The 72,089-nt window shown below is 42.1% G+C and overlaps 1 protein-coding gene and 2 pseudogenes across 3 annotated transcripts in view; all 3 read right to left on the bottom strand.

Moving 5' to 3' along the window:
* Positions 1-3,281, bottom strand: part of LOC310824094 (cytochrome P450 3A27-like) — a gene marked incomplete at both ends in the record, with an annotated part of 16,071 nt that extends 12,790 nt beyond the window's left edge. The window contains one exon of the mRNA XM_083696966.1: positions 3,115-3,281. Within this exon, the coding sequence (XP_083553092.1) occupies positions 3,115-3,281 (167 nt within the window). The remainder of the gene's footprint in view (positions 1-3,114) is intronic.
* Positions 3,282-35,373: 32,092 nt separating this feature from the next.
* LOC310824092 (cytochrome P450 3A27-like) lies at positions 35,374-68,748 on the bottom strand (annotated as a pseudogene). Its single transcript has 10 exons — positions 68,678-68,748; positions 68,415-68,508; positions 68,096-68,152; positions 40,720-40,819; positions 40,473-40,586; positions 39,904-39,992; positions 39,652-39,793; positions 38,657-38,809; positions 35,791-36,006; positions 35,374-35,587 (listed from the first exon to the last, which is right to left on the bottom strand). The product of its transcript is annotated as a cytochrome P450 3A27-like (transcript).
* LOC310823662 (cytochrome P450 3A27-like) lies at positions 44,119-65,665 on the bottom strand (annotated as a pseudogene). The gene is made up of 8 exons: positions 65,570-65,665; positions 65,323-65,436; positions 64,756-64,844; positions 64,531-64,645; positions 63,447-63,599; positions 60,453-60,672; positions 60,087-60,249; positions 44,119-44,136 (listed from the first exon to the last, which is right to left on the bottom strand). The product of its transcript is annotated as a cytochrome P450 3A27-like (transcript).
* Positions 68,749-72,089: the final 3,341 nt, after the last annotated feature.

The following is a 72,089-nucleotide window of genomic DNA, read 5'->3' as shown; positions in this document are numbered from 1 at the left end:
TTACAGTAGAGGAACTGTACAGGTGGGTAGTGGAAGGTGAAGAGGTCTTTAGGAGGGACAGTCCAGATGTAGCCTGAAGAGATGGGTCTTCTATCTACGGCAGAAGATAGGTAGTGACTCTGCAGTCCTGACCGCACTGGGAAGCTCGTTCCACCACCGGGGCGCCAAGACAGTGAAAAGCCGTGACCAACGAGCGCGACCACTGCATCCTCTTAGAGGCGGCCAGCCGAGGTGGAAGAACGGAGTGGTCAGGCTGGGGTTTGACATACAGTATGTATTCACCGTCAAATGTTGTTCACTTTCCCAAACCCCTGCCTGTGTAAGTAATGAGACAACAATTTTTTTTTTGTTCTTTCGGCTCTATACTCCAAACGTTTGGATTTGAAATTAAACAATTACTACAAGGTTAAAGTAGAGATTTTTAGCTTTTATTTGATGGTATTTGTGTACACATTGGTTTCACCATTCAAAAATTACCTCACTTTTTATGCATAGTCCCCCTATTTCAGTGTACCCAAAAGTAATGGTACAGACTTATCAAATGTCCAAATGAAGCAGTCATGTTTAGTATTTAGTGGACAATCCACTAGTATTTAGTGGACAATAACTGCCTGAAGTCTGCAACCCACTAACCCTACCAGACGCTGAGCATCTTCTTTGGTGATGCTCTGCTAGGCCTGTACTGCAGCCATCTTCAGTTGTTGTTTGTTTTGAGGTCTTTTTGCCTAAATTCTTATCATTAGGGAAATGTAATGCATGTTCAATTGAATTTTAATCTGAAGATTGACTTGGCCAATCAAGATCTTTCCACTCGTTGCTATGGCAGTGTTTTGGCTATGGCATTGTTTTATTGTATGGTGTGGCGCCATCCAATGCATTTGGACGCATTTGCTTGCACTCAAGTAGACAAGATGTTTCTGTGCACTTCAGAATACATTCTGCTGCTGCCGTCAGCAGGTACAATCATCAATTAAGACAAGTTAACAAGTTCTAATGGCAACTATACATGCCCAAAACTAACACCCCCTGCACCATGTTTCACAGATGAGGTGGTATGCTGTAAATCTTGGGCAGATCCTTTTTTCCCCAAACTTAGGCAGACCTCTGCAGGCTTTTTAGGTACTTTTTTTAGCAAACTGTGACCATCATTTTTGATGATAACTAGTGGTTTTTGATGATAACTGTGTCTTCCTCTTAGTTATAAACAAACCAGAATTAAATGCATAGGTCTATGTATGGATGGATGGATGGATGTTCTCATTGGAACAGCTGGAAGACTTTCTCTGCATCCCCGAAAAAACACATGTATGCAAACACACACACACACACACACACACACACAAACACACACACACAGGCATGTTTAAGATATGCGTAGCCCATGTTTATTAGTTGACTTAGTTGTGGGGTTAGTTTAGATACAGCGCATGATGCAACAAGCAGGTACAATACACCTCAGCATTGCTATACCATCGTGCTACCACAGGGAACTGGTACCCGCATAGTTAGATATGGCACTGGTCCCACACTAGAGAGAACTGGCATGTTCTAGATCATTATACGAGGTAACTAGCTAGGAATTATGTCAAACTAGAAAGTGCTCAGTAGTCCTAGGGCTACAAACACAAGGTGGCCAACCCTCCTGCAAACAGGGTGCTAATATTTCTCAATATTAGCTTGTCAAAGCTAGCCAAGGTTCTCAGCTGTCCGGAAACAACAAGTAACTTAGTTAGCCGACTGTCCCAAGTGCTAGCTGTAGCCTACACATGTGACCTAGCAAGTTATAATAATAACCTGAGGAATTATTGTTGAGCTAGGGTTCAACAATAACAAAGAATTGAGAGCTCACAGGTTAGCCTGCTAGCTCAGAAGGTGAAAATCGTCGTTGAATGTCGAGCTGAACCGTAGGATTCTATCAGAGACAATCTAACGCCCCATGAGAATCATAGGCTGAGGTGTAGCCAACTACAACAATACTACTACAGTACACTTTTCTTTTTTTCTTTTTTTTTTAAACTTTTTATTATCATTTCCTTTTATAAATTGCAGTCATACAGTATGTCACAACAAATCTTTTTGATGGTACAGTAAGGTGCCGCGGGTAAGTCCACAGAAAGGTTAACAGTCCATGGATATCTTTCATCTTAACCAATATATATGTGAGGTATGATCATTATCTCAGCAATACCACATACATACAGTATAGATTACATTTGGTAAATTATAAGGTAATGTTCAACAACATTATCACCATTATCATCATCAACAATAACAATAACAACAACAATAATAATAACAATAACAACAATAATAATAACAGTAACAATAATCTTTAAAAAAATATATAATAATAATCTGCATTTCAATCATATCAAATGAAAATGTAGGGCAATGGATGACCATTTATTTAGGAATACATCTACTTTCAGTTGTAATAATGCTGTTGTATATTCCATGTTGTAAACGTTTTGGATTCTTTCCCTCCATTGTGTAATTGTTGGAGGGTGTGGCCTCAGCCAGGAGGCTGTGATTACCTTATTCGCTATTAAAAAGAGGATTCTCAGCAAGTATGTTTGACTGTTCTCTTCAAGATCAGTTGGCAGTACCCCTAGTATAAAGTGTAATGGTTTAAGAGGTAAATCTATATGGAGACATTTTTTTATTTCTTTTTGTACATTTTGCCAGTATTCTGATATCTTTGGGCAGTCCCAAAATATATGTGTGTGATCTCCCACCAAGTCACAACCCCTCCAGCAATGATCTGAGGTGTTGCTCCATTTTGATGTTATAAGTGGAGTTCTAAAGTATCTCATTTTCATTTTCCATCCAAATTCCTTCCAGTTTGGACTACTGGATATCCTATGTCCCTGTCTGCATGAAGTCTCCCATTGCTCATCTGGGATTATTGTGTTCATTTCTAGTTCCCATTTTTCTTTAATATCTAAGTTATCTTCTTTTAACTCTTCCTGCAATATCTTGTAAATATGTGATATGAACTTTGTCTTCACTATTCCTTTAGTTGTTGATATGAAGAGGTGTTCCAATTTTGTTGGTAAGGAACAGAGCTGTTCCCATTCTTTATGACTTTGTAGATAGTGTCTAATTTGTAAGTACCTAAAGAAGTCTTGGTTTGGTAAATCATATTCCTCTTTGAGCTGTTCAAATGATTTTAGGACTGCTCCGTCAAACAGCTGGTCCAAAACCACTAAACCCCTTTCCTTCCATTTTAGGAATCCCTTGTCCAGCCTAGATGGAGAGAACTCACAGTTGTTTGCTATCATTATAGCTCTGGAAATGGTCATGGGAAGTTGTAGTTTCTTCCTCAAGATTGACCATATTTTTAAGGTGTTCTTGCTCCATACATTAGCAATTTTCTTTTTCCCCCATATGTCTTGGTTTAAGAATGGTATTGAATCTAAAGGCAAATTTGGGCATTCACTCTGTTCCATTCCCACCCATATAGTGTCAGTGTCTTGGGATATCCAAGCAATCATTGATCTGAGTTGGGCTGCCCAATAATATTTTTTCAGGCTAGGTAAGTCCAGGCCTCCCCTGTCTTTTGGGCAGAGTAGTCTTTTAAATTTAAGTCTGGGTCGCTTGCTTTGCCAAATAAACTTGGACAGCCATTTATCCAATATAGTAAAGGTGGAAGCAGGAACATAGATAGGTAGTGATTGGAAGAGAAAAAGCAATCTTGGCAAAATCTTCATTCTTATCGTTTCTATTCTTGAGTGGTAGAATTTCCCATCTTGTAAGGTCCCCTTTTATGTGGCCCATCAATTTCCCATAGTTGGCTTTAAACAATTTTGATAGGTCAGTTGTTATAGTAATTCCCAAGTATCTAAATCCTTGAGACCAGTGGAAATCAAGCCTTCCTGACATTTGAATTGGCCATTGTCCAACTAACATCATTGCCTCTGATTTTGATTGGTTGATTTGATAACCAGAGAGTTCTCCATAATTCTTTATAGTGTCCATCAGTGCAGGGACCGAAAGGACTATCAGTAATATCCCACTGTAGACAAGTGTTTGTGTTGTGGAAGATGCTAGTTTAGCTTGTACTATTGGCTTTCATGGTGATTATGTAAACTTACCTTTAATTTCTTCATGTGAGACCATACTAGCATTATATAAGAACACATTGGGTATTCTTGGTTATGTTAGCTAAGAGAGGATACTATATTTCAATGTTAATACAACACATTGTAGCTATATGTCGCTATTTCTTTGTTAGATCATCTCTGTGATGTATGGCAAGGCAATGTGTGGATGTGAAACCATATCATTGATTATTGTTTCTCTTTCTCAGTTTCACTCTTTCTAAGTCAATAAACCTGAAGTCAGACTGACATTCTGTCTCCAGACTCTTGGGAGGTGTTCAGCTATGTATGAGGACAGAACAGGTTTGTTTCTTTCTTTGTCGCCACAGCCTACCTGAGTATTGCTGCTGACCATGTCCATCCCTTTATGACCACAGTGTACCCATCTTCTGATGGCTACTTCCAGCAGGATAACGTGCCATGTCACAAAGCTCAAATCATCTCAAACTGGTTTCTTGAACATGACAATGAGTGACACTGTACTCCAATGGCCTCCACAGCCACCAGATCTCAATTCAATCGAGCACCTTTGGGATGTGGTGAAACGGGAGATTCACATCATGGAGGTGCAGCCTACAAATCTGCAGCAACTGCGTGATGCTATCATGTCAATATGGACCAAAATCTCTGAGGAATGTTTCCAGCACCTTGTTGAATCTATGCCACAAAGAATTAAGGCAGTTCTGAAGGCAAAAGGGATTCCAACCCGTTACTAGCAAGGTGTACCTAATAAAGAAGCCTAATAACTTACTGCATGAATACTTTATTCAGGTATGGCCATTCAAAATAAATATGGCTTCAGCCACGCTGGTGACTTGGTTTTTGTTGTAGGCTTATTGTTTCACATTTTTTCTACTCAAGCTACTTTTTATACATATTTTTGCTGTTAGTCTCCTCTTACCTTTTGAATTCTCCTGACTGTTAATACACAGTTCATTTCAGCAAATTACCATTGTCCAGCTGTGGATAGACATCTGAGGAAGGAACATAAAGAGAGAGGTCCTGCTCAATATAAATCAATCAACCAACCTATCAATGAATCTACAATCTAAACTGTTGAATCTATCAAAACAGTTTTCCAATAGCCCACCTTTGCATTGTGTTCGCTGTCTACTCTGCCAAGTGTGGCTGTTGGGTATTGAACTCGGGTCTGTTTACCCTTGGAAAAGACGGGAAAACTGTAGATAGATACAGAGGTAAGAAAGTGAACCAGATGAACAAAAAAGAAACACTAGAATTATAACTCAAAATGATCAAAAAATCTCAAGTAAGTGTGATGGCACTTCTCTCCTGTTCACTAATTACCTTTTCACTGTGACTAAAGCTTTGTTCCCTTGTTTTCTCCACTCCCTTTATTACTTTCACCTCCTCTTCACAGTATATTAAAAAAAATGTCTCATTTCTATTTTTGGCATCTGTCCATTATTCTTCATCAGTCTGGGGAATCTCTTTCTTTTCATCATACGATATTTTGGTTGTTTTCTGGGTCTTTTAAAGCCATAGTCCACCCATTCAATCATTATTGTATGTTTTTCTTATTTTAGTTCAAGACTATGCATCTGTAACCTTTGATAAGCCTTCATCACTTTGTTACAGTACTTGGTTTGAGGTTACTTTTGATTGACGTTGGCATGAAATATAATGTGGGAAACATTGATTTCCGTTGATGGCAGTGAATGACAATGTCAGCCAGCGATGGCTGTAGCAAAGTAAAGATTAGTATAGGTTATTTGAGTATTGTTGCTGACCATGTGCATGCCTTCATGCCCACAATTTACCCATCTTCTAATGGCTACTTCCAGCATGATAATGCACCATGTCGCAAAGCAAAAGTCGTCTCAAACTGGTTTCAGAAACATAACAATGAGTTCTGTGTTCTTCAGTGGCCTTCCCAGCCACCAGATCTGAATCAAATAGAACACCTTTGGGATGTGGTAGAACGGGAGATTCACAGCTTGGAAGTGCACCTGAAAAATCTACAGCAATCGCGTGATGCAATCATGTCATCATGGACCAGAAAGTCAAAGAAATGTTATAAACATCTTGTGGAATCAATGCCACAAAGAATTGAGGCTGTTTTCAGAGCAAAGGGAGGCCCTACCGAGTATAGTATAGTGTTCCTAATAACGTGCTCAGTGAGTGTGTATATACAGTGGGGGAAAATAAGTATTCAACACATCAACAAATGTTTAATTCAACATATTTCCATTGCAGCCATTCACATGAAATTTAGATCAGACATAGGTATTAACTCAGTAAAACTACTCAGCTAAAGAATTTGTAACACCAATCTATAAAAAAAAGTTGTGCAATTCTCCAGGGGAAGGAGAAGGACTGGAGAGGAGGGGGAGCCCAACGGGCCTGCCGAGCCAGAGAAGAGCCACTCCAACAGCAGCACGCTGTCCGGCTGGCGGGACAACATCATCTTCATCAACGAGGTCTTCCACCAGGTACAGCTGACCCTGTATCCCTTGCTGCAGTGTTGACAGGAGGCTGCTGCTGAGGTTCCTCCACTGCTGCACTGCCTCACACATCCAGCAGGGGGCAGCAGCAGAGCAGCTCAGAGCTCTGCAGCACAGGCTGGATTTCTCCTGCTCCTCCTTTGTGGACCTGTCAGCATAGGAGCAGAGGGACACAGCACAGAGCTCATCCCACTTAGACACAGTCCGTCTGGGGTAAGGACAGACACACTGATCTCTGATGAGGAGGAGGGAGGAGGATTTCTCATTGTACAATGTACGCTCCCTCCTCTGTCTCCCCTCAGCTCCAGTAAAGCCCTCCTCCTGCAGCTCCGGTACCTGGTCCCTGTGGGAGGTGAGAGGGGGGCGGTGAGGCGTGCTGTGTCCTTCTGCAGTGCCCTGGGTGGAGAGCTGGACCTCAGTGAGACCACAAACCAAAGTTATACATAGTTAGTATATAGCTGGTATATGATTCCAATTCTCAGAATGAGCCATGAATCAGGAAATTTGGTGTTTCACATAATTAGCAATGTTTTTTTAAATTGTTTTTTAATGACTGCCATGGGGGAGTGGCTGTGGACAAAATCTGCAATGGCCCTATATCCAATTACATTTTTGAAGTCCCTCTCTATCAGAAGAGGTTTTATGTTCTCATCTTTAAACCCAGATGAACATGTATTTTAATCTGAACTGTCCTAGTCTATTAAATATAACTTGAAATGGTGACTGACTACTGCTTGAGTTTGTTTTGTGTGAATCTGTAATGACACCAACTCTCATTACAGACCATTATTGACCAATAAGACACTTTACTACATTTCTATTTCTATCTCTCCACAGGACGAAAATCATTCCTATGGGATTTCTCATAGAGTGAAATAGGGCAGATTTCTTGACAGATTTCATGTTGACAGACATCAATAGCAGACTCCAAAGTCACTAGGTCTCAACTACCCAGCTTAAGCATATTGAACAACACTTATTTATTTGTGTTCTAATGGCCTACTCTATGTTACTACTCTAACTCTGTGATAGGTGTTGGGTTTTAATAACGGAGACTGAAGCCAGAGCTAACTTCGGAGCGTGCTCTCCATTTTATTAACCAAAATGCCACTAATTGAAAACAGGTACGGTCATGTGAATCTAGGGAAATGGCACAAGAAAGACGCAATACTAGCAACGACAATTGTCAATAGCACTAATTATTCTGCTCTGCATTTAATGCGTTGTTTTTAGCACTCAATGTTATATTTATTTTGTGTTTGCGTGTCTGTCTAATTTTTGGGCTGTCTAATTTATTTTCTGTTTGTGGCTGTCTAATTTTGGTTAGATACACTTGAAGGAGGACAGTACACTAGACGTTTACTTAAGACTGATGTAATATTCAAACTGTCTCACACTACAGGTATTCAACATTTTCTTCTCTCTGTTGTAGCTCCTGTCGGTGTTTACTATGCCCTGACTGATATCAGGACTTTGGCAGAGGAGATGGATAAATTGGCTAATGGTACTACGTAATCACGAGAAATATTGGGAAATGAGACTAATATATAATAATATATGCAATTTAGCTACCGCTTTTATCCAAAGCGACTTACATTGCAGTGAGTGCATACTTTTTTCAGTATGTATGGTCCCAGCAGAAATATAACCCACAACCTAAGCGTTGTTTGCGCCAAATTGTCAACATTCTAGAGCACCAAGGGCGACTTCATTTTGTAGCCAATCCAAGTATTATTGCTAGGTGAATACCACATAAAACACTTGGCACTCCAGGTGGTGAGTGTACCGGAATTCTTTGGCGGTGAGTGAGTTAAACGCAGATGACGGTTCAAGATACAGCATCAGTAGACAAACATGTTTTGCAGCGCTCACTCAGTCCTGTACATGATGCTCATGGTGTCAACTCAACGTATTGTATGTGTAAAATAGGACAAGCAGATCTCACTCACTAGTAAGATGAGGAAAGTGGTTCTTTTATATTTCCTATTGTTACTTTTATATTTTTTCATGTTTTTATTATTCATTTTGGTAATTCTTGATTATTATACTTTGTTTAAAATAATCAAAGAGGGGACTGTTGGAATTGTACAATATTCTATGTGCCTCTCGACCTTTCACCTAGTGGTACCATGCCATAACCAGTACACAATGCAGAGACATGAAATCAGATGCTAGGGAATGGGGGGCCTAGGACCTGAAGCCCTCCAAGGCCAAATTCCATTGCAAGTCTATATATTCTAGTCGTAGTGTTACTATACTGGTACACAGTACACAGTGTGTCTTTATTCTTGACGGAAAGTTGGAGGACATTACATATGAATTAGTTTATTTGTGTTTACTTAATGTGGGGATGAAATATGTTCCTCTGACACTAGACACCAAAATCACTACTATAGAGAGTGAAATGTTTGATTCTGTCTTTGAGATTCTTATAGCCCAATTTTGTGCAATAATATCTATTTACTAAAATCTGATCTTTAAGAAAGATATTTTTCTCCCTCTTTACGCAGTCTTGGATATTGCTCTGTTAAAGAGAAACAATGTTTCTTCTGGAACTTTTTCAAGTTTAATTGTGGTATGATTCCTGAGTAGTTTCTTGACTATTAAAGTGATTCTACGAGATAATTTCTATAATCTCAGCCTACAGTTCTCAACGTAGCGCTAATGAGTTGGAAACGGGTCCCTGTTACATGCCCTCAGTGTGGTGCGTATGTGTGTGGATTCCACGTAGACCAGTGACATCGACACACTTAACAGTAATGCTGCTTCTAAAGTTGGCGATGATAAACTAGGGAGTCTGTGGCTGAATGAGATAAAACAGTGATTCAATTGATTATATTTGTACAAACTATGCATTGATAATTCAGACACAAAATAAGAGGTTAAATAATACAGAAATAGTTATTGCCATATCCCGTAGCTTCTCTTTAATGATTCATTCATAGATAGTGACAATTCAAATAATTTGAAAATATGTGGCTGCACTGTTACTAATGCTGTAAATGCAACACATGCTTATAATGTGCAAACTGAATTATAAACCCATTATAAAAGGAAACCTTAGTGTTAAGTGTCACCAAAAGAAAAGAAAACACAGAGACATTAAATCAATTTGAGATACTCCATCACTCATTTATTTGCAAATATATGTAATAAGTGTATGTAAGTAAAGACAATGAGACTCCTGTGGCCCTGCATATCAGAGAGAGAGAGGGGAAAGGGAGAGAGGGGGGGACATAACAAGAAGGCATGTGAGGTTATTATTTAAACTTTAACTAGAATACTTATTGGATTTCACTGAAGTATCCTTTGCGGTTACTGATGGAGTTTGACCCTGTGGAATTCCTAAAAAAGAAAGACAGAAAAAAAGAGAAAGAGAGGGGGAGGGGGAGTGCAACTTTAGTGGTAAGAATAAAATTACTTCCAATCATTTAAAATGACTTATTCCGATTACTTAATAGCGTGCGTGTGTGTGTGTGTGTGTGTGTGTGTGTGTGTGTGTGTGTGCGTGCCCCCTCAGAAGGACGCCATGAGAAGCTGAAGGTGGTGCTCCAGGAGGCTCGAGACTCCAACGACCAGAGACTCCGTGTTGAAGTACCAGGGAACCTCCTGACCAAACATGTCGTCCAGAAGCATCATCAGCCCGCCCTGAGGTAAGGCTCTGAGTTACTGCTAGTTCACAGTACTCATTTAAACTGAACAATAGATTGGATGCTAAATACTAGAGAGAAGGAACAGTAACAACATCAGAACTTGTCTGTACCTTCAGGTGCAGCAGGCATCGCTCAGCCTCTGGTTTCATGTTGCTGGCAGGCAGGCAGGAGTGTAGGAGAGAGTACAGACGCTCCACAAAACCACCAGGTTGCTAACAGCAAACATAGGAGGAGAGAGCAGAGAGTCATATGAACTTGTCAACAAAGTCACCCTGTAACAGTCTTCAGTATAAGAACAGTACTCACCACCACCAGGGGCCTCCCCACCATCACCCCAAACAGAACCAGCTCATAGAGGATGTCTATGAGGTTGACATGGCTAATCTAACAAAAGACAAAAACATTTACAACAAAATAGCAATGATATTAAAAAGAAGGACCCAATACAGGCACAGGTAATCAATGTGAGACTACTGAAGTGAATGAACTAACCTGATGTTCTGCCAGCTCCATCTCAATGTCACCCTGTTTGGAGGGATCACTCAGGTACCCAACAAGGTCATCATAGGCACGGATGAACTGTGCCTCGTCCTATACAGAACAAGAGAGACAATGTCAGTAAACGGTTGTTACATTTTCTCTTGATAATTCACTCTGTTGGAGGAAGCCAATGTCTTACCTTGTGATTGGCCTGAACCAGTGCTCCCAGCAGGACCTTCCCAGCCACGTACAGCTGGTTCTTGCTCTGGGTGGAACTGCGCAGGGTCTGGTAAAGGGGGAAAAAATAGTGAGACACCATCTGACAGAAGACAGAAGAGAGAAAGCACAGAGAAAGGGTGGTTGACTCACTGTGAAGGCCTGGCGTAGGGTGGTGACCCTCAGGGCAATGTCCTCAGTCCTCTTGGTGGTCAAATAGAGGCTATGGGAGAGAATGACGCATGTAAACCGGTGGAGTTACTAAGTGATAATATGGTAAAGGCTTGATAATATGGTAAAGGCTTAAGTGTTAAGTTTGACCTCATAGCAGTTCTGGCCCTGTGGCTCAGGATCAGTGTACTGCTGCTGAGCGGGTGTGGAGAAAGAGTCAGCCCCCGACCACGCAGTGGAGGACAGCTGCCCATACGCAGGACGGTATTCACCACAGAGATGTCTGTCTGCTACTCACAACACACACACATACACACATCTCTTTAGCTAAAATGCATGGAGGTGGCTAGCAAGCTAGCTAGTTCAAGCTAAAGGTAACTCTTAGCAACGCCCTTAGACACTGTCAACGGGTTACTTAGCCACCTAGCAGCTAACAATGCTATCATTGCTTCTAACTGGCAAAATAATCATTGCACACACAATTTGTGAGATATGTGTCTCCTGTAAAATGTAATTAAATGTCACATACCCTCTTCAAAGTCGCTGTCGCTTTCCTCTTCACGATCGCGAACCTTGCAAAAAAGAAAACACGAACAACCCGTCGTAGAGACGGCAGACCGCAGTCCAGCACTCGCGCAGCCAATCCTGAAAAACACCGAGGCATTTTTCAGTCCGTTTTGCTCAGAAAATCAGCAGGTTTGTGTCGATGTGAACATCAACTGAAGTCTGTTGTTATCTGGAGCGGACTGAACATTCCATAGAATGTTGCTAATGTTCTATATTGAAAGGTTGCATAGCAACACACCGTTTTGAAAATAATGAGTAATAATGATGCATGACATGTATCATGAACACTTTTCAAAAATGCGTTACCATGTGACCTCTAGAAATAGAACATGAGCAGCCTTCTATGTTTGATCCAGCGCTACGCAGCAACACACCTCTGATGATGTTGACATTGACGAGACCCAGCTAGTCTTCTGAGCGCTAGCATTACTACAACACTAGCATTAGCAACGAAAGGTACTGAGAAACGCAGGTTTGGCTGCGGGAGTGCATGGATAGCGGACTGCCATTTCTACGACAGGTTGTTGTTCCTGTTTTCTTTTTGAGAGTACAGCGACTTCGAAGCAGGTATGTCACGTTTAATTACATTTTACAGTAGACACGTGGTAAACAAATGCATCTGTGTAATGGCATGACTGTTAGTCCGTCAGTAGCAACGGTGGTAGCATTGTTAGCTTTAGCTTGAACTAGCTCGCTTGCTCGTCACCAACATGCATGTTCGACTTGTGCCGTGTTGTTTTAGCAACACGTATCTATCGTTCAGATATGGTCCAACTATCGTCACATACCCTCTCCGAAGTCGCTGCCGTCGCTTCCCTCTTCACGATCGCGGACCCAGCAAAAAAGAAAACACGGAAGTAAAAACGGCAGGCCGCAGTCAACCTGAAAAACACTGAGGCATTTTTCAGCCCGTTTTGCTCCGAAAATCAGCTGGTTTGTGTCGATGTAAACATCAGCTCAAGTTTGTTGTTATCTGGAGCGGATTGAACATTCCATAGAATGTTGCTAATGTTCTATATTGAAAGGTTGCATAGCAACACACCATTTTGAAAATAATTCATAATAATCATAGATGACATGCATCATAAAGACTTTTCAAAAATGCGTTACCATGTGACCTCTAGAAATAGAACATGAGCAGCGTTCTATGGAATCCAGCGCTACACAGCAACACACTTCTGTTGATGTTTACATTGAGGAGAACCCGCTGGTTTTCTGAGAGCTAGCATAACTAAGCCATGAGCATTAGCAACGAAAGGTACTGAGAAATGCCTCGGTGGTAGGTATGTCACGTTTAATTACATTTTACAGTAGACACATAGTAAACAAATGCATCTGTGTAATGGCATGACTGTTAGTCCGTCAGTAGCAACGGTGGTAGCATTGTTAGCTTTAACTAAGACTGTGAGGTAGAGGAGGCCAGACTAGACCAGCTATTCCACTTAGACACAGTCTGTCTGGCGTAAGGACAGACACACTGATCTCTGATGAGGAGGATTTCTCATTGTACAATGTATGCTCCCTCCTCTGTCTCTCCTCAGCTCCAGCAAAGCCCTCCTCCTGCAGCTCCTGTACCTGGTCCCTGTGAGAGGTGAGAGGGGGGCGGTGAGGCGTGCTGTGTCCTTCTGCAGTGCCCTGGGTGGAGAGCTGGACCTCAGTGAGACCACAAACCAAAGTTATACATAGTTAGTATATAGCTGGTATATGATTCCAATTCTCAGAATGAGCCATGAATCAGGAAATTTGGTGTTTCACATATAAGCATTAGCAATGTTTTTTTGAATTGTTTTTTATGACTGCCATGGGAGTGGCTGTGGACAAAATCTGCGATGGCCCTATATCCAATTACATTTCTGAAGTCCCTCTCTATCAGAAGAGGTTTTATGCTCTCACCTTTAAACCCAGATGAACATGTATTTTAATCTGAACTGTCCTAGACTATTAAATATAACTTGAAATGGTGACTGACTACTGCTTGAGTTTGTTTTGTGTGAATCTGTAATGACACCAACTCTCATTACAGACCATTATTGACCAATAAGACACTTTGCTGAATTTCTATTTCTATCTCTCCACTGGACGAAAATCATTCCTATGGGATTTCCCATAGAGTGAAATAAGGCAGATTTCTTGACAGATTTCATGTTGACAGACATCAATAGCAGACTCCAAAGTCACTAGGTCTCAACTACCCAGCTGAAGCATATTGAACAACACTTATTGGATTTGTGTTCTAATGGCCTACTCTATGTTACCTAGTGATAGGTTTGGGAATTGTTATCTGGGTTTCGTTCTTCCTGGTACATCATCTAGGACTACCTTCTGACTATGTACAACACTCACACACACATGCTAGATATTCTGCCTGATGGGAGGGCAGGACAGTGATGTCAGGTTTGTGTGGTCATTTGATTGTTGTTGTTGTAATGGCTTAATTACACCTTATTTGGCTCTGTTCTAACCTACCACTCTAGTCTTACACACACGTTGCTGGGGAAATGGCACAAGAAACACGCAATCCTAGCAACGACAATTGTCAGTAGCAGTAATTATTCTGTAATAATGATGCATGACATGTATTTTCAACACAAAAATACGTCACTGTAATGTATTGGCATTATTACAACTTTGTGTTTCCAATGTATTAATAAGGGCTTTCCCTATTGGCTGTGTAAGAGTCCTTAGCTGTTGTGCACATGCGCTGTACTCTGTCTTAAAATTGATCAGTAAACGAGCATCCACGTAATGTTCGGTCTCCGTTATTGAAACCGTGAATATATATAACTCTAAATATATTACAATTTGGCGACGAGGATGGGATATCTAATGAAAGATGATCCCAGTGACGAGAGACAACTTTGCAGCAAGTAGAACGCAATAAACGAACTTTGTAGCTCGAAAGAAAGAGGCTAGCAAACGGAAGCTAAGTAGCTAAAGGCGACTACAAGCTAGCAAGATAGCTAGTTTCCAAATCGGTGCGTTAGCTGAATACAAAGAAGGACAGGAAGATTTCGAATCTTACTTGGAAAGACTGGAACAGTGGATGATCGCAAACGAGGTGGACACTGACAAAAAGGTCAGCGTGTTTCTGTCGGTAATCGGAGCGGATGCCTACAGACTTTTAAAGAATTTAGTCAGTCCTGAAAAACCTAACACACAAACCTACGAGGAGCTAAGCGAGTCGCTCAGTGAGCATTACAAGTCGAAACCGCTTGTCATCGCGGAACGTTTCCGTTTTCCAAAAAAAAAATCAACAAGACGGTGAGTCTATGTCTGATTACATAGTAGCTTTGAAGCAACTTTCAACTCATTGTGAGTTTGGTGCACATCTTAATGATGCACTCCGTGACCGTTTTGTTAGTGGGTTAAAAGCTGAGGCTGTGCAGAGGAAACTTTTATCGCAACCAAGACTAACATTCAAGACTAAGATTATTAAGTAATAAACAAAGTCAAACAGTCAGAACAAAAGGCCTGATTAGACAACTTGATGACGAAATGTAGTTCTTGAATGTTATTGGTGTATGTAGACAGGAATCAGAAACGCGTTGAATAGAAGGCGTTAACCTGTGTGAAATCTATAAAGACAGGTGACTGAGGAGATAACGGGGTCGGCTCTCATGTTCTGCGGGAATAAAGTCTTTGAATGAATCAACAGCTCTGGTTAACGGTATTTTATTTTTAAGTATTATAACTTAAAATCTACGACATTAGCATTAGCAAGGAAGGCCTGAAAAATGCCTTCGTGTTTTTCAGGATTGGCTGTGCGTGGACTGGGGCAGCCGTTTCTACGACAGGTTGTTGTTGTTGTTTTTCTTTTTTGCAGGGCTCCCGTTGGGAGGACAGCGAGAGCGACTTCGAAGCGGGTATGTGACGTTTAATTACATTTTACAGTAGTAGACACAGTCAACAAATGTATCTGGGTAATGGCATGACTATTTGTCAGTTAGTAGCAATGGTAGCATTGTTAGCTTTAGCTTGAACTAGCTAGCTTGCTAGTCACCTACATGCATTTTGGACTTGTGCTGTGTTGTTTCACAACAAATATTGAGTGGTTCAGAGAGAGTCTAACTATTGTTATTGCTCATACTTATTCTTCTTTTTCTTATCATTATTATTCCAATTCTTCCGATTTTTTGGTATGCTACTCCTCCTACAGTGTTCAAGCTATTTAGACTGATCAAACTTTAAAACGTGCGGAGAGGTATTTTAAAGTCATGATATTTATTCCGATTCCGAACCCTAGCACATATTCCTGACCAATCAGCGGGTAATGCCGCCATTAGCCTTCCTTCTCCACATACCCACTAGTAATCTGCCACTGGCTCATTCTGGCTAAGATATATATCGATTAGAGGTATGCCTCCTGGTGCCCCAGGAGCCCCTAATCTCAGTACCAGTGGTCCAGAACAGTTTCTTTGCCTATCTTGTTTTATCCTGCGCCTCTCATTGGATACTTCTTCTTCTGTCTCAAACATGTTAGGGCTACTTTAGTACTACCTTACGGGTCGCATTGGTATATTGCTTGGTTATAAGGTACTTTTGGCCTAGGTTGTTCCATATTCCAAGGTACAATACGCCACGTGACGTGACAGTCCCCTTTAAATTTCCCCAGGTTTGCGGTGCCATATGTTGTGTTAAGTGGTTTGTCGAAGCATTCAAACTTTTGCTTCCAATCAATTGAATCCGGGGATCTCCCTCTTTTTCTCATCTATTCTCACATCTATTTTTCTGAATTGGTCTCTAAAAGTTTGATCATAAAACGGATGGTATCTGGTGTTGCTTAAGATACCCAAACATTCGGCTGGACAATATGGTCGTTTTGATTCTTCTATGGGACAGGACTTTTTATATAACTGTGCACATGCCTGGTATGTGTGTGGGTTAGGTACAACTCGTAGTTTTTTAAGTGGTGATGGACTACACATGAGGCAATCTCCTTCTGTTACTGACTGGGCTGTAAACTCTCCCCATTTATACCAATAATTTTGCTTTGCCTGTTCCCATAATGTATTTACCTTATATTCTCTGTCCCTATCTCTTTTGGTTTCAACCTGTGTTTGCTTCACTTCCTGACTCAATTCTCTAGGCAGGGCCTGTTCTATTTGGGACAGCATATAGATTAGTATTATTACTTTATATATCACTAGTCACTTCCCCAGGATCCCCCAGGCTCTACTGTCCTTCCCGTTCGGCTGGGGGCTGGATTTCCGGCCCCTGTTCAGCCTCTGTACCTGTTCCTTCATTTCCTCTGTGCTCCTGTACGATCTTACCCGTTCCTTCGTCTTCTTCTCTGGTTTGCTTTTTCTTCTTGCCTCGGGACCCTGGTGCAGTGGTTCAAGTGGTACCAGGTTAGACTCCCTCGGACTTGTATTGCAGTGGGGGTGGCTCGCACTACCTCGTACGGTCCCTCTCTCCTTGGCTCGTTCCACTTCCTCCGGAAGACTTTGATGTACACCTGGTCTCCTGGAGTTATCGGATTGGGCAGGGGTGGCTCCGGCTCCGGCTGCTAGTCTTTTTCCTGTGAATATATAACTTTATGTATCTCAGTTAGTTGTTTCATGTACTGCTTTAGTTCCATCTGGAGTTGTTCCAGTGGTGGTCCTTAGTAAGGTATATATTATAAGGCACATATCTTATTCAGCTTTGTTTTGAGGGTACCATTTATTCTTTCTACCATTCCTTGTGATTGTGGATGGTAGACACAACTCAATCTTTGCTTTATCCTTAACTGCTGTATGACTTGTTTCACAGTTTTCTGAATAAATGCTGCACCATTATCTGAGCTAATCTCATTAGGTATTCCAAATCTGGGTATTACTTCTCTTGTTAGAAATGTAACCACTGTTCCTGCCCCTAATTCTGCCGATGGCGTTGCTTCTACCCATCTGCTAAATCTATCTATGACAACAAGCATGTATCTTTTCCATTGACCTTTTTTATCCTGTCTACATAGTCCATTACCAAATGTTTAAATGGTTCGTCTGGAACCGGTATGTGTCCTAAGGGTGTTTTGATTCCTTTCTCACATTGTTTTGTGCGCATACTGTGCATTCTGCCAATGCATTTTCTACCATTGCCTGTAAATAGGGTGACCAATACCCTTGGAGTTTTATCTTTCTCAAAACTTCCCTCCTTGCGCAATGGTCAAAACCATACGCATCAGCGATCAAAATCCCCAGTAGCACCGTAGGTGCCACTATCGTACCCTCATGCAATCTCCACAATCCTGTAGAGTCTCCTTTTGCCCCCCTTTGGAGCCACATGGATTGCTCATACGGCCCTGCAATCTGTTGCATGTGTATTATATCCTCTAGCTGCGTTATTGGTTCTATTAATACCATTGGGGCCAACACGGCCACCTCACACTTCGAGGCTCGCTTTGCCGCTTCATCAGCAGCATTATTGCCCTGAATAATGTAATCATTGCCTTTCTGGTGCGCCTGACATTTGATGATCGCTAACCGTTTTGGTTTCATCATAGTCGACATCAATTCCTTAATTTGCTCACAATGCTGTATGGGTGACCCATCACTTTTCAAAAAGCCTCTCTGTTTCCATACTGCCCCAAACAGATGACAGACTCCATGCGCATACGCTGAGTCATTAAAAATGTTCACTGATTTGCCTTCCCCCATTTTACAGGCTTCTGTCAGTGCCCTTAGTTCTGCCAACTGGGCAGAACACGGTTGTGGACAGCTGAATGTCTGCCCTATTTGTTTGACTATGCCGTACCCTGCATGATTTCCTAAATGATCTCGATAACATGAACCATCTACAAAATATGTCTCTTCTGCATATAGTAAGGGTGTTGATTCTAAATCTGGTCTTAACCTGGTGAATGTTAGCGAGTGTGCTATACAATCATGTTCTTCCCCTTCATCTGCCAGTGGTATTAACTCAGCTGGATTTACTGTGCTACATCTCTTGATAGTGATGTCTGGGTATGTTAATAACGACAAATATGACAGGTTCCTAGCTTGTGTTAGAACAAACCTTCCCTGTTCTAACAGTTCCACTGTCTTGTGATGTGTGTGTATATTGTTATTGGGTAGCCCGTTGTGATTGACGAGGCCTTCTCATAGGCATAGTGCATAGCTGCATTTCTTTTTTCAACATTTCAAATGCCATTGTAGCTTCTGTTGTCCATATTAAAGGGGCTCTTAAGTTCTGCTGACCCGCTGTTTTCATCAGCACCCTCAGAGCTGCTGTTTTTATCGCATAGTCCTCTATCCAATCTCCGCTGAATCCTGTCATTCCCAAGAATGTCATCATTTGGCCCACATTTACTGGTTTTGGTGTTTTACTTATGCCTTCTAATTGTCCTGGTGATATTGCTTTTGACCCATGCGCTATAGTTCTTCCCAGATAGTCAACCTGAGGTAAGCAATACTGCAATTTAGTTTTTGACACTTTGTGTCCCCCCTTTGCCAATTTTTGGAGAACTCTTATGGAGTCCTCATGACATTGTTCCAATCAAATCTTCCACGTATTGGATTACTGTGCTGTTTATCTCCAGGTCTTCTAGATCTGCTTTTAGCACCTGGTTGAACACATGAGGCGAATGTTTGAACCCTTGAGGTATTCTAGTGTATGTGTATTGTTGTCCTCTGTAGGTGAATGCAAACAAGTACCAACTTTCTTCTGCTAACGGTACACTGAAAAAAGCTGAGCATAAATCTATCACTGTCTAGTATTTGGCTGTCGGAGGAACATTTGTTAACAGTGTATGAGGATTTGGTACTTCTGCTGGCCAATCCTGCACCACCTCATTTACTGCTCTTAAGTCATGCACCAATCTCCATTTTGACTTATCTGCTTTTAGAATTGGAAGAAGGGGGGTATTCTTTCTAAAACTCCCGCTGCTATCAAACCCTCTATTGTTTTGCTTATTCCTTCCTCAGCTTCAGGTTTCATAGGATATTGGGCTTTTCTTGGTAATACACTGCCCTGTTTTGTTCTCATAATTATAGGGCTTGCTGATTTTACTAAGCCCACGTCAGTGTCATGTTTTGACCAGAGACTTTCTGGAATCTGTTTTTCCATGTCATCGCTCAATTGATTATCTGATTTTTCTTTCATCTGAACTTGTTGTTTAACCAATATGGCTACTTCCTGTGGTATACCATTCATAGGCGTGGCACATATTATTTTTATGAATTCCTTGTCTGCAGAATGTTTTACCAATGGGTTACTTGTTTTTTTCCAGTCACTTTTTAATGCGGTTCTCATCATTGGTCCCAAGTCTCTTGCTCTATACCCTTTATTTACCATTAATGACACATGAGGAGCAGCATTAGGTATATTATACCATTTTTGTACAAATTCTGATTCATCTATTTTCATAGCTGCTCCCTGTTTTCCCACTATGATGTATTGTGACATTAATGGGACAACCACATTTTTAGTTTGTTCTTGGTAGGAGTCGCAATTTGAGTCAAACTGCATTGTGCAGTGGTAGTCAAATCGTGGTTTTCGTGCATCTGGCAATTGGGCTTCAATACATTTTCTCCATTTTAACCAAGTTTGCTCTATTTCATGGTTTATTTCCTCTAACCAGTAAACATTTGCGCTTGCATTTATTGGTATTTCTTGTGTCTTTATTGCCGTATTATCTACATATACACCTTCTGGGGAACACCATATTTTCATCCCCAGCATGCATAATGCATCCCTCCCCAAGAGATTCACCGGTGTCTGGTCAGAGATCAGTATGGGCAGGGTTGTGGGCTCTGTCTCCTATCTTCAGACTTACTGGAGTTGCCATTGGAATTAACTGCGCTTGTCCCGAGAATCCTACTGTTTTAACAATTTTAAAATCTAAAGGTCTATTTCTCTCTCTCTTTTCTCCTGTCTCTTTTTTGAATTAACTCAAGGTTTGTGGGTTTTTTTACCAGTGTTCCCATTTCCTTACACACTGCAACATCAAATGTCCCTTCCTTAGGCCACTTAGTATAATTCTTACTGGTTCGTTTTTCCCATTTTTCTGACATCTCTCTTATTTGGTTATTCAAAAGAGGGTTTTTATTCTCTAATATTTCTACTGGAGTTACTATGGTAATCCCTTTCTCCATTTTCCCTTTTGTCTTTCCTTTTGCAGTAATTGTTTTTAGGGTTATTGTAAAATGTCTTGATTTTCACTCTTTTCTGCAATTTGTCAAAAGAGAACAATATTGTATTATTGGTTATCTAGGATATCACTGTGAGATTAAAGAAATATGTTAGGAAGCAGCTTTGGAATCAGCTTGAGATATCCTAATCACAATTGGTGTCTTATACCCTGGGAATCAAACGTAGGTATAACCAACAACTGTGTGTATTTGCATGTATGTATGTGTGCTTGAGAGTGTATTTGTATGTGTGAGAATGTAAGAATGAGTGGGTGTCTATATTTGTATGATTATGTGTGAGTGTGTGCTGTGTTATATGAGTGTATAAGATGTGTCTGTGTGAGTGTGTGATGTGTGTATGAGTGTATATGGAACCCTAGAATGTGAAATGAATCAGTCTGAGCCTAAACATGAAACTCTTCAATTAAGAATCACTTTTACTCAGCATATAGTAATACAGTAAAATGTTTTCGAAAATGTTTTAAAAGGTCAACTGTTTGTACCATGCTGCTGGTAAGATAAAGAAGTTACGGAACGGGTCGCGGAAGGTAGATTGGAAGGTTTGGGGATGGAAATCGGAGGTGACAATTAGACGGTCACAACAAGAAAAAGGCGGAGCAGCTAACGATGAAAGAGGAAGGGGGAAGGGGGAGCCAGGGAAGGTAAAGCAAGTTGAATCAAGAAGGTAGACACAAAGTTGAATCAGGAAAGTAACCGCAAGTTAGGTAGGCTAGGGTCTTCTAACCAGTGTCCTATAGTTTTATTGTCTGAGCAGGTTGATGTGGATTTCGACCGCCTCTCTGTCCGCCCACCACGGTACGGCGGAGAATAACCGAGAGTAACCGCCAGTGTCGCCGACTGCAGCTGAAGGACATCATTCCTGTGGAGATGCAGAGGCTGACCAAGTATCCTCTACTGCTTGAGAGCATAGCCAAGTACACACGTACCATAGACTACTACGATTTCACAACGACTACAATACATGTATGTTCCTGTGGTGAGGTTCTCCTACAAGCCCCCTATGTGTTTTTCGCCTCACCTGCACACTTTTTAAACCTTGTCTTTTTAAAACTGCTTTCTCTTTCACCTCCCTTTTTTGCACCTCCGCCCCCTTTACCTAACACCCCCCAACCCACCCCCTCCAGCTCAAAACACTTGCTCACTTTCTGGTGTAGTGCACTTATCGGCCCACATTAACAATGAGATGATGAGTTGATGGATGACTGGTTGACGTTTGGTTGTTGTTTTTGACCCCTAGAGGAGATGGAGGAGAGGGACAAGGTGAAGAGGACAGGAGACTGCTGCAGGAAGATACTCAACTATGTTAACCAGGCCGTCAAAGAGGCAGAGAACAAACAGGTAACCAGGACCGTGTGAATAGACGCCATTGATTAGACCCAACATTGGTGGTCACATGCCGATGAGGGGTGTGCCGATCTCATATTACTTGTTTCCGTAAATTAGGACTTGATACTGGTAATCGGATAATACTTGTGATCGGACAACCAGGACTGTGATTTAAATGCTTAAAATGAAGGAGCAGGTCGTTTAGAATGCCACTGAGCTGCACAAGTTGGTCAGAATGCATATTAGCAAGCACCTGTCATTATTTTTGTGGTATGTTCAATGTTTTGGTTAGTAATATAATGATTCATGATTTACCACAGGACAACGTGTGATTGTTCAGTGCTCATAAGTGTGTGTGTGTGTGTGTGTGTGTGTGTGCACGTTCCTATCCTTACAGGGACTAGAGGACTACCAGAGACGGTTAGACCTGTCCTTACTGAAGCAGAGTGAGAACCCCATGATCTCATAGTTCAAGGTGAGGAGGCGCTCCACTACTCTCCCATTCACTTCTAATCAGAAAGTTTCCCTTTAAGGTTCCTGTTTGATTATTTTGAATTTCTGTAAGTTATTCCCTTGCGTCTGTTATCCGTAGCCTTGTATTCTTGTTTGGCATTGTTACGTTCCCACTCCTACATGTGCGTTTCCTTGTTGTGTTTTGTGTTTCCTTCTGTTTTTCCCTTGACCTGTCACTCTACATTCAGGTGTCCGTCAGCAATTGGCCATTCGTCCCAATCAGTCATCACCATTCCTGTCCGTGTCATTTAAAAGCTCCGCTGGCCTTCCCCTCGGGAGTCGACCCAGTTGTACCGTAGCTTATGTTTGCTGTCGATTCGCTGTTGCTTAGTTGTTCGAAACCTCCGACGTACTTATTTACATTTAGTTCTCTTTTGGTATACTTGCGTCATTGTTTACGTATAGTTTTTTTCTCAATATTTGTCTGTCTGTTAAATGTACGCCATAGGGGTAAGGTGAATAGGTAAGAGACCCATGGGTTTACATTTCCAACACGTAGGCTCATCTCTGTTACAATTCACCAGGTTAGGAGTGGGTGCCGCCCCATGTATGTTCTAGTCTAGTGTAGCATAGCACTTTAGCATAGCCCTGGTAGTATAGATTACTATTGCACTAGTTTAGGACATCACCTTTGTTTATGATTTCTTTGCTTTGGCACCGCTCATAGTTCCCTTTTCTCCTTGGCGTGTGTCTTGTGTTGTGTTTTCCCAGAGGAAATAAATAATTGTATATAGTTTACACTGTGGTTTGTGCCTGTTTAATTCCTGCAATAAGTCCGTGGCACTACCTTTTTGTTGCGACTCCTCTACCGCCCCTAGACGTAGACGAGTTGTCATCTGGAGTCGTAACAGGCATTATGATTGTTTTCTACTCTGTAAAAGCCAAAAATGTTCAGAAAAAGAAAAGAAGAAACTGAAGTTTTGATGATGATTTGATGATTCACATTCTCCTGTCGAATATGGATCTCACCAAGAGGAAGATGGTGCATGAGGGACCTCTCTCCTGGAAGGTCAACAAAGACAAGACAATCGGTACGTTGACATGAATGAAATGTGTTTTAGCGCAGAGAGAAAATACTGCATTTGAATTAATTCATTGTACTGTACACAGATTTTTACATTTTACAATGTTTTAAAGTTGTGAACGCCTCTCTGAAGGTATGAGCTTTAATTCTGACTTCTGAAAGAACATAGATTCCACCAACAACTTTGTGTCCCTTAGAAAAAGAAGTCACTTCCTCTCTGGGTCTGCAAGCCCCGCCCACAGGGTCCAATCCATTCCAAAATCAGAGGAGGAGGAAGAGTTGCCATTGCCAGATAGGGGAGAGGAGGAAGATTTGAAGGAGGTGGTGGTGGAGGAAAAGGAGGAGGAGGAGGTGGAAGAAGGAGCCTTCCTAGAGGGCGAGCTGGTAGACAGACTACCCTTCTTCCAGGAGAGGTCACACCAGGGCATCGCCGTCAACCACCAGGAACCTGACGCAGAGGAGGCCCTGAGGACCTGTGAGTTCACTGCCCTGGCCTACCCCAGTAGACTAACAAAGCACGGTGCTATACTGTACCATAACCATGTCTTACAGTCAAACTCTTCATGTACGGTCTACTACTCTACATCTATGCTTTTGTTCTGTCAAGAACCTGTGAATTCTTTTTTTTCTTTTTTTTCTTCGATTCTGGGTCCGCTATGGGAGGTGTCTATTTAATTGGTGGAAAGCCGCGGCACCTGTTTTTGGAGAGAATCCGAGTTAGACGGGGAAGTGGAACAGCTTTTTGACCACAAACAATCACCACAAGCTACTGCAAACTAACAAAAGTTATTGTCACAAATTGAAAGAAACAATTCGGGATCAATATATTTTGTTTATGGCATTGAAGAGCCACAGAGAATATTTTTGTTGAACGTTAATGCATAATAAATGCTATTTTGGTTTGAATTCTAACTTTTGATCTCCGCTTTTTTCTCTATCTTGGATTGTGTGTTATTAACCCCGCTCCAGCTTCGACAGTGGCTATTTGAAAGGAGTGTTTTTGTTATTTCGTTGTGTTGTTAAAAGAAGCCACAATAGAAATTGTAACACTCCAATCTAGAAATCAAGTTATGTGCAATTCTCAGGAAGGAGAAGGACTGGGGAGGAGGGGGAGCCCAACAGGCCTGCCGAGACAGAGAAGAGCCATTCCAACAGCAGCACGCTGTCCAACTGGCGGGACAACATCATCTTCGTCAACAAGGTCTTCCACCAGATACAGATGTGCAGAAGTACCATGGGCTCGGTGTTGTTATTGTTTAATATTGTCTAAAAGTATGAAGAGTAATGTTTTTACACGATAAGGACCCGGACCAGATTAAACAAACGAAATGAACCTACAAACCTAGTATTTTCACTGTAGCAAGATATGATAGAAATACATATACATACTGTAATAATGTTTGTTCGTACGGAGGCAGACGCAGTATGGTAGTGAGGGAATGTAGCTCCCGTTTATTAGCACAGTGGTCAATTTGGCTTTTCAGCCCGTTTCAAAGTTCAGCGACTTTCCAGTCGTCTCTCTCTCTCGGAACCTGCTCCTTCGTTCCCAGCCCACCTCCTGAAAAAGCAGAGGCACACACATCTTAAGCATCTAGTCAACGAGGCTTCATTTGCAACAGGTGTGCAACGGAGCCTCGCCGACATAACCCTGGCCACGGTCCTGTAGCTCCCTCTACAGGCCGAACGCTGCATGTCCCCCCACACATACATAGTGTAATGCTTATTTGATTTCCTCCACTTGCTTTTGAATGGAGTGTTGATCTGAATGACCCTATGAGATGAGATGAGTTGCATTGGACTGCCCTCTAGTGGACGGACAGTATCACTCCATCGAAGACACATTCTTAGAAATTTGACTCGAACACACTCATTCTCAGGATGAAAATAGAGATTGTGTGTGTGCAGTCAGGAGAAGGAGAGGGACAATCTCCTGGAATTATATTATATAATTATAATTCTATAATAATGATAATTATGATGTATTATCTTAATATATTATAATACATAACACATATTCTCGTAAATCTCCTGATGTCTTTATCTTCCCCCTGCAGTCCTTCCTGTTGCCGTCCTGCGAGGCGTCAACCTCGGGCCTCTGTAGCAGCCATCTCTATCCCTTTAACAACCATGTGCACCCTTCAGCTACACAGTCACATCTCCATACACGCTGATGATGTCATCTCACCTTTCCTCCTTTCATCAACAGGTGACGCCAGTGTGAAGGAAAAATCGAAAACTCCCTGGTAACACAAAGCCAGACTACAACATAAGGTGACAGATTGGAATTTTGAAGGCCACAAACCGACACTGATATTGGGGGATTGTAACCTGAACAAAATTCCTCCTTTCACCAACCCCAACATATAAATTGACAGTTACCCTGGGGCCTGCTTCTACCATTTCACCAATGTTTTGGAAAAGGGTGGACTGTGTGTGCCGCTGCCAAAAAATGGACACGAGAGGGAAGTCAAGAAGAATTTGTTGGAGCGCTATTGAACCATCAGGGTGTGAATGCTTTAGGAGAAGAAGTGCTACGTGGGCGAAAGTGCAAAGTAAGGTGTTGATTTTAAAATCATAGCAGGCCTGCCTATATAAATAGATAATAACAATTACAAGATAAAAAGAAAATGCTGGGGCCATGTAATAAATTAGTAATAAGAATAATGATAAGACAATTATAGATGACAGGACGTATAACCCCCATAATAATGTGGCCATGTGTAAGTGCTTCAGTTTTCTTCAGTGGCCTTCCCAGTCACTGGATCTGAATCCAATAGAACACCTTTGGGAAGTGGTAGAACGGGAGATTCACAGCTTGAAAGTGCACCTGAAAAATCTATAGGTATTGCGTGATGCAATCATGTCATCATGGACCAGAATCTCAAAGGAATGTTTCAAACATCTTGTGGAATCAATGCCACGAAGAATTGAGGCTGTTTTAAGAGCAAAGGGAGGCCCTACCCAGTATTAATATAGTGTTCCTAATGAAGAGCCCAGTGAGTGTATATGTGGTTGTTAATGGCGGCAGCTAATGGGGATCGATCCTAAAGATAGTGAGAAAGAAAGGAAGACAGGAGTGCTGGATCAGAGACCTTGAGTGGATGAGTGCTGAGACCTGTCCTGCTCAACACCTTCAGACAGGCCATGAGTGAATGACAACTACTACATAGTAGTAAATGATGCATCTGCATGTAGAAGATTATTTTCAAATACATCAAAGTAATTCTTCACATTGAGAGAGAGTCTGTCGAGGGAGAACCCTTCAACTTTAACAATAGATATTAATATGATTTATTTAAACTGTTGGGCCCCTTCATTGATCGCAGATCTGAAATGATGATATGCTGCCCTCTTGTAGACAGACAAGATTACTTGAAGTACACATATTTTAGTGTATGTGAAACCAACCTATTCACTTCCTAAAAGGCTGCAGTCACAGTGCAGATCAGCATTACCACACACAGACAGACTTCTATGAGAAACTCCTACCCTAACCCTCACCCTATGACTGAAAGGAGAGATGGAATTGAGATGGTTAACAGGTGTGCTTCTCCTAGGACTATTGACTACCCCAAATGTGTAGGACGTGGCATAAAATGATCTTTACCTGTGTATTGTTGCATCATACAACATCTGTAGCTATATGTCGCTATTTCTTTGTTAGGTCATCTCTGTGATGTATGGCAAGGCAATGTGTGGATGTGAAACCATATCATTGATTATTGTTTCTCTTTCTCAGTTTCACTCTTTCTAAATCAATAAACCTGAAGTCAGACTGACATTCTGTCTCCAGACTCTTGGGAGGTGTTTAGAGGTGTTCAGCTATGTATGAGGACAGAGCAGGTGTCTAAGTATTAACAGATGTTTGTTTCTTTGTCGCCACAGCCTACCTGAGTATTGCTGCTGACCATGTCCATCCCTTTATGACCACAGTGTACCCATCTTCTGATGGCTACTTCCAGCAGGATGTGGTGGAACGGGGGATTCACATCATGGAGATGCAGCCTACAAATCTGCAGCAACTGCGTGATGCCATCATGTCAATATGGACCAAAGTCTCTGAGGAATGTTTTCCAGCACCTTGGTGAATCTATGCCACAAAGAATGAAGGCAGTTCTGAAGGCAAAAGGGGGTCCAACCCGGTACTAGCAAGGTGTACCTAATAAAGTGGCCGGTGAGTGTATGTGTGTGCTCTACAAACATTCTAAACCATAACTCGTCTTACTGAATGAATACTTTATTCAGGTTTGGCCATTCAAAATAAATCTGGCTTCAGCCCCGCAGCCACGCTGGTGACTTGGTTTTTTACCTTTTGAATTCTCCTGACTGTTAATACACAGTTCATTTCAGCAAATTACCATTGCCCAGCTGTGGATAGACATCTGAGGAAGGAACATAAAGGGAGAGGTCCTGCTCAATGTAAATCAATCAACCAACCTATCAATGAATCTACAATCTAAACTGTTGAATCTATCAAAACAGTTTTCCGTTAGCCCACCTTTGCATTGTGTTCGCTGTCTACTCTGCCAAGTGTGGCTGTTGGGTATTGAACTCGGGTCTGTTTACCCTTGGAAAAGACGGGAAAACTGTAGATAGATACAGAGGTAAGAAAGTGAACCAGATGAACAAAAAAGAAACACTAGAATTGGAACTCAAAATGATCAAAAAAAGTTTGATGGCACTTCTCTCCTGTTCACTAATTACCTTTTCACTGTGACTAAAGCTTTGTTCCCTTGTTTTCTCCACTCCCGTTATTACTTTCACCTGATCCTCCCCTTCACAGTATATTAAACAAAATGTCTCATTTCTATTTTTGGCATCTGTCCATTATTCTTCATCAGTCTGGGGAATCTCTTACTTTTCATCATACAATATTTTGGTTGTTTTCTGGGTCTTTTAAAGCCATAATTATCATTATCAAAGCAATCATTATTGTATGTTTTTCTTATTTTGGTTCAAGACTATGCATCTGTAACCTTTGATAAGCCTTCATCACTTTGTTACAGTACTTGGTTTTGTAATGGCAAAAAATATTTGTACTATTTTGTTTTAGTTTTATATTAAATGTATTGACCTTTCTGTGACCCAATGTACTTTGTTATTTTTAATTATGTGACTGAGGAAGAACCAAAACCGACTGCTCCTTCTCTTGTATCAAAGATGTTATGTGACCTTGGAACACTCCTAACTGCAGGCTGAGGTTTGAGATAGTGGCTCACAACGCCTACGCTTCTTTCCCAGCTTCTTGGTCAGCAAACAGGTGCAAGATATGTTTACCCCAAGACCTATGACGTATGAGCATTGGAGTTAAGGATGGTCTTCTCCTCAGCCACAGCATCAGTATCTGAATCCACACTGTTGGTGAAGGAATGCTGATCCAGCTGACCAACGTTGTATAATACTTTCTATATGCATTAAAACTCTCAACTGAGACCAAACATCGTTTGTTGTTGTTCACTGAAAGATTTCCATAACAATCTGAGGTTACTTTTGATTGACGTTGGCATGAAATATAATGTGGGAAACATTGATTTCCGTTGATGGCAGTGAATGACAATGTCGGCCAGCGATGGCTGTAGCAAAGTAAAGAAGGCTTATTATAGGTTGCAGTCACTCCTGGCCCACACCACGACTAGACTATTTCCATTATTAGACCAAGATGAACGAAAGTTCATCCAAATGTTGTCATTCTCTTTAATAGCTGCCTTATACTCCACAGACAGTTTTTCCTCTCCATGTTTTTGTTTTCTTTCGCTAGTATCTTCTTCATCTGCCCATGTTTCATCAGTGTGGAGATCCGCTTTCTTCTCCTCATCCCCCTTTTGATATTTTTTCAGGTCACCTGTTTGGACACTTTCACTGTCATGACTATGATGCTGGCTGGAAATCGAGTGCAGATGCTTCAAGAAAATGGAAAAACAGACAAAGTGGTACTGTTGAACAAAAAAACAACTATTTTATCAGAAAAAAGTCTGATCATATTTATACACCTCTTTGCAACAATGTTACTGTGCTAACTGCTAAACTCTGACCTTCTAGAATATCACAGAGCTGGCTTGGATTCGAAGAAGTTTATTTTTCCAGAAGGTACTTTGTTTATGGTGTCAGGTGCATAAAGGCATTTTTTTTTTTTATTCCTCTGGGAACCTTGTCATTTTTCGCCTCAAACAGCGGAGCTCCACCCAACCCACACCCTTGTGCCGCCAGTCAGCGAAAACATTTTTTTTAGATTAGATTCAACTTTATTGTCATTGTGCAGAGTACAAGTACAGAGACAACGAAATGCAGTTAGCGTCTAACCAGAAGTGCAAAATAGCAGAAAGTGCAATGAACAGTATATACAGGTAGTGCAATATATGAGCAGTAAGTAGTGCAGTATAACATAAGTAGTGCAGTGTAAGCAGTATATGAGTAAGCAGTAGCATTATAAGCAGAATAAATAAGTTACAGTATGAACAGTGTAGCAGCATATGAGCTGTATAGGTAATGCAGTATATATGTATTAACAGTAACATAAGGTAGATAGCAGAATAAATATAAATATGGAATGCCATATGAACAGTATGTACAGATATGAGATATGTGCAGTGTACTAACAGTAGTATTAAGAAAATATGAACAGTATGGACATATGTACAGAAGAGCAGTGGTATTGAGTAAGAGCAGGGGAGGGGAGTAATAGTGCAATTGTCCGGGGGGGGGGGGGTGCAGGGGTTGCAGGGGTTGGTAGGTTGTCACGTAGGTGCAGTGTTCGAGTTCAGTAGGTACACTACTTTACGTTCCACAAACAGTCTACGTTCCAAGGTAAAGTCCGATGTTTCCATTGAAATGGTTTTGGGTTCTTTGTTTTGTTAGGAACAATGGGATATTTCATTTTTATTTCGTTTTTATTCCTCTGGGAACGTTGTATTTTTTCGCATCAAACAGTGGACCTCTACCGCGTATTCTCTTTGATCGTGTGAGAGCGGGCGCTGTTTTGAATAATTCCAAAGCCGCGCTCATACATCCGCTACGTTCCAAGGTAAAGTCCGATCGTTTCCATTGAAATGGTTTTGGGTTCCTTGTTTTGTGAGGAACTCATTTTTATTCATTTTTCCTCTGGGAACCCTGTCTTTTTTCGCCTCAAACAGTGGACCTCTCCCGCGTATTCTCTTTGATCGTGTTAGAGCGGGCGCTGTTTTGAATAATTCCGAAGCCGCGCTCATGTGTCCGCTACGTTCCAAGGTAAAGTCCGATGTTTCCATTGAAATGGTTTTGGGTTCTTTGTTTTGTTAGGAACAATGGGATATTTCATTTTTATTTCGTTTTTATTCCTCTGGGAACGTTGTATTTTTTCGCATCAAACAGTGGACCTCTACCGCGTATTCTCTTTGATCGTGGCAGCGCGGGCGCTGTTTTGAATAATTCCAAAGCCGCGCTCATACATCCGCTACGTTCCAAGGTAAAGTCCGATCGTTTCCATTGAAATGGTTTTGGGTTCCTTGTTTTGTGAGGAACTCATTTTTATTCATTTTTCCTCTGGGAACCCTGTCTTTTTTCGCCTCAAACAGTGGACCTCTCCCGCGTATTCTCTTTGATCGTGTTAGAGCGGGCGCTGTTTTGAATAATTCCGAAGCCGCGCTCATGTGTCCGCTACGTTCCAAGGTAAAGTCCGATGTTTCCATTGAAATGGTTTTGGGTTCTTTGTTTTGTTAGGAACAATGGGATATTTCATTTTTATTTCGTTTTTATTCCTCTGGGAACGTTGTATTTTTTCGCATCAAACAGTGGACCTCTACCGCGTATTCTTTTTGATCGTGGCAGCGCGGGCGGTGTTTTGAATAATTCCAAAGCCGCGCTCATACATCCGCTACGTTCCAAGGTAAAGTCCGATCGTTTCCATTGAAATGGTTTTGGGTTTCTTGTTTTGTGAGGAACTCATTTTTATTCATTTTTCCTCTGGGAACCCTGTCTTTTTTCGCCTCAAACAGTGGACCTCTCCCGCGTATTTTCTTTGATCGTGTTAACACATCTCCAAATGTTACGTACAGTGGGGGAAATAATTATTTGATCCCCTGCTGATTTTGTTAGTTTGCCCGATTACAAAGAAATGAGCGGTCTATAATTTTTATGGTACTTTTATTTTAACAAATAGACACAGAATATTAAAAAAAAAAGTCCAGAAAAACATATTATATAAAGTTATAAATTAATTTGCATTTGATCGAAGGAAATAAGTATTTGATCCCCAAGCAAAACATGACTTAGTACTTGGTGGAGAAACCCTTGTTGGCAAGCACAGAAGTCAGACGTTTCTTGTAGTTGGTCACCAGTTTTGCACACATCTCAGGAGGGATTTTGGTCCACTCCTCTTTACAGATCCTCTCCAAATCCTGAAGGTTTCAAGGCTTTTGCTTGGCAACTCGAAGCTTCAGCTCCCTCCGCAAATTTTCTATAGGATTAAGGTCTGGAGACTAGCTAGGCCACTCCATGACCTTAGTGTGCTTCTTCTTGAGCCATTCCTTTGTTGTCTTGGCCGTATGTTTTGGGTCATTGTCATGCTGGAAGACCCATCCACGACCCATCCTCAGTGCTCTGGCTGAGGGAAGGAGGTTCTTGTCCAAGATCTTACGGTACATGGCCCCGTCCATTGGCCCCTCAATGCAGTGAAGTCGTCCTGTACCCTTAGCAGAGAAACAACCCCAAAGCATAATGTTTCCACTTCTGTGTTTGACAGTGGGGATGGTGTTCTTGGGATTGTAGCATTCAGCATTTCTCTCCCTCCAAACACGAAGAGTCGAATTTATGCCAAAGAGTTCAATTTTGGTCTCATCTGACCACATCACCTTCTCCCAAGCCTTCTCTGAATCATTTAAGTGTTCATTGGCAAACTTCAGATGGGTCCACTGCTTCACATGTGCCTTCTTGAGCAGGGGGACCTTGCGGGCACTGCAGGATTTCAATCCGTTACGGTGTAGTGTGTTACCAATGGTTTTCTTGGTGACTGTGGTCCCAGCTGCCTTGAGATCATTACCAAGCTCCTCCCGCGTAGTTCTGGGCTGATCCTCACCCTTCTCATGATCATCCTTACCCCACGAGGCGAGATCTTGCATGGAGCTCCAGGCCGAGGGCGATTGATGGTTATTTTGTATTTCTTCCATTTTCTAATAATTGCACCAACAGTTGTCTCCTTCTCACCAAGCTTTTTGCTGATGGTCTTGTAGCCCATTCCAGCCTTGTGCAGGTCTACAACTCTTACCCTGATGTCCTTTGAATGTTCTTTGGTCTTGCCCATGGTGGTGGAGAGGTTGGAATGGAAGAGATTGATTCTATTGACAGGTGTCTTTTATACCCATAACAAGCAGAGATTAGGAGTACTTTCTTAAAGTGACAGGAGTAATCTGTGTGCCTCATGGGCATATAACCGGTCTGTATGAGCCAGAATTCTTGCTGGTTTGTAGGGGATCAAATTCAAATCAATTTATAACTTTATATAATGTGTTTTTTCTGGACTTCTTTGTTGATATTCTGTCTCTATTTGTTAAAATAAAAGTACCATACTCATACCATAAAGTACCATCAAATAATTATTTCCCCCACTGTATAGGCCTAATATCTAGACCGTTGATGGGCACACTTGTTACTTGTCGCTTTCAGAACCCTGGACTGGGCTCGGGCTGTATATTCATATAGTTCCGTTAATTAGCCTAGCCTACTTTCCGTGATTTAATGTGACTTTTGTAGTGTGTTATAGCCTCTGCACTGATGATATTTATTTCACATTTAAAGAAATACAATTGATAAAACCTGATTAAACTTTCCTACAAGTTAACAATGTGCCGAATGCTTGTATTTTGATAAAACATGCAAGTTATTGAAGACACGTGTCTGTCTCATTTTTTTTACTTTGTTGCAGTATAGGCCACCTCAATGTAGCGTTCTGTGTCGCGCTGAAGCGTATGAAGTGTATTCAGTTATGGGGTTTACTGTACATACTTTTTCTCTGCACTGTTCCTGCTGCAGAGGATGCGTAAACGATTTTCCCATGTTGTTTTTTGGTTGTGGTCTGTGTTTATACATTTAGGCTATTAGTTGTATCCTACTTTTAAAGTCAAATCTTATGACAGATGAGATGGCACTTCAAACGATAAAATGCAGGTACATTTTGATTACTGCTGCACTACGATACCCATAGATAGACCCAATACATTGGTAACTGCACTACTTATACAGCTCATATACTGCTTATACTGTTCATACTGCATTCTATATTTATTCTGTTTATAATGTTACTGTTAATACATATATTGCTTATACTGCACTACTTATACTGCTCATATACTGCTTATACTGCTCATATACTGCTTATACTGCACTACTTATACTGCTCATATATTGCTTATACTGCTCTACCTGTATATATTGTTCACATTGCACTCCTTTTGCACTTCTGGTTAGACGCTAACTACATTTCGTTGTCTCTGTACTTGTACTCTGCACAATGACAATAAAGTTGAATCTAATCTAACACCTATTCATTGTCATGTTTTGATGGCATATTGTTCATTCTCATGTTATGATTTAGTTTGTGATTATACACACATTTTTAGCGTGATGATAGAGACCCACTACCAGACGAGTACAAAACATACACAAGTCACATGCAAATCCCTGCACTGCAGACGACAGACAACAACTGTCTCTGTACAACTAGTCCTGGACCTCCACTAATAGACAGATACAAAGAGAGCAGCATACAGTAGCAGCAGAGCCCAGAGGCGAGGCGAGGCAAGGCAAGTTTATTTATATAGCACATTTCATACACAGAGGCAATTCAAAGTGCTTTACGTAAAATAGATAAAAAGGAAAGAGCATGAAAAAAAATTAGAATAAAAACGCATAAAAGACATAAAAAAAGAATAAAAGTCACAGTGCATTTTAGGGTCACAGTGCAATTATTAGCGCCAATTTAGTTTCAATTTAAGGCAAAAGCGAAGCCCTTTTTTTTTTTAAGCCCATTTTTGAAAGTAGCCAGTGTTGGGGCTTATCCTAGATCTATGTGTAACATAATAACTGAGAGACCTGCAGCAGGGCAGGTCCTCATCACTGGCTGTCTGCTTTGAGCTGGTTGTCGTTGGACTCCTGGCAGCGGGACAGCAGCTTGAGTTTGATGGGCCGTATGGGCATCAGAGTGTTCTGTAGGTCCATCTCAATGGGGATCTGGTGAGAGTTGACACACAGTTAAAGTATGAAGGAACGAGTAAAACAGATGTCAGCGTTACACTATGAATGTTACCTAATACAGTGTCACTGTTACGTTCGGGTAGCATTGCACTATAAATTCAAATAAACTCAAACTCCTGGACAACCTCTCTTGGGTCGACATACATTAAAATGGCCCTATGAAGTCTCGAGGGAGTTTTGCAGAAATACAAATAGCTTTTTTTTAAATCTCACACTTCCATCATTTAGTAGGTAGCCTATACTGAGGATGATTGGCGCCTAGTACTGAAAAATGCAATCTGGGAAATTAAATGGGGAGTACATACTCATGCAGTACGCAAGTACAGAATTGTAGTATGGGGGTTCAAACCCGGGTCTCCCATGTGGAAGACACAAACGCTACTATTAAGCCAAGAGGACATCCTCAAGGTCTGAGGGCGACACTTCAGTTTACATGTCTCAGGCAGGGCTACCACATCACGCGAGTGTGATTCCAAAATCACCTCTGCTACATATAGAAACGCAACAAAGTCATAGGTACAAAATTATATTTACAATCATTGTATCATTATTTTGTCTCACCTCTGTCTCTTTGCAGACGGTGAAGTTGAACCTCTGTAGAATCTCCACCATCGCCAGTTTCAACAATACCAGAGCGAATCGCATCCCGATACAGTTCCGTGGGCCCAACCCGAACGGCATGTAGGTGTATGGGTCGATGCTCTCCTTGTTCTCCTTACTGAACCTACACACGGAGAGTTCAGAGGAGGAGGGGTTAAAGAACATATCAATTAAATCACAGTAATATGATGGTTATACATGGTTGAAGAAACCTGTTTGTGTTTGGTCGTCGCATTTAGGTTTGTTTTATGGTTGTTTGTGGAACACTGCTCTTATCGTTGCTGTTGTGATTGATATTGTGGTTGTGGTTAAGATGTGGCCCATTACCTCTCTGGTTTGAACTCCTCTGGGTCTTCCCACACATCGGGGTCACGGTGCAAGGTCCAGATGGGTATCATGACAACCATACCCTTGGGGATGGTGATGCCGCTGATCTCAACAGATTTCTTGGCGACTCTTTCAAGTCGATGGGGTACAACCTGAGAGACTCGTTGATCACGCTGTCTAGATAGTCTGCGTCAGAGCCTCGTACTGGAGAGGAGCCTGCACAGGGATATTACACTCACATGAGCACTAGTGATTGGTCGTTCACGTAGCCGTAGCCCAGAACTAACTCTTTTTCGTCGCAAATCTGAAGAGCTGTTAGTTTTTTGTGTTCTTTTTTTGGGAAATGAACACAGTACTGTACTTATTCTAATCTGCATAGCCTAATTTCATGACACCAATGATAGATGTACACAAGGATCAATCAGAAGTCAAAATGCCACTAAACTGCGCTGCTTTCCAATTCCAAGCAGTGGATTGACTGCTTGGAATACTGAATGTGCTATAGTCTATTATTTCCTATCACAGTCGACAGACTACAAGAAAACTGTCAGGTGGTTCAAATGTGAATAACTTGGTATCCATTCCATTAACTGTGGCCGGGCAGCACCGAACAGCCCAGAGAACATTACCATGGTGCTTTTGAATATTAGGTCCCTATCTGGCAAAACCTTTATTGATCTTATCTCAGAGCGAAAGCTGCACTGTAATGTTTTTATCTGAAACCTGGCTAAACATGAATGCATGTCAGTCTATTAGAAGTGGGGAAAAAATATATTTTCACTCTATTATTTATCTAGCCATGTCGCTTAGCAGATGAGAATTTCATGATGAATATGAATATGAATAGTACACCATCAACAGCTTCCTTCTGTGATAATGATTTAGTAACCAGCTTCAACACCAAACTAAGGGCAACTATCGACTCTGTAGCACCAGTCAAACTGAAAAAGGCTGTGGCCAAATTTAAAAGAATTTGCAGAAAGTCTCAGCTGACAAAAACTGCAGGTCCACCTTGATATTCTTCGAGAGCATCTTTCTGCTTTTAATAAGGCAATAAAAAAACGCCAAGACGGGATCATTTCTCAAAATTGATAATGAATCATAACAACTCAAACAGTGCTCTTTTCAACGATTGACAGCCTTATAAATCCCGCCCACAAGACACCTGGTGATCTGCTCTCCACCTACAAATGTGAGGAATTTGCAACATACTTCTGAGATAAGAGAACCAATGTTAGGTGAGGAGGATCACTCAGGCAAGACCTGAAGATGTGTTTGATGACTTGTTACCCCACCTTCCACCACATGGAAGCACTATGAACTCTTTTGCAGTGGTCATACAGAAATGCTCAGCAAAGTGGGGGTCTGTTCATCTGCACCTAAAACTACCATGGTGAAACCCCTCCTGAAGAAAAGTAACTTAGACACTTCAGTCCTTAGCGATTTTAGGCCAATCTCCAACCTTCCCTTTTTAAGCAAAAAAATAATAATTCTTGAAAAAAAGGTGTTCAAACTGTTAAATAATCTCCTTCTTCCCAACTGTACCTTTGACATGTTCCAATCTGGCTTTTGTGCCGATCATAGCACTGAGATAGCACTATGTTGTTAAGTTATTAACTAGGTTCTTAATGACCTTAGAATTAATTAATTAATGCTGATGCCAAAATGCTCTTTGTCCTTGTCCTGGTCAAACTGTCTGCACACTTAAAGACACTACTTACAGTAACACTAAGCACCAGGCAAAAAAACAAGGTGTTACCATTGACTCAGATCTTAATTTTGAAACCCATATCAAGAATGTGACTAAAACACATTTGTATCACTTAAAGAAGAGTAAGTAAGTTTGCCAGAAATCTGCCATCGTGGAGAAATTCTGTCTGAAGTTGTCCAAACAACAACATCCTCCCTAATAATAATATATCCCCCCGAAATGAACTTGCAGTGTTGGACATTAGCTGTTGTGTTTCTGCATGCACACACGATTGGGAGAGGCAGCCACCAGAGAAAAGTCAGTCTACTCCCCTAGAACACCCCTGGCACTCACAACATGTTTATATGCAAACCGAATGTCAGGTAGGACACTGCATTTTAAAAAGCGTGTTTTCCGAACCAAAACAGCGTTCGTAAATGAAATATTTATTCATAAGGGATTTATTATAAGGGATCTTGTTCCCTGATCGCTACCGATTAAAGATAGTCATTACAACCGTTAGGAAGCTTTTATAAAGCTTGAATATTACATGGACCTTTACAGAACACAGCTGTAAAGGTGCAACCTTTCCTCTCCCAGGCTGACACTGAGAGACGAATGCATGCTTGTATTACTAGCAGCCTTGATTACTGTAACACTCTCCTGTCTGGTCGACCAAAGAAAGCTCTTGGCAAATGATACAAAATGCAGCAGCACGAGTCAGATGGAGAGCACATATCACACAAGTCTCTGCACTGATTACCTGTTAGTTTTATAATTTATTTTAAGATAATTGTATTAGTTTAGAAATCACTCTATGGTCATGCACACCACTGCATGTCAGACATGCTTTTAAGGTATATACCCTGTAGATCCCTCAGGTCCTCAGGTACTGGCCTTTTAACTATTCTGAAGATTCCAACAACACCTATCTACTTCCTGTTTCAAATGAATAATACTGGGCAGAAGTCTGCACAGGGATGCTACAGACACATTAGCACACTGCAAAATACTGTCACCTATCTAACCATCTGTAGGAGTCTGCAGTGCACAGCAGTTACACACTCATCAGTACCCTCTAAAACACTGTCACTATCATGTCACTATCACACTGTCACTGTCACTATCACCTGTTCCACATGAATAGTACTATATAGGAGTCTGCAGAGCGGTTACCTTGTTGGGAAACACAGTGTCTATCTCCTCCTGCAGCTTGGTCATGATGTGAGGGTTGGTTGCCAGATTGTAGGCCAGGAAGGACAGAGAGCTACTGGTGGTCTCATAGCCAGCAAAGATGAACATCATTGCCTGGGACAAGATCTCATGGTCACTCAATCCTATGATGATGGGAGAAATGGGGTGGTAGGTGTGTTTGTAGGTATAGGTGTTTGAGGCAGGTACTGTATGTGTGTGTGTTAGATGCTAGTATACAGTGTGTGTGTGTGTGTGTGTGTGTGTGTGTGTGTGTGTGTGTGTGTGTGTGTGTGTGTGTGTGTGTGTGTGTTTAAGGCAGGCACCTTTACTCTGCTCCTCTCCCTTTGAGTTGCTGTCTTTCTGCGAGTCTATCATCAGCTGCAGGAAATCTACCCGACTCTGGAAGCAGGCTTACGTCAGATCAAAATCACATGAGAACTACCAGATGCTACCAAATCTCTACAATTGTATTACACAATACTGGCTGAAGATCGTATATTTGATCAGTTATATTTACATACCTTCCTGGTGCTAGCCACGCGATTGGACTTGATCTTCTGAAAGACAGCGTAGAAGAAATCTGTGACTGAGGCAGGGAATAGGGATACCTCCATGTTTGCCATAACAGGACCCATGAAGGGGAAGAATGCTGGACGGACAGGAAATGCCACAGTTACAAACAGGAACAGGAAATACCATGATACGTGACTCCAATCCTATTCAATGCACAGCCCTGTCCAGAAACAACTCCTAGGCTCTATCCCTAGACACTTCTGTATCCAATCCACTCAGATCTCCAAGTGTCCAGCATTTAGGAACTAGAGGTTGGTTCTGGACAGGGCCCATGTGTTTGTCAAATGAGTAGAGCGCAAACCATTGGCAGTGGGGTTTATGTCAGTCTAATCAATGAAATCAATAGCTTCATTTATTAAGCACAAAATGACTGAAAGCTATATGGGGGCAGTTGTACCGACTGTGAGGAACAGTGGGCTGAAGATGTCAAACTTGAGCATTTTCTTGATGTTGGTCACAAAGGGGTAGGAGGGGTTGTGGAGGGAGTCGATGTCAACACTGAATGAAGTGCTGACGACCACATCCATACTGTATGGTCCAAAGAACCTGGAACACAACCACACAATCTCTGACCACCAGAACCACAACCACAAAATTAAAGGGGGAGTTCACTGAAATGACAAATTCACCTTATCGTCTCGGAGATAAATACTCACTCTTTTAGTTCAATGGGCTCATCGTTATCGGTCGTCTTCTTCAGATTGCTGACCAAATTACCAGAGTGCTGCTTCATGATCCCGAACATCTGAGTTGGGAAGGATACATGGAAAAATATCATGATTGATACATGGATTAATATGTGCAAAACATGGGTTAATATCATGTTTGAAACAGGAATTATTTAAATGTTTATATAGCCTGAGAATATACATTCATACAGGATACATTATGTATATAGTCAAGGAATAAGTGACTCCAAAGATGAACTATTATTCTATACTCTGTCATCTGACCATTGAACTTATCGAAGATAAGATCAAATATACTTTATTGTCCCGGATGAAAATTTGTCTTGGATTAATTAATTAAAGTTGCTGCTTCACACAACAACAAACAACAATGAATACACACTATACACATAGTACAAATCACACACACACTCTCTCACACACACACACACACACACACACACACACACACACACGCGTCAGAGTTGTTAGTCATTCATTTATTTGTGTTGTATAAAGGAATGAATGAAAGAAGGAGAGGAGAGATGGGACTGTACCTCTTTGATCCGCCCACTGGTGAAGGAGGGAGACAGGACACTGCGGATCCGTCTCCATGCATCATCCTCAGCGATAAACACGGCGTCATACAGAGGCCCGTTGAGATAGAAATTCTAGAAAAATAATAATTATTATATACTGCAAGATTAACCTAATATTAATAATGCTATAATAACAATGATATTATCTATTTAAGGAGCCCTTATGTTTTTTTCCCCATACAACAACTTCAATTTAGCGTATTACCCTCCTGTTAGTGAAAAGGGAGTAGCATTCCTTGATGAGGATGGTTTTGATCATGGCTGTGTCCATGATACACAGGATGGGCTGACGGCCATCATAGATCCTACAGACCAGCAAAAACAAAGATAGTTAGATATACACTCACAGAGCACTTTATGAGGAACACTATACTAATACTGGGTAGGGCCTCCCTTTGCTCTCAAAACAGCCTAAATTCTTCATGGCATTGATTCCACAAGATGTTGGAAACATTCCTTTGAGATTCTAGTCCATGATGACATGATTGCATTACTCAATTCCTGCAGATTTTTCAGGTTCACTTTCAAGATGTGAATCTCCTGTTCTACCACATCCCAAAGGTGTTCTATTGGATTCAGATCCTGGGAAGGCCACTGAAGAACACTGAACTCATTGTCATGTTCATGAAACCAGTTTAAGATGACTTTTGCTTTGTGACATGGTGCATTATCATGCTGGCAGTAGCCATTAGAAGATGGGTCAATTGTGGCCATGAAGGGATGCACATGGTCAGCAACAATACTTAAATAGGCTGTGGCATTCAAGCAAATATACCGTGGATAGTGACAGACAGACCCATCACAGATCCTGCACTCTTAGAAAAAAAGTGCTACCTAGAACCAAAAAGGGTTCTTCTTCCACTGTCCCTTTGAAGAAACCTTTTGGGTTCCATGTAGAACCCTTTCCACAAAACGTTATACAGTACCGTGCGTAAGTAATGGGACAGTGAAGCATTTTTTCTTCTTTTTGGATTTGAAATAAAAACTTTTTTATTTTTCCCCAACGCGGGAGAATGATGCCCGTGATGGGCCTAACCCAAAACTCAAAGAATATCTCGCTGTCCCTCTCCTTAAATATCATTCCCAACAAAGGACAAGGTGTGAGATACATTACAATAGCAAAGCAATTGACAAATGGTGAAAGCTGAAAAATCTGAAACATAGTCAAAACCTTAGGCTTGCCAAAATCAAGCACTGATGAGCTCAGCAATCGCAAATGGCTGAGGCTTTACTGCAAGATGCAAACCACTAGTTATCCTTAAAAAGGATAGTCAGGTTAGAGTTTGCTAAGAAGTACCTAAAAAGCCTGCAGAGGTGTGGAAAAAAGTCTTGTGGACAGATAAGGTGAATATTATCAGAGTGATTGCTAGAGGAAAGTTTGGAGAAAAAAGGATCTGCCCAAGGTTTACAGCATACCATCTCATCTGTGAAACATGGTGGAGGGGATGCTATGGTTTGGGCATGTATAGCTGCCACTAGAACTTGCTAACTTATCATAATTGATGATGTTACTGCTGACAGCAGCAGCAGAATGTATTCTGAAGAAACATCTTGTCTGGTCGAGTAAAAGCAATGCTTCCAAATTCATTGGATGGCGCTTCATCAAACAGTAAGACAATGACCCAAAACATACTGCCATTGGAGCTAGGGAGATTTTCAGGGCGAAAAAGTGGAAAGTTCTTGACTGGCCATGTCAATCTTTGGATTTAAATCCTATTGAACATGCATTTCATTTTCTGATGGTAAGATTATGGGCAAAAAGACCTCAAAAACTGAAGATGGCTGGCCTGGCAGAATATCACCAGAAAAAATACCCAGCACCTGGTGGGGTCAATGGGTCCCAGACGGTTTGCATACAAAGTAGTGTCGACCAAATACTAAATATGAGTGCATAATTTCGACCATGTATACCAATACTAGACAAAAGAAAAGAAAATAATCTAGCAAAAGCAAACTATGTTCTGACAGGGTTTGACTCATCTAATACGACATCAGATCTGGATAGGTTCCTTGATTTCCTCTGAAAGGTGACATAGGCATGAAAACATGTACACAACATCAAGAAGAAACCATTGATTAAAGCCAAATCAATTGATAGAGGCATGGCAGAAAATGTGTGTTGTCTCTTTAAAAGAAATGTTAAAAATCTCTTTGTTTTCCCTGAATGAAACAAAGCACAGGTGTTTAAAAGGCCAGCCCCACCCCTGATTACAATGATCCACACGTGGAGACAGCCAAAGCAACATAGATCAATAAGACATCGCACATGTCACACCAGAATGTGTGTTGGCAAGAGTGTGCCCTTATAGCCAGGATCCACTCACCACCTCTCTGGTCACATCTCCCTGATGTTGGTTATGAAGAACTTTATGAATGTAGTTAAATGTATTTAATATTAATTATTGCCTTGGTTTATACTCGCTTCGGAATTGTAGGACTTTTGTACGAGCAAAGTGCTGAATATCTTCTCATAGATACACTGTGCTTAGCATGTACTGCTGAAGATTATGTTAATATTATGTTAAGATTTAAGTAGTCTCGTTCCCAGACACTTCTGCCCAAATGCCCAAAAGGTCTGTTGGACCAATGCGTTAAACTTCATTGGCCTTCATTAAGCCAAGAGCAAGAGCGTCAAAAATGGGGACGGGGCATAGCCATGGGCTTTACCTCGCATCAATCATCTTCCACAGCACATTCCACACATTTCTGATAAAAAGCTACACCTTGCAGCCGTGTGATTAGCTGAAATCAAATAATAACAAATACTTTAATCAGTAACCACCCTACGGCCAGGTTTGAGTCGTCGTTATTCCAGACTTATATGCGCTGTGAGCAATAGCCTGGGGACGAGGTTAACATTTAGGTAACCTGCGAATAACCTCATGCACTAGAAAATAAAACAAACTTAATTGCTACATGGCCTGTTAATTTCCATGCTCATCTTTGATGTCAAGTTTTTAGGTTGTTTTTTTTATCAGAGGGATATTTGGCTACTTTCAAGTGCCATAATTGCCAATTAAAAATGGGTAGCCTTTTAAAAGGGGCAATCCTTCATATATCCCACAATTCAACACCAATCTGTTCTCTGGAAAAATTAATAAAACATGAAAATATTGGGTTTATGCCCTAACCATTTTTTGTAAATTTGGGGCTAGACACTTCACCCATTTTCATCACATTTACATTTACATTTTTGACATTTAGTAGATGTTTTTATCCAAAGCAACTTACAACAAGTACATTTGTCTCAAGTAAGTGAATCATCTATACATCAGTCATCATAAGTGTGGGGGGACATGCAGCGTTCGGCCTGTAGAGGGAGCTACAGGACCGTGGCCGGGGTTGTGTCGGCGAGACTTTTGTTGCACACCTGCTGCGAATTAAGTCTCGTCGGCGAATGTTTAAGATGTGTGTGCTTCTGCCATTTCGGTAGCTAGGCTGGAAACGGCGAGAAAGGCGAGGAGAGCGGACAGTGGAGAGAGAGAGACGCTCTGACGAGGCTGGAAAGCCAACGAACTCTGATTGAACGATTACTGACTGTATGAATAAACGGGACCTTTCCCTCACTACACCGCTGCGTCTGCCTCTGTGTACACGAACACCACTACATTTGGCGCCCAACCTGGGACACAGAGGGAAGGCGGAATGGAGGCGCTAGCAGCGGCGATGTCGAGGATAGCGCTTGTCCTCGAGCAGCAGACGGCCCTGCAGCAGACCCAGCAGGCAACGCTGGAGGAGTTAACGGCGGCGAGGATCACGGACAGCGCCCTCCTCCAGGACTTCACCAGGGTCGGCGGGCCGGCGCCGGGGACCGGAGCGGCACCAGGTCCCCCCAAGGTCCAGTACCACCGCCCCCAGAACCTCAAGACCGCCGTGGGACTGGCTGAGGACCATCTCTCCCTCCCACCGCGGGGGCCACAACGACCAACCCCGGCCCCGCGGCAAGGGGGGGGGGGCCGACGCCCAGGAGGAACCGAGGGAGCGGAAGGAGAGAGGCCGGCGCCCGCCCTAAGGTCGAGATGGCAGGGGCGCACCTATCCAGAACCGACCCCGGCCCCACAGGGAGCACCTCGAGCGACAGGGGGGGTGTGTTGGCGGTGCGGACGGCCGGGCCACGTGCAGGCCGAGTGTCAGGCGATGGACGTGGGACAGGTCGTCCGCATCGGCGACATACCGGGCCCTCCCCCCGGACCAGGAGCGGCGTATCGTATTCCGGTAAGGATACAACATGATACGCACTAGGCATTCTTGGATTCGGGCTGCATGCAGTCCATGATCCAGGAGCGCCTGGTTCGGCCGGGGGCATTGTTGAAGGCATCGAGGGTGCGGGTGAGGTGTGTGCATGGGGACATTCACGAATATCCGGTGGTCGCTATCGAAATTCATTTTGAGGGGAAAAACCATAGTGTACAGGCGGCGGTTAGCCCACGCCTCACGCATCCCCTGATTCTAGGCGTGGATTGGGAGGGGTTTCCTCAAGCGGTAAAGAGGGCTACCGGGATGCGTGCATGACAGCTAGGGAGGTGTGTGGCGTGTAATGTGCTCTGTGCCGAGGCGGCGCCTCGCGACACTGCCGGGGAGCCGGAGCCGGCGGGGGCGCCTCACCCCGAGACTTCCCCGCCGAACTATCCGCTGCTAGGCGACTTCCCCCTCGAGCAGTCTCGTGACGAGACCCTAAGATCAGCCTTTGACCAAGTGATAGCAATTGATGGTACTTTGATACGGCCAGACACGGTGCGCGCCTACCCCTATTTCGCGATTATCAGCGACAGGTTATATCGAGTAAGTCGTGACTCACATAGTCAGGAGGAAGTAACCCAGTTGTTGGTTCCCCGCAGCCGCCGCGAAATGGTCTTCCAGGCGGCTCATTTCAACCCCATGGCGGGCCATCTAGGGTATGACAAAACACTGCACCGTATAATGGCTCGATTTTATTGGCCGGGGATTCGGGCAGAGGTGCGTAGGTGGTGCGCTTCCTGTCGGGAATGTCAGTTAGTAAATCCCCCGGCCATTCCACGGGCCCCCTTGCGGCCCTTACCATTGGTCGAGAACCCGTTCGACCGCATTGCGATGGATATTATCGGGCCATTTGACCGGAGCACACAGGGTTATCGATTTGTGTTGGTCTTGATAGATTACGCCACCCGATACCCCGAGGCAATACCTCTGCGCAATATCTCTGCCAGGAGTGTAGCGCAAGCATTGTTTCAAGTCATCTCCCGCGTGGGAATCCCGAAAGAGATTCTCACCGATCAGGGCACTAATTTTATGTCACGCACCCTCAAAGAACTGTATGGCTTGTTGAACATCAAGGCGATTCGAACCAGTGTTTACCACCCGGCCACTGACGGCCTTTGTGAGCGGTTCAATCGGACCTTGAAGTCAATGATCCGGAAGTTTGTCCACGAGGATAGTCGGAATTGGCATAAATGGCTAGATCCCCTGTTGTTTGCGGTGCGGGAAGTTCCCCAAGCTTCCACCGGGTTTTCCCCGTTTGAATTACTCTACGGGCGTAAGCCCCGGGGTGTCCTAGACCTGCTTAAAGAAAATTGGGAGGAAGGGTCTAGCGACAGTAAGAGTGAGATCCAGTACGTCCTCGACTTGCGCACAAAGCTCCACGCCCTAGGGGCTATCTCACGTGAGCATTTGCTGCAAGCCCAGGAGTGTCAGAAACGCCTGTATGACAGGGGGTCTACCCTACGAGAGTTTACACCGGGAGACAAGGTGCTCGTACTGTTACCCACCTCCAGCACGAAATTACTCGCGAAGTGGCAAGGGCCGTTTGTGGTCACACGTCGCATGGGGGACGTGGATTATGAGGTTGTACGCTCGGACCGGGGGGATAGCTTGCAGGTGTATCACGTCAATCTCCTAAAAAAATTGAACGACGTGGTCACGGTTGCTCTGGCTACGGTAATTCCGGAGAGAGAGGAGTTCGGTCCGGAAGTCCCAAAATCGAAAGTTAGCACTCCGGTCGATATTGATAACCATCTCTCTGCTAGCCAGGCCGCGGACGTTGCAGATTTGCAGCTTAAGTTCGCTGACGTGTTCTCTCCCCTGCCCGGTCGGACTACGCTCATCGACCACCATATAGAAACGCAGCCGGGTTTAACGGTGCGCACGCGTCCCTATAGGTTGCCGGTGCACAAACGAAACGTTGTGTGCACGGAGTTGGAAGCTATGCTGGAGCTGGGTGTGGTCGAGGAGTCCCGCAGTGATTGGTGTAGCCCCATCGTGCTTGTCAACAAGCCAGATGGGGCTATACGGTTCTGTGTGGATTATAGACGGGTTAATAATCCAAGTTCGATGCATATCCGATGCCCCGGGTCGACGAGCTCTTGGACCGGCTTGGTACGGCCAGGTACTTCACGACATTGGATTGCACGAAGGGATACTGGCAGATTCCACTCTCGCCGGTGTCCCGGGAGAAAACGGCATTCTCCACTCCGCTCGGGTTATTCCAGTTCACCGTGCTCCCTTTCGGGTTGTTCGGAGCCCCAGCCACTTTTCAGCGCCTCATGGACCGTATTCTGCGGCCGCACGCCGCCTATGCTGCGGCCTACCTAGATGACATTGTCATTCACAGTGACACCTGGCCGCAGCATGTGCGGAGTGTGGCTGCTGTTCTGCGGTCCCTGAGGCAGGCGGGGCTGACGGCCAACCCGAAAAAGTGCGTGATCGGGCGGAGGGAGATCCGGTATCTGGGGTACCACTTGGGACGGGGGGAGGTGCGACCGCAGATTGAAAAGACTGCGGCCATCGCCGCCTCTCCCCGGCCCAAGACAAAGAAGGAGGTGAGGGCCCGGGATATTACCGCCAGTTCGTACCAGGGTTTTCAGAGCTGGCCAGTCCCTTGACTGGGAAGGGTGCCCCGGATCCGGTCCAATGGTCGGGCCAGTGCCAGGGGTCGTTCGAGGCCCTTAAGGGGGCTCTTTGTGGAGAAACGGTCCTGTATGCGCCTGATTTTAACCTCCCTTTCTCCCTACAGACGGACGCGTCGGATAGAGGGCTGGGAGCAGTGCTGACCCAGCGCGTGGAGGGGGCCGACCGGCCGGTGCTGTACCTGAGCCGCAAGCTGTCGGAGAGGGAGGGCCGGTACAGCACCGTGGAGAAGGAGTGCCTGGCCATCAAGTGGGCGGTCGGCACCCTCCGCTACTACCTGCTGGGTCGCGCCTTCACCCTCTACTCCGACCATGCCCCCCTCCAGTGGCTCCACCGCATGAAGGATGTAAACGCGAGGATCACCCGGTGGTACCTCGCGTTGCAGCCCTTCAACTTTTCCGTCGTGCACAGACCGGGGGCGCAGATGGTCGTGGCAGACTTCCTCTCCCGTGCAGGGGGGGGGGAGTAGGTCGTCGGCCGTCGGGTCCCCGGCCTGTGTCGGGCGGTGGGGGTATGTGGGGGGACATGCAGCGTTCGGCCTGTAGAGGGAGCTACAGGACCGTGGCCGGGGTTGTGTCGGCGAGACTTTTGTTGCACACCTGCTGCGAATTAAGTCTCGTCGGCGAATGTTTAAGATGTGTGTGCTTCTGCCATTTCGGTAGCTAGGCTGGAAACGGCGAGAAAGGCGAGGAGAGCGGACAGTGGAGAGAGAGAGACGCTCTGACGAGGCTGGAAAGCCAACGAACTCTGATTGAACGATTACTGACTGTATGAATAAACGGGACCTTTCCCTCACTACACCGCTGCGTCTGCCTCTGTGTACACGGACACCACTACAATAAGAAAAACAAAACTATGCTAGGACCAGGGGCCATTGGCAGTCACAATGCTTTTTAAAAATGCTTTACAGTAGAGGAACTGTACAGGTGGGTAGTGGAAGGTGAAGAGGTCTTTAGGAGGGACAGTCCAGATGTAGCCTGAAGAGATGGGTCTTCTATCTACGGCAGAAGATAGGTAGTGACTCTGCAGTCCTGACCGCACTGGGAAGCTCGTTCCACCACCGGGGCGCCAAGACAGTGAAAAGCCGTGACCAACGAGCGCGACCACTGCATCCTCTTAGAGGCGGCCAGCCGAGGTGGAAGAACGGAGTGGTCAGGCTGGGGTTTGACATACAGTATGTATTCACCGTCAAATGTTGTTCACTTTCCCAAACCCCTGCCTGTGTAAGTAATGAGACAACAAATTTTTTTTTGTTCTTTCGGCTCTATACTCCAAACGTTTGGATTTGAAATTAAACAATTACTACAAGGTTAAAGTAGAGATTTTTAGCTTTTATTTGATGGTATTTGTGTACACATTGGTTTCACCATTCAAAAATTACCTCACTTTTTATGCATAGTCCCCCTATTTCAGTGTACCCAAAAGTAATGGTACAGACTTATCAAATGTCCAAATGAAGCAGTCATGTTTAGTATTTAGTGGACAATCCACTAGTATTTAGTGGACAATAACTGCCTGAAGTCTGCAACCCACTAACCCTACCAGACGCTGAGCATCTTCTTTGGTGATGCTCTGCTAGGCCTGTACTGCAGCCATCTTCAGTTGTTGTTTGTTTTGAGGTCTTTTTGCCTAAATTCTTATCATTAGGGAAATGTAATGCATGTTCAATTGAATTTTAATCTGAAGATTGACTTGGCCAATCAAGATCTTTCCACTCGTTGCTATGGCAGTGTTTTGGCTATGGCATTGTTTTATTGTATGGTGTGGCGCCATCCAATGCATTTGGACGCATTTGCTTGCACTCAAGTAGACAAGATGTTTCTGTGCACTTCAGAATACATTCTGCTGCTGCTGTCAGCAGGTACAATCATCAATTAAGACAAGTTAACAAGTTCTAATGGCAACTATACATGCCCAAACCTAACACCCCCTGCACCATGTTTCACAGATGAGGTGGTATGCTGTAAATCTTGGGCAGATCCTTTTTTCCCCAAACTTAGGCAGACCTCTGCAGGCTTTTTAGGTACTTTTTTTAGCAAACTGTGACCATCATTTTTGATGATAACTAGTGGTTTTTGATGATAACTGTGTCTTCCTCTTAGTTATAAACAAACCAGAATTAAATGCATAGGTCTATGTATGGATGGATGGATGGATGTTCTCATTGGAACAGCTGGAAGACTTTCTCTGCATCCCCGAAAAAACACATGTATGCAAACACACACACACACACAAGCACACACAAACACACACACACAGGCATGTTTAAGATATGCGTAGCCCATGTTTATTAGTTGACTTAGTTGTGGGGTTAGTTTAGATACAGCGCACGATGCAACAAGCAGGTACAATACACCTCAGCATTGCTATACCATCGTGCTACCACAGGGAACTGGTACCCGCATAGTTAGATATGGCACTGGTCCCACACTAGAGAGAACTGGCATGTTCTAGATCATTATACGAGGTAACTAGCTAGGAATTATGTCAAACTAGAAAGTGCTCAGTAGTCCTAGGGCTACAAACACAAGGTGGCCAACCCTCCTGCAAACAGGGTGCTAATATTTCTCAATATTAGCTTGTCAAAGCTAGCCAAGGTTCTCAGCTGTCCGGAAACAACAAGTAACTTAGTTAGCCGACTGTCCCAAGTGCTAGCTGTAGCCTACACATGTGACCTAGCAAGTTATAATAATAACCTGAGGAATTATTGTTGAGCTAGGGTTCAACAATAACAAAGAATTGAGAGCTCACAGGTTAGCCTGCTAGCTCAGAAGGTGAAAATCGTCGTTGAATGTCGAGCTGAACCGTAGGATTCTATCAGAGACAATCTAACGCCCCATGAGAATCATAGGCTGAGGTGTAGCCAACTACAACAATACTACTACAGTACACTTTTCTTTTTTTCTTTTTTTTTTAAACTTTTTATTATCATTTCCTTTTATAAATTGCAGTCATACAGTATGTCACAACAAATCTTTTTGATGGTACAGTAAGGTGCCGCGGGTAAGTCCACAGAAAGGTTAACAGTCCATGGATATCTTTCATCTTAACCAATATATATGTGAGGTATGATCATTATCTCAGCAATACCACATACATACAGTATAGATTACATTTGGTAAATTATAAGGTAATGTTCAACAACATTATCACCATTATCATCATCAACAATAACAATAACAACAACAATAATAATAACAATAACAACAATAATAATAACAGTAACAATAATCTTTAAAAAAATATATAATAATAATCTGCATTTCAATCATATCAAATGAAAATGTAGGGCAATGGATGACCATTTATTTAGGAATACATCTACTTTCAGTTGTAATAATGCTGTTGTATATTCCATGTTGTAAACGTTTTGGATTCTTTCCCTCCATTGTGTAATTGTTGGAGGGTGTGGCCTCAGCCAGGAGGCTGTGATTACCTTATTCGCTATTAAAAAGAGGATTCTCAGCAAGTATGTTTGACTGTTCTCTTCAAGATCAGTTGGCAGTACCCCTAGTATAAAGTGTAATGGTTTAAGAGGTAAATCTATATGGAGACATTTTTTTATTTCTTTTTGTACATTTTGCCAGTATTCTGATATCTTTGGGCAGTCCCAAAATATATGTGTGTGATCTCCCACCAAGTCACAACCCCTCCAGCAATGATCTGAGGTGTTGCTCCATTTTGATGTTATAAGTGGAGTTCTAAAGTATCTCATTTTCATTTTCCATCCAAATTCCTTCCAGTTTGGACTACTGGATATCCTATGTCCCTGTCTGCATGAAGTCTCCCATTGCTCATCTGGGATTATTGTGTTCATTTCTAGTTCCCATTTTTCTTTAATATCTAAGTTATCTTCTTTTAACTCTTCCTGCAATATCTTGTAAATATGTGATATGAACTTTGTCTTCACTATTCCTTTAGTTGTTGATATGAAGAGGTGTTCCAATTTTGTTGGTAAGGAACAGAGCTGTTCCCATTCTTTATGACTTTGTAGATAGTGTCTAATTTGTAAGTACCTAAAGAAGTCTTGGTTTGGTAAATCATATTCCTCTTTGAGCTGTTCAAATGATTTTAGGACTGCTCCGTCAAACAGCTGGTCCAAAACCACTAAACCCCTTTCCTTCCATTTTAGGAATCCCTTGTCCAGCCTAGATGGAGAGAACTCACAGTTGTTTGCTATCATTATAGCTCTGGAAATGGTCATGGGAAGTTGTAGTTTTTTCCTCAAGATTGACCATATTTTTAAGGTGTTCTTGCTCCATACATTAGCAATTTTCTTTTTCCCCCATATGTCTTGGTTTAAGAATGGTATTGAATCTAAAGGCAAATTTGGGCATTCACTCTGTTCCATTCCCACCCATATAGTGTCAGTGTCTTGGGATATCCAAGCAATCATTGATCTGAGTTGGGCTGCCCAATAATATTTTTTCAGGCTAGGTAAGTCCAGGCCTCCCCTGTCTTTTGGGCAGAGTAGTCTTTTAAATTTAAGTCTGGGTCGCTTGCTTTGCCAAATAAACTTGGACAGCCATTTATCCAATATAGTAAAGGTGGAAGCAGGAACATAGATAGGTAGTGATTGGAAGAGAAAAAGCAATCTTGGCAAAATCTTCATTCTTATCGTTTCTATTCTTGAGTGGTAGAATTTCCCATCTTGTAAGGTCCCCTTTTATGTGGCCCATCAATTTCCCATAGTTGGCTTTAAACAATTTTGATAGGTCAGTTGTTATAGTAATTCCCAAGTATCTAAATCCTTGAGACCAGTGGAAATCAAGCCTTCCTGACATTTGAATTGGCCATTGTCCAACTAACATCATTGCCTCTGATTTTGATTGGTTGATTTGATAACCAGAGAGTTCTCCATAATTCTTTATAGTGTCCATCAGTGCAGGGACCGAAAGGACTATCAGTAATATCCCACTGTAGACAAGTGTTTGTGTTGTGGAAGATGCTAGTTTAGCTTGTACTATTGGCTTTCATGGTGATTATGTAAACTTACCTTTTATTTCTTCATGTGAGACCATACTAGCATTATATAAGAACACATTGGGTATTCTTGGTTATGTTAGCTAAGAGAGGATACTATATTTCAATGTTAATACAACACATTGTAGCTATATGTCGCTATTTCTTTGTTAGATCATCTCTGTGATGTATGGCAAGGCAATGTGTGGATGTGAAACCATATCATTGATTATTGTTTCTCTTTCTCAGTTTCACTCTTTCTAAGTCAATAAACCTGAAGTCAGACTGACATTCTGTCTCCAGACTCTTGGGAGGTGTTTAGAGGTGTTCAGCTATGTATGAGGACAGAGCAGGTGTCTATAAGTATTAACAGATGTTTGTTTCTTTGTCGCCACAGCCTACCTGAGTATTGCTGCTGACCATGTCCATCCCTTTATGACCACAGTGTACCCATCTTCTGATGGCTACTCCCAGCAGGATGTGGTGGAACGGGGGATTCACATCATGGAGATGCAGCCTACAAATCTGCAGCAACTGCGTGATGCCATCATGTCAATATGGACCAAAGTCTCTGAGGAATGTTTTCCAGCACCTTGGTGAATCTATGCCACAAAGAATGAAGGCAGTTCTGAAGGCAAAAGGGGGTCCAACCCGGTACTAGCAAGGTGTACCTAATAAAGTGGCCGGTGAGTGTATGTGTGTGCTCTACAAACATTCTAAACCATAACTCGTCTTACTGAATGAATACTTTATTCAGGTTTGGCCATTCAAAATAAATCTGGCTTCAGCCCCGCAGCCACGCTGGTGACTTGGTTTTTTACCTTTTGAATTCTCCTGACTGTTAATACACAGTTCATTTCAGCAAATTACCATTGCCCAGCTGTGGATAGACATCTGAGGAAGGAACATAAAGGGAGAGGTCCTGCTCAATGTAAATCAATCAACCAACCTATCAATGAATCTACAATCTAAACTGTTGAATCTATCAAAACAGTTTTCCGTTAGCCCACCTTTTGCATTGTGTTCGCTGTCTACTCTGCCAAGTGTGGCTGTTGGGTATTGAACTCGGGTCTGTTTACCCTTGGAAAAGACGGGAAAACTGTAGATAGATACAGAGGTAAGAAAGTGAACCAGATGAACAAAAAAGAAACACTAGAATTGTAACTCAAAATGATCAAAAAATCTCAAGTAAGTTTGATGGCACTTCTCTCCTGTTCACTAATTACCTTTTCACTGTGACTAAAGCTTTGTTCCCTTGTTTTCTCCACTCCCGTTATTACTTTCACCTGATCCTCCCCTTCACAGTATATTAAACAAAATGTCTCATTTCTATTTTTGGCATCTGTCCATTATTCTTCATCAGTCTGGGGAATCTCTTACTTTTCATCATACAATATTTTGGTTGTTTTCTGGGTCTTTTAAAGCCATAGTCCACCCATTCAATCATTATTGTATGTTTTTCTTATTTTGGTTCAAGACTATGCATCTGTAACCTTTGATAAGCCTTCATCACTTTGTTACAGTACTTGGTTTTGTAATGGCAAAAAATATTTGTACTATTTTGTTTTAGTTTTATATTAAATGTATTGACCTTTCTGTGACCCAATGTACTTTGTTATTTTTAATTATGTGACTGAGGAAGAACCAAAACCGACTGCTCCTTCTCTTGTATCAAAGATGTTATGTGACCTTGGAACACTCCTAACTGCAGGCTGAGGTTTGAGATAGTGGCTCACAACGCCTACGCTTCTTTCCCAGCTTCTTGGTCAGCAAACAGGTGCAAGATATGTTTACCCCTAGACCTATGACGTATGAGCATTGGAGTTAAGGATGGTCTTCTCCTCAGCCACAGCATCAGTATCTGAATCCACACTGTTGGTGAAGGAATGCTGATCCAGCTGACCAACGTTGTATAATACTTTCTATATGCATTAAAACTCTCAACTGAGACCAAACATCGTTTGTTGTTGTTCACTGAAAGATTTCCATAACAATCTGAGGTTACTTTTGATTGACGTTGGCATGAAATATAATGTGGGAAACATTGATTTCCGTTGATGGCAGTGAATGACAATGTCGGCCAGCGATGGCTGTAGCAAAGTAAAGAAGGCTTATTATAGGTTGCAGTCACTCCTGGCCCACACCACGACTAGACTAATTCCATTATTAGACCAAGATGAACGAAGGTTCATCCAAATGTTGTCATTCTCTTTAATAGCTGCCTTATACTCCACAGACAGTTTTTCCTCTCCATGTTTTTGTTTTCTTTCGCTAGTATCTTCTTCATCTGCCCATGTTTCATCAGTGTGGAGATCCGCTTTCTTCTCCTCATCCCCCTTTTGATATTTTTTCAGGTCACCTGTTTGGACACTTTCACTGTCATGACTATGATGCTGGCTGGAAATCGAGTGCAGATGCTTCAAGAAAATGGAAAAACAGACAAAGTGGTACTGTTGAACAAAAAAACAACTATTTTATCAGAAAAAAGTCTGATCATATTTATACATTTTTTTTCAAAGATATCTTATCTTCATCTGACCTCTTCGCAACAATGTTACTGTGCTAACTGCTAAACTCTGACCTTCTAGAATATCACAGAGCTGGCTTGGATTCGAAGAAGTTTATTTTTCCAGAAGGTACTTTGTTTATGGTGTCAGGTGCATAAAGGCATTTTTTTTTTTATTCCTCTGGGAACCTTGTCATTTTTCGCCTCAAACAGCGGAGCTCCACCCAACCCACACCCTTGTGCCGCCAGTCAGCGAAAACATTTTTTTTAGATCAGATTCAACTTTATTGTCATTGTGCAGAGTACAAGTACAGAGACAACGAAATGCAGTTAGCGTCTAACCAGAAGTGCAAAATAGCAGAAAGTGCAATGAACAGTATATACAGGTAGTGCAATATATGAGCAGTAAGTAGTGCAGTATAACATAAGTAGTGCAGTGTAAGCAGTATATGAGTAAGCAGTAGCATTATAAGCAGAATAAATAAGTTACAGTATGAACAGTGTAGCAGCATATGAGCTGTATAGGTAATGCAGTATATATGTATTAACAGTAACATAAGGTAGATGGCAGAATAAATATAAATATGGAATGCCATATGAACAGTATAAACAGGTATGCACAGTATGTACAGATATGTGCAGTGTACTAACAGTAGTATTAAGAAAATATGAACAGTATGGACATATGTACAGAAGAGCAGTGGTATTGAGTAAGAGCAGGGGAGGGGAGTAATAGTGCAATTGTCCGGGGGGGGGGGTGCAGGGGTTGCAGGGGTTGGTAGGTTGTCACGTAGGTGCAGTGTTCGAGTTCAGTAGGTACACTACTTTACGTTCCACAAACAGTCTACGTTCCAAGGTAAAGTCCGATCGTTTCCATTGAAATGGTTTTGGGTTCCTTGTTTTGTGAGGAACTCATTTTTATTCATTTTTCCTCTGGGAACCCTGTCTTTTTTCGCCTCAAACAGTGGACCTCTCCCGCGTATTCTCTTTGATCGTGTTAGAGCGGGCGCTGTTTTGAATAATTCCAAAGCCGCGCTCATGTGTCCGCTACGTTCCAAGGTAAAGTCCGATGTTTCCATTGAAATGGTTTTGGGTTCTTTGTTTTGTTAGGAACAATGGGATATTTCATTTTTATTTCGTTTTTATTCCTCTGGGAACGTTGTATTTTTTCGCATCAAACAGTGGACCTCTACCGCGTATTCTCTTTGATCGTGGCAGCGCGGGCGCTGTTTTGAATAATTCCAAAGCCGCGCTCATACATCCGCTACGTTCCAAGGTAAAGTCCGATCGTTTCCATTGAAATGGTTTTGGGTTCCTTGTTTTGTGAGGAACTCATTTTTATTAATTTTTCCTCTGGGAACCCTGTCTTTTTTCGCCTCAAACAGTGGACCTCTCCCGCGTATTTTCTTTGATCGTGTTAACACATCTCCAAATGTTACGTACAGTGGGGGAAATAATTATTTGATCCCCTGCTGATTTTGTTAGTTTGCCCGATTACAAAGAAATGAGCGGTCTATAATTTTTATGGTACTTTTATTTTAACAAATAGACACAGAATATCAAAAAAAAAAGTCCAGAAAAACATATTATATAAAGTTATAAATTAATTTGCATTTGATCGAAGGAAATAAGTATTTGATCCCCAAGCAAAACATGACTTAGTACTTGGTGGAGAAACCCTTGTTGGCAAGCACAGAAGTCAGACGTTTCTTGTAGTTGGTCACCAGTTTTGCACACATCTCAGGAGGGATTTTGGTCCACTCCTCTTTACAGATCCTCTCCAAATCCTGAAGGTTTCAAGGCTTTTGCTTGGCAACTCGAAGCTTCAGCTCCCTCCGCAAATTTTCTATAGGATTAAGGTCTGGAGACTAGCTAGGCCACTCCATGACCTTAGTGTGCTTCTTCTTGAGCCATTCCTTTGTTGTCTTGGCCGTATGTTTTGGGTCATTGTCATGCTGGAAGACCCATCCACGACCCATCCTCAGTGCTCTGGCTGAGGGAAGGAGGTTCTTGTCCAAGATCTTACGGTACATGGCCCCGTCCATTGGCCCCTCAATGCAGTGAAGTCGTCCTGTACCCTTAGCAGAGAAACAACCCCAAAGCATAATGTTTCCACTTCTGTGTTTGACAGTGGGGATGGTGGTCTTGGGATTGTAGCATTCAGCATTTCTCTCCCTCCAAACACGAAGAGTCGAATTTATGCCAAAGAGTTCAATTTTGGTCTCATCTGACCACATCACCTTCTCCCAAGCCTTCTCTGAATCATTTAAGTGTTCATTGGCAAACTTCAGATGGGTCCACTGCTTCACATGTGCCTTCTTGAGCAGGGGGACCTTGCGGGCACTGCAGGATTTCAATCCGTTACGGTGTAGTGTGTTACCAATGGTTTTCTTGGTGACTGTGGTCCCAGCTGCCTTGAGATCATTACCAAGCTCCTCCCGCGTAGTTCTGGGCTGATCCTCACCCTTCTCATGATCATCCTTACCCCACGAGGCGAGATCTTGCATGGAGCTCCAGGCCGAGGGCGATTGATGGTTATTTTGTATTTCTTCCATTTTCTAATAATTGCACCAACAGTTGTCTCCTTCTCACCAAGCTTTTTGCTGATGGTCTTGTAGCCCATTCCAGCCTTGTGCAGGTCTACAACTCTTACCCTGATGTCCTTTGAATGTTCTTTGGTCTTGCCCATGGTGGTGGAGAGGTTGGAATGGAAGAGATTGATTCTATTGACAGGTGTCTTTTATACCCATAACAAGCAGAGATTAGGAGTACTTTCTTAAAGTGACAGGAGTAATCTGTGTGCCTCATGGGCATATAACCGGTCTGTATGAGCCAGAATTCTTGCTGGTTTGTAGGGGATCAAATTCAAATCAATTTATAACTTTATATAATGTGTTTTTTCTGGACTTCTTTGTTGATATTCTGTCTCTATTTGTTAAAATAAAAGTACCATACTCATACCATAAAGTACCATCAAATAATTATTTCCCCCACTGTATAGGCCTAATATCTAGACCGTTGATGGGCACACTTGTTACTTGTCGCTTTCAGAACCCTGGACTGGGCTCGGGCTGTATATTCATATAGTTCCGTTAATTAGCCTAGCCTACTTTCCGTGATTTAATGTGACTTTTGTAGTGTGTTATAGCCTCTGCACTGATGATATTTATTTCACATTTAAAGAAATACAATTGATAAAACCTGATTAAACTTTCCTACAAGTTAACAATGTGCCGAATGCTTGTATTTTGATAAAACATGCAAGTTATTGAAGACACGTGTCTGTCTCATTTTTTTTACTTTGTTGCAGTATAGGCCACCTCAATGTAGCGTTCTGTGTCGCGCTGAAGCGTATGAAGTGTATTCAGTTATGGGGTTTACTGTACATACTTTTTCTCTGCACTGTTCCTGCTGCAGAGGATGCGTAAACGATTTTCCCATGTTGTTTTTTGGTTGTGGTCTGTGTTTATACATTTAGGCTATTAGTTGTATCCTACTTTTCAGTTTTACAAGTCAAATCTTATGACAGATGAGATGGCACTTCAACCGATAAAATGCAGGTACATTTTGACTACTGCTGCACTACGATACCCATAGATAGACCCAATACATTGGTAACTGCACTACTTATACAGCTCATATACTGCTTATACTGTTCATACTGCATTCTATATTTATTCTGCTTATAATGTTACTGTTAATACATATATTGCTTATACTGCACTACTTATACTGCTCATATACTGCTTATACTGCTCATATACTGCTTATACTGCACTACTTATACTGCTCATATATTGCTTATACTGCTCTACCTGTATATATTGTTCACATTGCACTCCTTTTGCACTTCTGGTTAGACGCTAACTACATTTCGTTGTCTCTGTACTTGTACTCTGCACAATGACAATAAAGTTGAATCTAATCTAACACCTATTCATTGTCATGTTTTGATGGCATATTGTTCATTCTCATGTTATGATTTAGTTTGTGATTATACACACGTTTTTAGCGTGATGATAGAGACCCACTACCAGACGAGTACAAAACATACACAAGTCACATGCAAATCCCTGCACTGCAGACGACAGACAACAACTGTCTCTGTACAACTAGTCCTGGACCTCCACTAATAGACAGATACAAAGAGAGCAGCATACAGTAGCAGCAGAGCCCAGAGGCGAGGCGAGGCAAGGCAAGTTTATTTATATAGCACATTTCATACACAGAGGCAATTCAAAGTGCTTTACGTAAAATAGATAAAAAGGAAAGAGCATGAAAAAAAAATTAGAATAAAAACGCATAAAAGACATAAAAAAAGAATAAAAGTCACAGTGCATTTTAGGGTCACAGTGCAATTATTAGCGCCAATTTAGTTTCAATTTAAGGCAAAAGCGAAGCCCTTTTTTTTTTTAAGCCCATTTTTGAAAGTAGCCAGTGTTGGGGCTTATCCTAGATCTATGTGTAACATAATAACTGAGAGACCTGCAGCAGGGCAGGTCCTCATCACTGGCTGTCTGCTTTGAGCTGGTTGTCGTTGGACTCCTGGCAGCGGGACAGCAGCTTGAGTTTGATGGGCCGTATGGGCATCAGAGTGTTCTGTAGGTCCATCTCAATGGGGATCTGGTGAGAGTTGACACACAGTTAAAGTATGAAGGAACGAGTAAAACAGATGTCAGCGTTACACTATGAATGTTACCTAATACAGTGTCACTGTTACGTTCGGGTAGCATTGCACTATAAATTCAAATAAACTCAAACTCCTGGACAACGTCTCTTGGGTCGACATACATTAAAATGGCCCTATGAAGTCTCAAGGGAGTTTTGCAGAAATACAAATAGCTTTTTTTTAAATCTCACACTTCCATCATTTAGTTACTAAATTTTAGTAGGTAGCCTATACTGAGGATGATTGGCGCCTCGTACTGAAAAATGCAATCTGGGAAATTAAATGGGGAGTACATACTCATGCAGTACGCAAGTACAGAATTGTAGTATGGGGGTTCAAACCCGGGTCTCCCATGTGGAAGACACAAACGCTACTATTAAGCCAAGAGGACATCCTCAAGGTCTGAGGGCGACACTTCAGTTTACATGTCTCAGGCAGGGCTACCTCATCACGCGAGTGTGATTCCAAAATCACCTCTGCTACATATAGAAATGCAACAAAGTCATAGGTACAAAATTATATTTACAATCATTGTATCATTATTTTGTCTCACCTCTGTCTCTTTGCAGACGGTGAAGTTGAACCTCTGTAGAATCTCCACCATCGCCAGTTTCATCAATACCAGAGCGAATCGCATCCCGATACAGTTCCGTGGGCCCAACCCGAACGGCATGTAGGTGTATGGGTCGATGCTCTCCTTGTTCTCCTTACTGAACCTACACACGGAGAGTTCAGAGGAGGAGGGGTTAAAGAACATATCAATTAAATCACAGTAATATGATGGTTATACATGGTTGAAGAAACCTGTTTGTGTTTGGTCGTCGCATTTAGGTTTGTTTTATGGTTGTTTGTGGAACACTGCTCTTATCGTTGCTGTTGTGATTGATATTGTGGTTGTGGTTAAGATGTGGCCCATTACCTCTCTGGTTTGAACTCCTCTGGGTCTTCCCACACATCGGGGTCACGGTGCAAGGTCCAGATGGGTAACATGACAACCATACCCTTGGGGATGGTGATGCCGCTGATCTCAACAGATTTCTTGGCGACTCTTTCAAGTCGATGGGGTACAACCTGAGAGACTCGTTGATCACGCTGTCTAGATAGTCCATCTGCATCAGAGCCTCGTACTGGATAGGAGCCTGAACAGGGATATTACACTCACATGAGCACTAGTGATTGGTCGTTCACGTAGCCGTAGCCCAGAACTAACTCTTTTTCGTCGCAAATCTGAAGAGCTGTTAGTTTTTTGTGTTCTTTTTTTGGGAAATGAACACAGTACTGTACTTATTCTAATCTGCATAGCCTAATTTCATGACACCCGCATACAGAACGCCATTACTTTCAATGTACGTGTGTAATAGAGACTTGCTTTTTTGTTGTACATGAATAAACAAAAAAATCGCTAAATAATGTTATCTTGATAGTTAGAAGAAAATACATTTAGATTCCACTGAACAATGTAAATGATAGATGTACACAAGGATCAATCAGAAGTCAAAATGCCACTAAACTGGGCTGCTTTTAGTGGATTGACTGCTTGGAATACTGAATGTGCTATAGTCTATTATTTCCTATCACAGTCGACAGACTACAAGAAAACTGTCAGGTGGTTCAAATGTGAATAACTTGGTATCCATTCCATTAACTGTGGCCGGGCAGCACCGAACAGCCCAGAGAACATTACCATGGTGCTTTTGAATATTAGGTCCCTATCTGGCAAAACCTTTATTGATCTTATCTCAGAGCGAAAGCTGCACTGTAATGTTTTTATCTGAAACCTGGCTAAACATGAATGCATGTCAGTCTATTAGAAGTAGGGAAAAAATATATTTTCGCTCCATTACTTATTTAGCCATGTCGCTGAGCAGATGAGAATTTCATGATGAATATGAATATGAATAGTACACCATCAACAGCTTCCTCCTGTGATAATGATTTAGTAACCAGCTTCAACACCAAACTAAGGGCAACTATCGACTCTGTAGCACCACTCAAACTGAAAAAGGCTGTGGCCAAATTTAAAAGAATTTGCAGAAAGTCTGAGCTGACAAAAACTGCAGGTCCACCTTGATATTCTTCGAGAGCATCTTTCTGCTTTTAATAAGGCAATAAAAAAAACGCCAAGCCGGATCATTTCTCAAAATTGATAATGAATCATAACAACTCAAACAGTGCTCTTTTCAACGATTGACAGCCTTATAAATCCCGCCCACAAGACACCTGGTGATCTGCTCTCCACCTACAAATGTGAGGAATTTGCAACATACTTCTGAGATAAGAGAAACAATATTAGGTGAGGAGGATCACTCAGGCAAGACCTGAAGATGTGTTTGATGACTTGTTACCCCACCTTCCACCACATGGAAGCACTATGAACTCTTTTGCAGTGGTCATACAGAAATGCTCAGCAAAGTGGGGGTCTGTTCATCTGCACCTAAAACTACCATGGTGAAACCCCTCCTGAAGAAAAGTAGACTCGCTAAGGACTGAAGAGTAGACTCTTCAGTCCTTAGCGATTTTAGGCCAATCTCCAACCTTCCCTTTTTAAGCAAAAAAATTATAATTCTTGAAAAAAAGGTGTTCAAACTGTTAAATAATCTCCTTCTTCCCAACTGTACCTTTGACATGTTCCAATCTGGCTTTTGTGCCGATCATAGCACTGAGATAGCACTATGTTGTTAAGTTATTAACTAGGTTCTTAATGACCTTAGAATTAATTAATTAATGCTGATGCCAAAATGCTCTTTGTCCTTGTCCTGGTCAAACTGTCTGCACACTTAAAGACACTACTTACAGTAACACTAAGCACCAGGCAAAAAAACAAGGTGTTACCATTGACTCAGATCTTAATTTTGAAACCCATATCAAGAATGTGACTAAAACATATTTGTATCACTTAAAGAAGAGTAAGTAAGTTTGCCGGAAATCTGCCATCGTGGAGAAATTCTGTCTGAAGTTGTCCAAACAACAACATCCTCCCTAATAATAATATATCCCCCCGAAATGAACTTGCAGTGTTGGACATTAGCTGTTGTTTTTCTGCATGCGCACACGATTGGGAGAGGCAGCCACCAGAGAAAGGTCAGTCTACTCCCCTAGAACACCCCTGGCACTCACAACATGTTTATATGCAAACCGAATGTCAGGTAGGACACTGCATTTTAAAAAGCGTGTTTTCCGAACCAAAACAGCGTTCGTAAATGAAATATTTATTCATAAGGGATTTATTATAAGGGATCTTGTTCCCTGATCGCTACCGATTAAAGATAGTCATTACAACCGTTAGGAAGCTTTTAGAAAGCTTGAATATTACATGGACCTTTACAGAACACAGCTGTAAAGATGCAACCTTTCCTCTCCCAGGCTGACACTGAGAGACGAATGCATGCTTGTATTACTAGCAGCCTTGATTACTGTAACACTCTCTTGTCTGGTCGACCAAAGAAAGCTCTTGGCAAATGATACAAAATGCAGCAGCACGAGTCAGATGGAGAGCACATATCACACAAGTCTCTGCACTGATTACCTGTTAGTTTTATAATTTATTTTAAGATGATTGTATTAGTTTAGAAATCACTCTATGGTCATGCACACCACTGCATGTCAGACATGCTTTTAAGGTATATACCCTGTAGATCCCTCAGGTCCTCAGGTACTGGCCTTTTAAGTATTCTGAAGATTCCAACAACACCTATCTACTTCCTGTTTCAAATGAATAATACTGGGCAGAAGTCTGCACAGGGATGCTACAGACACATTAGCACACTGCAAAATACTGTCACCTATCTAACCATCTGTAGGAGTCTGCAGTGCACAGGGGTTACACACTCATCAGTACCCTCTAAAACACTGTCACTATCATATTTCCTGTTCCACATGAATAGTACTATATAGGAGTCTGCAGAGGGGTTACCTTGTTGGGAAACACAGTGTCTATCTCCTCCTGCAGCTTGGTCATGATGTGAGGGTTGGTTGCCAGATTGTAGGCCAGGAAGGACAGAGAGCTACTGGTGGTCTCATAGCCAGCAAAGATGAACATCATTGCCTGGGACAAGATCTCGTGGTCACTCAATCCTATGATGATGGAGAGAGGGGGAGAATGAGAGGGAGGAGAGGGAGAGTGGGAGAAATGGGGTGGTAGGTGTGAGAAAGGGACGAAGTAGAGTATTTCCACGGTGTGTTTGTAGGTATAGGTGTTTGAGGCAGGTACTGTATGTGTGTGTTAGATGCTAGTATACAGTGTGTGTGTGTGTGTGTGTGTGTGTGTGTGTGTGTGTGTGTGTGTGTGTGTGTGTGTGTGTGTTTAAGGCAGGCACCTTTACTCTGCTCCTCTCCCTTTGAGTTGCTGTCTTTCTGCGACTCTATCATCAGCTGCAGGAAATCTACCCGACTCTGGAAGCAGGCTTACGTCAGATCAAAATCACATGAGAACTACCAGATGCTACCAAATCTCTACAATTGTATTACACAATACTGGCTGAAGATCGTATATTTGATCAGTTATATTTACATACCTTCCTGGTGCTAGCCACGCGATTGGACTTGATCTTCTGAAAGACAGCGTAGAAGAAATCTGTGACCGAGGCAGGGAATAGGGATACCTCCATGTTTGCCATAACAGGACCCATGAAGGGGAAGAATGCTGGATGGACAGGAAATGCCACGGTTACAAACAGGAACAGGAAATACCATGATACGTGACTCCAATCCTATTCAATGCACAGCCCTGTCCAGAAACAACTCCTAGGCTCTATCCCTAGACACTTCTGTATCCAATCCACTCAGATCTCCAAGTGTCCAGCATTTAGGAACTAGAGGTTGGTTCTGGACAGGGCCCATGTGTTTGTCAAATGAGTAGAGCGCAAACCATTGGCAGTGTGGTTTATGTCAGTCTAATCAATGAAATCAATAGCTTCATTTATTAAGCACAAAATGACTGAAAGCTATATGGGGGCAGTTGTACCGACTGTGAGGAACAGTGGGCTGAAGATGTCAAACTTGAGCATTTTCTTGAAGTTGGTCACAAAGGGGTCGGAGGGGTTGTGGAGGGAGTCGATGTCGACACTGAATGAAGTACTGACGACCACATCCATACTGTATGGTCCAAAGAACCTGGAACACAACCACACAATCTCTGACCACCAGAACCACAACCACAAAATTAAAGGGGGAGTTCACTGAAATTACAAATTCACCTTATCGTCTCGGAGATAAATACTCACTCCTTTAGTTCAATGGGCTCATCGTTATCAGCCGTCTTCTTCAGATTGCTGACCAAGTTACCAGAGTGCTGCTTCATGATCCTGAGCATCTGAGTTGGGAAGGATACATGGAAAAATATCATGATTGATACGTGGATTAATATGTGCAAAACATATATTAATATCATGTTTGAAACAGGAATTATTTTAATGTTTATATAGCCTGAGAATATACATCCATACAGGATACATTATGTATATAGTCAAAGAATAAGTGACTCCAAAGATGAACTATTATTCTATACTACTTATCGAAGATAAGATCAAATATACTTTATTGTCCCGGATGAAAATTTGTCTTGGATTAATTAATTAAAGTTGCTGCTTCACACAACAACAAACAACAATGAATACACACTATACACATAGTACAAATCACACACACACTCTCACACACTCTCACACACACACACACACACACACACACACACACACACACACACACACGCGTCAGAGTTGTTAGTCATTCATTTATTTGTGTTGTATAAAGGAATGAATGAAAGAAGGAGAGGAGAGATGGGACTGTACCTCTTTGATCCGCCCACTGGTGAAGGAGGGAGACAGGACACTGCGGATCCGTCTCCATGCATCATCCTCAGCGATAAACACGGTGTCATACAGAGGCCCGTTGAGATAGATATTCTAGAAAAATTATTATTATTATATACTGCAAGATTAACCTAATATTAATAATGCTATAATAACAATGATATTATCTATTTAAGGAGCCCTTATGTTTTTTTCCCCATACAACAACTTCAATTTAGCGTATTACCCTCCTGTTAGTGAAAAGGGAGTAGCATTCCTTGATGAGGATGGTTTTGATCATGGCTGTGTCCATGATACACAGGATGGGCTGACGGCCATCATAGATCCTACAGACCAGCAAAAACAAAGATAGTTAGATATACACTCACAGAGCACTTTATGAGGAACACTATACTAATACTGGGTAGGGCCTCCCTTTGCTCTCAAAACAGCCTCAATTCTTCGTGGCATTGATTCCACAAGATGTTGGAAACATTCCTTTGAGATTCTGGTCCATGATGACATGATTGCATCACTCAATTCCTGCAGATTTTTCAGGTTCACTTTCAAGATGTGAATCTCCCGTTCTACCACATCCCAAAGGTGTTCTATTGGATTCAGATCCTGGGAAGGCCACTGAAGAACACTGAACTCATTGTCATGTTCATGAAACCAGTTTAAGACAACTTTTGCTTTGTGACATGGTGCATTATCATGCTGGAAGTAGCCATTAGAAGATGGGTCAATTGTGGCCATGAAGGGATGCACATGGTCAGCAACAATACTCAAATAGGCTGTGGCATTCAAGCGGATATATACCGTAGAGAGAGACAGACAGACCCATCACAGATCCTGCACTCTTAGAAAAAAAGTGCTACCTAGAAGGGTTCTTCTTCTACTCTCCCTTTGAAGAAACCTTTTGGGTTCCATGTAGAACCCTTTTCCACAGAAGGTTATACAGTACCGTGCGAAAGTAATGGGACAGTGAAGCATTTTTTCTTCTTTTTGGAGTTGAAATGAGAACGTAGAGATTCCCATCTTTTATTTGATGTTATTTGTGTACATATTGGTTTATCATTCAGAAATTACAACATTTTTATGCATAATCCCCCTATTTCAGGCTACACTAAAGTGATGGGACAATTGGCTTGACAGGTGTGTTCGTCAGGTGTGTTCCATCACATAATTTGTGCAGTCTGCTATTGGTGTCTTGTCAACATGAGGACCAAAGAGATGTTATTGAAAGTCAGGGAAGCCATTATGATGCTGAAATATCAGAAAAAAATGAAACATAGCCAAAACCTTAAACCTACCAAAATCAACAGTTTGGAACTTCATTAAAAGGAAAGAAAGCACTGGTGAGCTAAGAAATCGCAAATGGCAAGGAAGACTTCCAGTGGATAACCAAAAAATGCTCACCATAATTAAAAAAAAAAACTAAAAAAAACTGCCCCATAGATTAGGAACACTCTCCAGGAGGTAGGCGTCAATGAGTCAGAGACTACCATCCGCAGAAGACTTCACCAGCAGAACTACAGAGGCTACACTGCAAGGTGCAAACCACTACTTAGCCACAAAAACAGGCTGGCCAGGTTACGGTTTGCTAAAAAGTACCTAAAAGAGCCTGCAGAGTTCTGGAAAAACATGTACCAGAGTGATGGCAAGTGTAAAGTGTGGAGAAAAAAAGGAACTGCCCAATATCCACAGCATCCCACATCATCTGTGAAATATGGGGGAGGGGGTGTTATGGCTTGGGCATGTATGGCTTCCACTGTAACTGGCTCACTTGTCTCCTTTGATGAAGATGAATTCAGAAGTGTTCAGAAACATCTTGTCAGTCCAAGTACAACTTAATTGCTTAATTGCTCCAAACTCATTGGACGGCATTTCACCATACAGCAGGACAATGACCCAAAACATACTGCCATAGCAACTAGGAAATTATTCAGGGCCAAAAAGTGAATCCTATAGAATCCTATAGAACATGCATTTAATTTGCTGAAGAGGAGGGCAAAACATCCTAAAAAAACAAACAACAATCGCTGCAATATAGGTCTGGCAGAGCATTACCAGAGAAGATACCCAGCGTCTGGTTGGGTCAATGGGTCACAGACTTTTGCACTTTTGCATACAAATACATGTTTAGTATTTGGGGACCAAATACTAAACATGAGTGCTTAATTTGGACATTTGCATAATGCAAAAGAAGAAAAAATGCTTGTCCCATTACTTACGCAGGGCACTGCAAATGGAACCCATAAGAGTTATTCAACCAAAGAATCCTTTTAGAACCCTTTTTTTCTTTATTTTTTTAATTACATTTTTGCCCTTTCAATGACATGGAGGGAAGACACAATCACTTCCGATTTGAATTCTGACATGTCGTGGCTCCTCTTTATTCATGCAGTTTGAGACGTGCTCATAGGCAATATAGGAGCCTCAACCAATGAGAATCCAGGATGTTGTCAAACATTGGCAACGCACAAGTTGTGTTTGGGACCATACTACAGAATACTTAAAAGCTTAAAACTTAAATCGCTCAATAACAGATTCAAATTATTAATGTGGAAGCATGAAATTGTTGCTTGGGCAGTGTACTTGCATCAAGACAGATCATTTGTCTTGGTGTATGAGACCATTTCGTCGGTTGGATCGTCTGTGTTTGTGAAAATCGCACAGTGTCCGCCTGGTTTAAGAGTGTATACTGTAGACACTGAGAGATATATATATCCATCATAGTTAACAATAACCAGGATCAGTTTAGCAGACTCACCCCCACAATATGTTTCCCATATTTCTGGAAGCTCTCTGTGTCAAAATTGGTGAAACCACCCTGGGAACAAAAAAACTAAACAAAAAAATAGCCAGTTCATAAATGCTTGTCATAAACCTGAATTGTGGCTTAGTCTATGATGGCCCTTTTCCACTACAGACCGGCTCCCACTCCTCTCTTTTCGTTTTCGTTCAAAAGCTTTATTGCCCATTTTTCTGGGTAAAACAATTCATATTCAGCTCCCATGGCTTTCACCACAACAACACACATCATGGATGAGTCTACAATGTTGTTGTTTATGGGCTTAATCTCTACAAACCTTCTTATATCCCATTATCGTCCCGAGGAAAGGGATGGGTTTAGGACCAGGAATGCCTAGTTTTTTGAATATTCCATATGGCCAGTATCCATACCTGGTCGGAACAAATATAAATCAACAATCTGACTTGAAACAAAAGCAAAACGATCAAGTCATAGGTATCATTGAAACTGTTAGATAACTGTAATTATCAATACTATCATTTGTATGTATTATCACAACTAACTAACTAACAAATAATATTTTTTATTAAAACTTCTTACACTACGATCAGAGTGATGAGTAAGGCAAGGAGAGTTCATGTCTCGGTGGAGAAGTACGGAAGGTAACCCATCTTTACAGGTTCAATCGCTTCTTCTGAGTAACCCCGGACACGTCTGCTGAAGTGATTATTTTATCCCGTCATGACACCTGTGTTTCAGATCATGAAACACAGGCGAAAGAGTATGTGAGAGGTGAAGTTGAAGCCATGGCTAGTGAATGATTGAAAGGGGATCCCTGCGCAGAGGGCAAAACTCAGTGATGTTATTGTCGGCCTTTATCTTAACATCCTGCTAATAGTTGCTGCCTGTTTGATCCCTATCGGGTTTTAATAGTTTGCAGACCCATTGATTCAAGAAGGACTATGGGGCAAATATTTTTGGGCAAATATTTTCTTTCGAGTAATACTGAATTTTACATATTTGAACTCCTCTAAAAATGTGTTATGTTCTTTACATGTATGCACTTGTTTTATATCATTGGCTCCTAAAAACAGAATTTCAAAATACTAGTTCAAAACAACATCACATATTACAGTAATGAAGCAACTGATTAACATGAATACAGTGCTCTTCATAAGTATTGGAAAGAGGAAGCATTTTCTGTTCTTTTAGCTCTACACTTGGATTTGAAATCAAACAATTATTATGGGGTCAAAGTAGAGATTCTCAACTTTAATTCAATGGGTTTTTAAAAAAACATTTGTAAACATACTCCCACTATTTCAGGGCTTCAAAAGTATCATATAATGTCCAAATAAAGTACTAATGTTTCGTATTAGGTCAACAATCTGCCTGAAGTCTGCGACCCCACCAGGCACTATCCACTATCCACTATCCACTATCCACTATCCACTCATCTTTAGAAAATCATTGACATTTCCACATGGTATTGTGTCATAGAGTAGCCTCCCTACAGCAATATTATCTTGACATTGGGATCCTTTGTCCAAACCATATTTCAGGGTGTATGTTTGGTTGCAGGGGCCCAGGCTGTGCTCTCTGACTGCTCCAACTGTAGTAGACTCTGCAGTGAGGAAGAGGTCAACATGCTGCAGTACCATCAGCCAATCACACACAAGAACCAACAGATCGCCAAGACCTCTATTGCACCATGCACGCACGCACACACACACACACACACACACACACACACACACACACACACACACACACAACACTGTCTCAACAGCCCCTTCCTTCACTCTCACTCTCTCTCTCTGTAGGTGGGTCAGGCTGCGTATTCAGCCTCTAAGGGGGGTATTGTTGGGATGACTCTACCAATCGCCCGAGACCTGGCACCCATGGACATCCGTGTGGTCACCATCGCACCCAGTCAGTAAACACACACACATACATACGCACTCTTTCACACACTCCCCCCCACCCCCTTCCTCTCCATATCAGACAACCTCTCTCTCCCTCTCCTTAGGTCTGTTCTCCACTCCTCTCCTGGCGGGTTTACCTGAGAAGGTGCGTTCATTCCTAGCCCGCCAAGTGCTCTTCCCCTCGCGCCTGGGAGACCCTGCAGAGTTTGCCCACCTGGTGACATCACTGGCTGAGAACCCCATGATCAATGGAGAGGTCATCAAACTGGATGGAGCTATCCGCATGCAGCCCTGAGAGAGAGTGAGTGTGTGTGTGTGTGTGTGTGTGTGTGTGTGTGTGTGTGTGTGTGTGTGTGTGTGTGTGTGTGTGTGTGTGTGTGTGTGTGTCTGTGTGTGATCCAAGGTATACCACTGTGACAGCTCCGATGTGTGTGTTCATGTCTGGTACTCCAAGCTCTGCTGTACTGTACGCTCCATGCAGTTTTGTTTTGTTTTGTAAACTGATCCAGTAATAAACTTCTAATGAGTTTGAGTCTCTCCTCCTCTGTGTCTGTGTAAAGTGAGGTCAGTAGGAGCTAATAGGACAAATGAAACAAGAATGAGCCTTATGAGGCAAGTGTACCTTCATTTGTCCTATTAGAAGTGAATAGAACGCCTGGACACAGGAAATGCTAAATGCTAAAGCTCTCATAACATCACACCTGCATCAGTGTGTGGCTTTATGTACATGTCATCCACAACATTTGAGTGAAGGGAAAGGGACACATTTCTTTTGGAATGGAAAGGAGTCGAGGTACAGTATCTTGGTATACACACGTTTGCTCCAGTTTTGTACCCATTGACTCTGACCCTGTTTGTGTAAGAGGCTAGGGCTGACCCATTCTGATTCAAGATGTTTGTGTAAAAAAGGTATTTATTGCATATATTGTCCACTAAAAAGCAGATGATGGTACAAGTGTAAGGGACCAAGTGCTCCAACCTCAGTCTAGCCTGAAGATCATTCCATATCTGAGGAGCACAGCAGCTAAAAAGTTCTTCTCAATTCTGTAATCACTTGTAGCACATTAAATAGTAACAAGCTGCAAGTTTGATCGCCACTAAGTCGCCATAAAAGCAATGATGTGAGGTAAAATGGGAGTTTTAAAAGAACTGCTTTATATACAGATGAAATCCAATGATAAGCCCTTCTCAACGTCAAAGAATCCCAACCCACAGACAGATACAAAAGACAATGGTGGGTACAGAAAACATGCCTACAAATGAACTGCAGAGCAGAGTGATAAATCGGGTCTAGTGGTTTAAGAATTGAGGCTGTCGTGTGATTTTAAATTGTGTCACCATAATCACGGACAGGGAGGAGCGTTGCCAAGACAATCTTCCTCCTATTATCAAAGGTGAAGCAAGACATTTCTTTACAAAACAAGTACAAGTCTAACTCGCAAACTGTTGATCACTTTTTCAACATGTATTTTAAAAGTGTATCATCTATCTAAATGCCCAGGTACTTATAATGGGGAACTTGTTCAGTTTGGGTTCTTTTCAGGGTACAAATATGTTGATCATTGTAATCAATATTATGGGATATAGAGAAAAACATAACAGACCTCATGCATACCTCTTCAAATTAAGGTTTACCCAGATTGTTTCTAATCTAACCCATGTGCATACATGTGCCATGTTTTTTCTTCCTCAACTTGTAAATGTAAAAAACACAAACACCACCACTTTGTCTTTTTGTGGTGTTAGGAATACAGACCTCACAGATAAAAATGTTTTGATAAAGGTCATAAACCGAAACGTCGACACAATAAATAAGCAGAGGTAACAATCGTGTGTGCAGGAGTATTCATTTTTTACATACCTTTTCTTCCTAAACTCATCATCACTCAACATAGTTTACAGCTATGCAACTTGTAAAATACAGCATTTCAAACATGACATACAGTTTGCCTTTGAATATGACTTTAATGAAAGAGAATTGAAACGGCAAGTGTAGTTATAGTGGTAGTATGCAGGGTAGTTATTGTGGTAGTAAGTTTGGGATAGTTGTGGATTTCCAGAATTGTCTCTGTGTTGAAATATCTGTA

This window comes from Argentina silus (genome assembly GCF_951799395.1).
Source record: "Argentina silus genome assembly, chromosome: Y".
Classification (NCBI taxonomy): Eukaryota; Metazoa; Chordata; class Actinopteri; order Argentiniformes; family Argentinidae; genus Argentina; species Argentina silus.
This window is presented reverse-complemented; position numbering and strand designations above follow the sequence as displayed.